General features: G+C 45.1%; 2 protein-coding genes across 2 annotated transcripts; one reads left to right on the top strand and one right to left on the bottom strand.

Annotated features, from left to right (window-relative positions):
- The first annotated feature begins 38,205 nt into the window (after positions 1-38,205).
- On the top strand, positions 38,206-42,674 carry LOC123092436 (NADH dehydrogenase [ubiquinone] 1 alpha subcomplex subunit 8-B). The gene is made up of 2 exons (XM_044514211.1): positions 38,206-38,593; positions 42,253-42,674. Exons 1-2 carry the CDS (start codon positions 38,397-38,399, stop codon positions 42,386-42,388), a joined length of 333 nt encoding a protein of 110 aa, XP_044370146.1. The 5' UTR covers positions 38,206-38,396; the 3' UTR covers positions 42,389-42,674.
- Positions 42,675-44,889: 2,215 nt separating this feature from the next.
- LOC123092435 (mitogen-activated protein kinase kinase kinase 11) lies at positions 44,890-48,154 on the bottom strand. Its single transcript, XM_044514210.1, has 3 exons — positions 47,206-48,154; positions 45,880-46,987; positions 44,890-45,352 (listed from the first exon to the last, which is right to left on the bottom strand). Exons 1-3 carry the CDS (start codon positions 47,601-47,603, stop codon positions 45,068-45,070), a joined length of 1,791 nt encoding a protein of 596 aa, XP_044370145.1. The 5' UTR covers positions 47,604-48,154; the 3' UTR covers positions 44,890-45,067.
- Between the last annotated feature and the right edge of the window lie 23,935 nt (positions 48,155-72,089).

Below are 72,089 nucleotides of genomic sequence, written 5' to 3'. Positions count from 1 at the left end.
AGGGGGAACACTTTCTTGAAATTTTAATGAGGGATCATCTTATTTACTACCGTCGTTCTAAGCAAATAAGATGTATAAACATGATAAACATCACATGCAATCAAATAGTGACATGATATGGCCAATATCATATTGCTCCTTTTGATCTCCATCTTCGGGGCTCCATGATCATCGTCGTCACCGGCATGACACCATGATCTCCATCATCATGATCTTCATCATCGTGTCTCCATGAAGTTGTCTCACCAACTTATTACTTCTACTACTATGGCTACCGGTTAGCAATAAAGTAAAGTAATTACATGGCGTTGTTTAATGACACGCGGGTCATACAATAAATAAAGTCAACTCCTATGGCTCCTGCCGGTTGTCATACTCATCGACATGCAAGTCGTGATTCCTATTACAAGAACATGATCAATCTCATACATCACATATCATTCATCACATTCTTTTTTGCCATATCACATCACATAGCATACCCTGCAAAAACAAGTTAGACGTCCTCTAATTGTTGTTTGCATGTTTTACATGGCTGCTATGGGTTTCTAGCAAGAACGTTTCTTACCTACGCAAAAACCACAACGTGATATGTCAATTGCTATTTACCCTTCATAAGGACCCTTTTCATCGAATCCGTTCCGACTAAAGTGGGAGAGACTGGCACCCGCTAGCCACCTTATGCACCAAGTGCATGTCAGTCGGTGGAACCTGTCTCACGTAAGTGTACGTGTAAGGTCGGTCCGGGCCGCTTCATCCCACAATACCGTCGAAACAAGATTGGACTAGTAACGGTAAGAATATTGAACAAAATCAACGCCCACAACTACTTTGTGTTCTACTCGTGCAAAGAATCTACGCAATAGACCTAGCTCATGATGCCACTGTTGGGGAACGTAGCAGAAATTCAAAATTTTCCTACGTGTCACCAAGATCTATCTATGGAGAAACCAACAACGAGGGGAAGGAGAGTGCATCTACATACCCTTGTAGATTGCTAAGCGGAAGCGTTCAAGAGAACGGGGTTGAAGAAGTCGTACTCGTCGTGATCCAAATCACCGGAGATCCTAGTGCCGAACGGACGGCACCTCCGCGTTCAACACACGTACAGCCCGGTGACGTCTCCCATGCCTTGATCCAGCAAGGAGAGAGGGAGAGGTTGAGGAAGACTCCATCCAGTAGCAGCACAACGGCATGGTGGTGATGGAGGAGCGTGGCAATCCTGCAGGGCTTCCCCAAGCACCGCGGGACAGGAGGAGTACTTGGGAGAGGGGGAGGGCTGCGCCAGAACTTGTGGTGCGGCTGCCCTCCCACCCCCCACATATATATAGGGGCAAGGGAGAGGGGGGCCGGCCCCCTCAGATCCAATCTGAGGAGGGGGCGGCGGCCAAGGGGGTGAGGAGTGCCTCCCAAGTCAAGTGGAGGCCCTCCCCCTTAGGGTTTTCCCCTTCCCATGTGCATGGGCCTTGGGGGGGCTGGTGCCCCTGGCCCATTAAGGCTAGGGCGCCCCCTTACAGCCCATGCTACTGTATTGGACGTGGTGGAACAATTTCTGGACCTCCGGACCCCTCCGGAATCCTCCGGAACCTTCTGGAAGCTTCCCGGTACAATACTGAAAAAACCCGAACTTTTCCCGGAACCCGAACAACAACTTTCCATATATAAATCTTTACCTCCGGACCATTCCGAAACTCCTCGTGACGTCCGGGATCTCATCCGAGACTGCGAACAACATTCGTTAACCACATACAAACTTCCTTTATAACCCTAGCGTCATCGAACCTTAAGTGTGTAGACCCTACGGGTTCGAGAATCATGCAGACATGACCGAGACGTTCTCCGGTCAATAACCAACAGCGGGATCTGGATACCCATGTTGGCTCCCACATGTTCCACGATGATCTCATCGGATGAACCACGATGTCAAGGATTCAATCAATCCCGTATACAATTCCCTTTGTCTAGCGGTATTGTACTTGCCCGAGATTCGATCGTCGGTATGCCGATACCTTGTTCAATCTCGTTACCGGCAAGTCTCTTTACTCGTTCCGTAACACATCATCCCGTGATCAACCCCTTGGTCACATTGTGCACATTATGATGATGTCCTACCGAGTGGGCCCAGAGATACCTCTCCATTTACACAGAGTGACAAATCCCAGTCTCGATTTGTGCCAACCCAACAGACACTTTCGGAGATACCTGTAGTGCACCTTTATAGCCACCCAGTTACGTTGTGACGTTTGGTACACCCAAAGCATTCCTACGGTATCCGGGAGTTGCACAATCACATGGTCTAAGGAAAAGATACTTGACATTAGGAAAGCTTTAGCATACGAACTATGATCTTTGTGCTAGGCTTAGGATTGGGTCTTGTCCATCACATCATTCTGCTAATGATGTGATTCCGTTATCAACGACATCCAATGTCCATGGTCAGGAAACCGTAACCATCTATTGATCAACGAGCTAGTCAACTAGAGGCTTACTAGGGACATGGTGTTGTCTATGTACCCACACATGTATCTGAGTTTCCTATCAATACAATTATAGCATGGATAATAAACGATTATCATGAACAAGGAAATATAATAATAACTAATTTATTATTGCCTCTAAGGCATATTTCCAACAGTTGGATAGGTTTGCAAGATAATAAAGAGCACGTAAACATAAACTATGGGTTGTTTAGATAAAGTCATAACTAAATTAGTTTTAGTAGAGAGCTTTTTGTTACGAGAAAGTTATTTGTCCAAGGCAATCGATAACTAGACCGGTAATCATTGTTGCAATTCTATTTGAGGGAGAGGCATAAGCTAACATACTTTCTCTACTTGGATCATATGCACTTAAGATTGGAACTCTAGCAAGCATCCGCAACTACTAAAGATCATTAAGGTAAAACCCAACCATAGCATTAAAGTATCAAGTCCCCTTTTATCCCATACGCAAACAACCTACTTACTCGGTTTTGTGTTTCAGTCACTCACGCAACCCACCATAAGCAAATCATAAACATATTGCAAACCCTACAGTGGGAATCCCTCATGCTTGCGCGACACGTAGAGCACCATAGGACAACACCAATAATAAAACATGCAACTCAAACCAATCACGATCATCAATTAACCCACAGGACAAAACGGATCTGCTCAAACATCATAAGATAGCCATACACCATTGGGGAATAATATATAGCGTTGAGCACCATGTTTAAGTAGAGATTACAGCAGGTAAGAGAGAGGTTACACCGCTGCATAGAGGGAGGAGGAGTTGGTGGAGATGTTGGTGAAGATGGCGTCGGTGTTGGTGAAGATCGCGGTGATGATGATGGCCTCCGGCAGTGCTCCGGCGCCACCGAAAGCAACGGGGAGAGGGCCCCCCTTCTTCTTCTTCTTCCTTGACCTCCTCCCTAGATGGGAGAAGGGTTTCCCCTCTGTTCCTTGGCTCCCATGGCGTGGGAGGGGCAAGAGCCCCTCCGAGATTGGATCTATCTCTCTGTTTCTGCGTTCCCTGATTCTACCCCTTCTCCGTTTCCTTTATATCTAGAGATCCGTAACTCCGATTGGGGTGAATCTTTCGCCCAGATCTTTCTCATAAAATTATCTTTCTTGCGCCAAAAGAAGAGCGTCAACCGCCTTACGGGTGGACCCCACGAGGGTCAGGGGCGCGCCTGGGGGGTAGGGCGCACCCCAACCTCATGACCACCCCGGACATTGTTTCGCGTTGATTTCACTTCCCAAAAATCATAAATATTCCAAAAAATATCTCCGTCCGTTTTTATCCCGTTTGGACTCCGTTTGATATTGGGTTTCTGCGAAACAAAAAACATGCAACACACAGGAACTGGCACTGGGCACTGGATCAATATGTTAGTCCCAAAAATAATATAAAAAGTTGCCAAAAAGTATATGGAAGTTGTAGAATATTGGCATGGAACAATCAAAAATTATAGATACGACGGAGACGTATCAGCATCCCCAAGCTTAATTCCTGCTCGTCCTCGAGTAGGTAAATGATAAAAAAGATAATTTTTGATGTGGAATGCTACCTAGCATAATCTTGATCATATGTCTAATCATGGCATGAATATTAAGACGCGAGTGATTCAAAGCAATAGTCTATCATTTGACATAAAAAACAATAATACTTCGAGCGTACCAATAAAGCAATCATGTCTTTTCAAAACAACAAGGCCAAAGCAAGCTTATCCCTATAAAATCATATAGCTTGGCCATGCTTCATTTTCATCACACAAAATGCCCCCATCATGCACAATCCCGATGACGAGTCGAGCAATTGGTTCATACTTTTTAATACGCTTCAGCTTTTTCAACCCTCACGCAATACATGAGCGCAAGCCATGGATATAGCACTATAGGTAGAATAGAATATAATGATGGAGGTTATGTGGAGAAGACAAAAAAAAGAGAAAGTCTCATATCGACGCGGTTAATCAACGGGCTATGGGGATGCCCATCAATTGATGTCAATGTGAGGAGTAGGGATTGCCATGCAACAGATGCACTAAGAGCTATAAGTGTATGAAAGCTCAACAAAAGAAACTAAGTGGGTGTGCATCCAACTTGCTTGCTCATGAAGACCTAGGGCAAGGAAGCCCATCGTTGGAATATACAAGCCAAGTTCTATAATGAAAATTCCCACTAGTATATGAAAGTGACAACATAGGAGACAATCTATATGAAGAACATGGTGCTACTTTGAAGCACAAGATATGAGACTCACTACATGAAGAACATGGTGCTACTTTGAAGCACAAGTGTGGAAAAGGAGATAGTAACATTGCCCCTTTTTTTTGGGGGGGGGATGGATTTCTTTGGCCCCCTTTTTTTTATTTAGGCTTCTTTGGAATTTCCTTTTTTGTTCTTTTTTTTATGGGGCAATGCTCTATAATGATGATCATCACACTTTTATTTACTTACAACTCGATACTAGAACAAAGATATGACTCTATATGAATGCTTCCGGCGGTGTACCGGGATGTGCAACGATCTAGCATAGCAATGACATCAAAAAATGGACAAGCCATGAAAACATCATGCTAGCTATCTTACGATCATGCAAAGCAATATGAAAATGAATGCTCAAGTCATGAATATGATGATGATGGAAGTTGCATGGCAATATATCTCGGAATGGCTATGGAAATGCCATGATAGGTAGGTATGGTGGCTGTTTTGAGGAAGATATAATGAGGCTTATGTGTGATAGAGCGTATCATATCACGGGGTTTGGATGCACCGGTGAAGTTTGCACCAACTCTCAAGGTGAGAAAGGGCAATGCACGGTACCGAAGAGGCTAGCAATGATGGAAAGGTAAAAGTGCGTATAATCCATGGACTCACATTAGTCATAAAGAACTCATATACTTATTGCAAGAATTTATTAGCCCTCGAAGCAAAGTACTACTACGCATGCCCCTAGGGGGATATATTGGTAGGAAAAGACCATCGCTCGTCCCCGACTGCCACTCATAAGGAAGACAATCAAAGAAACACCCCATGCTTCAAATTTGTCACACAATGGTTACCATACGGGACTTGCAAACGTCAACACAAGTGTCTCTACAATCCACAACCACCCACTAGCATGACTCTAATATCACCACCTTTATATCGCAAAACTATTGCAAGGAATCAAACATATCATATTCAGCAATCTACAAGTTTATGTAGGATTTTATGACTAACCATGTGAATGACCAATTCCTGTCATCTCTCTAAATAGATATAAGTGAAGCAAGAGAGTTTAATTCTTTCTACAAAAGATATGCCCACGCTCTAACAAATATAAGTGAAGAAAAAGAGAATTCTACAAATGGCGATTTTCTATGTGAAGAGAAACAAGCAATCCAACTTCAAATGATATAAGTGAAGCACATGAAGCATTCTATAAAGCCATACTCAAAAGATATAAGTGAAGTGCAAAGAGCATTCTTATAAATCAACCAAGGACTATTTCATACCAGCATGGTGCATAAAAGAAAAATAAAAACCTAATTGCAAAAGACACTCCAAGACTTGCACATAATGCATGAACGAAACGAATCTGAAAACATACCGATACTTGTTGAAGAAAGAGGGGATGCCTCCCCAGCATACCCAAGCTTAGATGCTTGAGTCTCCTTGAATATTTACTTGGGGTGCCTCAGGCATCCCCAAGCTTGAGCTCTTGCCTCTCTTCCTTCTTCTCACATCGAAACATCCTCGATTAGACACTACATCCACACAAAACTTCAACAGAAAACTCGGTAAGATCCGTTAGTATAATAAAGCAAATCATCACTCTAAGTACTGTTGCAAACCAATTCATATTTTGTTTTTGCATTGTGTATACTGTAATATAGCTTTTCCATGGCTTAATTCACTGATATAAACTGATAGATTCATCAAAACAAGCAAACTATGCATCAAAAACAGAATCTGTCAAAAACAGAACAGTCTGTAACAATCTGAACATCCACCATACTTCTGGTACCCCAAAAATTCTACCAAAATTAGGAAAACTAAACAAGTTGTATAGAAATATAGTGCAAAAGGAATCAGAACCAATTGACGTTCCAGGTAAAAATGTAAAATCGCGCACTACAGCCAAAGTTTCTGTCCTACACCGTACAAACCAACAAGCATTGTAAACATCCTAAAGGCAAACCTTAGCACATTATTTTTATAATACAATGGAATTGTACAAGGGGATAATTATTTTTGTTGAAAAGTTTCTGTAATCAATATTCACAAAGTTTCCGTGAGCATGAACGAAGTCCAAGGCTAGCTCCCACTTCAACAATGCTTGTCTTTCTCACTTTCACTTTCCTTTTTGAAAAGTTTTGTGGTTCCCCTCTTTATTTTTTTTGTTTTTAAACCATATGCAAGCACTCAACAGAAATAAATGACTCTCTAAAACTTCCGGGTTGTCTCCCTGGCAGCGCTTTCTTTAAAGCCATTAAGCTAGGCATTTAGTGCTCAAGTAATGAATCCACCCGGATCCCAAGGTATATCAAAGCCAATTTTAATTAACAATGATTTGTCATTTAGTAGTGAGCACAAAGTAACATATATCATGCAACAACGAAGTCTAACTCTCTTCCTATGCATCGGCATGTCATAAAAGAACAATTCATGCACACATAGTAAAGGCCAATGCATAGTATAAGCAGTTTCTTGCAATTCTATCGTGTTGGAAACATAAAGAGGCGGATATAGAGTTCCTCTCTCATAATAATTGCAAGTAGGAGCAGCAAGCACATGCATATTATATTTATCAAAATCATCATGTGCAACGGTAAAAGGCAACCCATCAATATAATCCTTAATAAGTGCAAACTTCTCCGATATAGTATAATCGGGAGAATTCAAAAAGATAATAGGACTATCATGCGTGGGTGCAATAGTGACAATTTCATGTTTAACATAAGGAACTATAGCAAGTTCATCTCCATAAGCATCATTCATATTGGCATCTTGGCCACAAGCATAGCAAGCATCATCAAAAAGGGATATTTCAAAAGAATCATAGGGATCATAATAGTCATCATAGCAATCATCCTTCGGTAAGCACGAAGGGGAATTAAACAATGTATGAGTTGAAGAGTTACTCTCATTGGAAGGTGGGCACGGGTGATCAATCCGCTCTTCCTTCTTTTGTTCTTCGCTCTCCTCATCATCTTTTTCATCCAATGAGCTCACAGTTTCATCAATTTCTTCTTCCATAGCTTCCTGCAAAATATTAGTCTCTTCTTGGACAGAGGGGTAGGCCTTAATATATAGTTTAACATAAGGATTATAAGCATAATTATCATAGCAATATTTAAGTATGGCCAAATTTTTAGATTTGCGAAAAGTAGCATCATACGTTTCAATCAAAGAAGCAATTTCATAAGCACCCTTAAAAGCAACAAATTCTTCAATTTGTTGAACATCATAGTAATTGTAAACACCCTTAGCATACGAAGATACGATTCCATTATCACTAAACTCACATTGATAGGGAAGGTGTTTCTTAGGGTTTTCAGAACAACAAGTAACATCATATATTTCACATAAATTCCAAGCATAGCATTGCAAACGTTGAATTTGACCCCATAATAATTTCCCTTTTTCAGATATACAGTGTCGCACATAACAAGCATGCTCATCTAAAGATTTGCCCTCAACTAAGCTAGTTGGGGTTTCAGCACGAGCACAAAGGGATCTAAGATGATCCAAGTAAAAAGCTTCAGTAGTGTGATAGATTTTGAGTGGTTATTCAACCATTGGAGCAGTAGGTACAACTAATTTTTTTTGGTATTTTGCGTTTCCTACCCATAACTAAAGATAGAAAACAACTAAGGACAGCAAATAAAAAATTACTTAGTGATAAAGCAAACAAGCACACACGAGAATATTCACCCCACACTATGACTCCCCGGCAACGGCGCCAGAAAAGGTCTTGATAACCCACAAGTATAGGGGATAGTTGTAGCCTCTTTTGATAAGTAAGAGTGTCGAACCCAATGAGGAGCTAAAGGTAGAACAAATACTCTCTCAAGTCCTATCGGCCACTGATACGACTCTACGCACGCTTGACGTTCGCTTTACCTAGTACAAGTATGAAACTAGAAGTACTTTGTAGGAGTTGTTGGATAGGTTTGCAAGATAACAAAGAGCACGTAAACATAAACTAGGGGCTGTTTAGATAAAGTCACAACTAAATTAGTTTTAGTAGAGAGCTTTTTATTACGAGAAAGTTATTTGTCCAAGGCAATCGATAACTAGACCGGTAATCATTGTTGCAATTCTATTTGAGGGAGAGGCATAAGCTAACATACTTTCTCTACTTGGATCATATGCACTTATGATTGGAACTCTAGCAAGCATCCACAACTAATAAAGATCATTAAGGTAAAACCCAACCATAGCATTAAAGTATCAAGTCCCCTTTTATCCCATACGCAAACAACCTACTTACTCAGGTTTGTGTTTCAGTCACTCACGCAACCCACCATAAGCAAATCATAAACATATTGCAAACCCTACAGCGGGAATCCCTCACGCTTGCGCGATACGGAGAGCACCATAGGACAGCACCAATAATAAAACATGCAACTCAAACCAACCACGATCATCAATTAACCCATAGGACAAAACGGATCTACTCAAATATCATAAGATAGCCATACATCATTGGGGAATAATATATAGCGTTGAGCACCATGTTTAAGTAGAGATTACAACGGGTAAGAGAGAGGTTACACCGCTGCATAGAGGGAGGAAGAGTTGGTGGAGATGTTGGTGAAGATGGCGGCGGTGTTGGTGAAGATCGCGGTGATGATGATGGCCCCCGGCAGCGCTCCGGCGCCACCAGAAGCAAGGGGGAGAGGGGCCCCCTTCTTCTTCTTCTTCCTTGACCTCCTCCCTAGATGGGAGAAGGGTTTCCCCTCTGTTCCTTGGCTCCCATGGCGTGGGAGGGGCGAGAGCCCCTCCGAGATTGGATCTATCTCTCTGTTTCTGCGTTTCCTGATTCTACCCCTTCACCGTTTCCTTTATATCTGGAGATTTGTAACTCCAATTGGGGTGAATCTTTCACCCAGATCTTTCTCATAAAATTAGCTTTCTTGCGCCAAAAGAAGAGCATCAACCGCCTTACAGGTGGACCACGAGGGTCAGGGGCGCGCCTGGGGGGGGGGGGTAGGGCGTGCCTCCCTACCTCGTGACCACCCCGGACACCGTTTCGCGTTGATTTCACTTCCCAAAAATCATAAATATTCCAAAAAAAATCTCCGTCCGTTTTTATCCCGTTTGGACTCCGTTTGATATTGGGTTTCTGTGAAACAAAAAACATGCAACAGACAGGAACTGGCACTGGGCACTGGATCAATATGTTAGTCCCAAAAATAATATAAAAAGTTGCCAAAAGTATATGGAAGTTGTAGAATATTGGCATGGAACAATCGAAAATTATAGATACGACGGAGACGTATCAGTCTCCCGTGTGATAGACTGACAGCTTAGCCATTGGTTGCTTATGTGCTCATCTTATTTGAGTGTGTTAACATATAAGAACAGAAGCAGGCGGCGATTGTGAAATAAAACAGAATTGTTTTTCTTCACTTATGGATGGCACGTGGGTAATTATTGGCATTTCTAGGGGCAATCTCGGTGACAGACCGCCAGGAGCAATAGCCCCTTTATTATTTGGTAAAGATGTACACGAAAAACTAAAATAAAAACATTAACAAAAAATATTAAACATAGTGTTTTCAATACTAATATATTAGAAAATGTGATTATTTAATACAATGTATATCAAAATAAAAAATATATAAGCATTGATGTAATTATCCAATAGAAAACCTAACAAATATTAACGGATCGATGATGAGCTGGTGTTGTGGGGTCATGAATCACTAGAAAGATTATTCAATGATGACGTGATAAGCTGATCGGTGATGCCCAGGTGCTCGGTCATCAATTTCTTCTACTCGGCGACGGTTGCTGATACGGCTAGAAACTGTGTCGGTATTTTTCCGAAGAGGAAGGGATGATGCATCACAACTATGGTAGTATTTCCCTGAGTTATGAAACCAAGGTATCAATACAGTAGGAGGGCCAAGCCAGGCTATGTAAATGGTACCTGCACACAAAGAACAAATATTTGCAACCCGACGCGTAAGAGGGGTTGTCAATCCCTCTCGAGTAAACGATTGGTAAATAGATAGATGGATAGCTGCAAATAGAATAACGGCAAATAAAATTCAGCGAGGTATTTTTGGGTTTATGATAATATAGATCTGAAAATAAAAGATGCAAATAAAGAAAAAAAGACAAATAGCAATGTAGATCTGAAAGTATATGATGGGAAAATAGACCCGAGGGCCCTAGATTTCACTAGTGGTTTCTCTCAAGGAAATAGCACACGGTGGGTAAAAAATTACTGTTGGGTTAGTATACCAAAACGATTATGCATCTACTACTATTACTCCACATATCGACTGCTATCCAGCATGCATCTAATGTATTAAGTTCATGGAGAAAGGGAGTAATGCAATAAGAACGTTGACATGATATAGACAAGATCTATTCATATGGGAATAGACCCCATCTTGTTATCCTTAATAGCAATGATACATATGTGCCTCGCTACCCTTTCTGTCACTGGGTGAGGACACCGTAAGATCAAACCCATCACAAATCACCTCTTCTCATGGAAAGAAAAATCGATCTAGTTGGCCTAACTAAACCAAAGATTGGAATAAGAAATACGAGGCTATAAATAATCATGCATATAAAAGATCAAAGAAGACTCAAATAATATTCATGGATAGAAACTGATCATAAACTCGATCTTCATCGGATCCCAATAAATATACCGCAAAAAGTCATTACATCAAATAGATCTCCAAGAGATCATTGTATTGAGAATCAAAAAGAGAAAAGAAGTCATCTAGCTATTGCCTACGTCCGTAGGTCTATGATGAACTACTCACGCATCATTGGAGAGGCACCAATGAGGATGATGAACCCCTCCGTGATGGTGTAGATTGCATCTCGTGGTTCTGGAACTTGCGGCGGCTGGAATTGTGTTTTATCTGCTCCCCTAGGGTTTCTGGAATTTTTGAGGATTTATAGAGCGAAGAGGCGATGCAGGAGACCCCCATGGGCGCCACAACCGATCAAGGCACGCCAGGGGCCTCTTGTTGGGAACGTAGCATAAAATTTCAAAAAAATTCCTACGCTCACGCAAGATTTATCTAGGAGATGCATAACAACGAGAGGGGGAGAGTGTGTCTACATACCCTTGTAGACCGTAAGCGGAAGCGTTTGACAACATGATTGATGTAGTCGAACTTCTTCTAGCTCCGACCGATCAAGTACCGAACGTACGACACCTCCGAGTTCTGCACACATTCAGCTCGATGATGTTCCTCGCCCTCTTGATCCAGCAAGATGTCGAGGAAGTAGATGAGTTCCGTTAGCATGACGGCGTGGTGACGGTGATGGTGAAGTGATCCGCAGGGCTTTGCCTAAGCACCACGAGAATATGATCGAGGGTGTAAACTGTGGAGGGGGGCGCCGCACACGGCTAACAATTGATGTTGTGTGTTGTAGGCGCCCCCTTCCCCACATATATATAGGTTGGAGGGGAGGAGAGGTAGCCAAGGGGGCGCCCCAAATAGGAGGAATCCTACTTGGGGTCCTTTCCCAATTCGTCCAACCCCCCTCTCCTATTCCTATTCGGAGCAGGAAGGGATGAGGGGGGCGGGTAATCCTATTCCCTTTTTCCTGTCATCCTCCCCCTTTCCTTCTCAAATTTGGTCGTCCCATATGGGGGGGCACCAGGCCCTTTGTGTCTGGTGCGTTTCCCCTCTTGGCCCATAAGGCACATACCTTTTGCTGGGGGTGCCCGGAACCCCTTCCGGTGACCCGATAAGTACCCGGTGCTTCCCGAAACACTTCCGGTGTCCGAATACCATCGTCCTATATATCAACCTTTACCTCTTGACCATTTTGAGACTCCTCTTCATGTCCATGATCTCATCCGGGACTCCGAACAACATTCAGTCACCAAATCACATAACTCATATAATACAATATCGTCATCGAATGTTAAGCGTGCAGACCCTACGGGTTCGAGAACTATGTAGAACTGACCGAGACACCTCTCCGGTCAATAACCAATAGCGGAACCTGGATGCTCATATTGGCTCCCACATATTCTACGAAGATCTTTATCGGTCGAACCGTTATGACAACATACGTTTTCCCCTTTGTCCATCGGTATGTTACTTGCCCGAGATTCGATCGTCGGTATCTTCATGCCTTGTTCAATCTCGTTACCGGCAAGTCTCTTTAATCGTTCTGTAATACATCATCCTGCAACTAACTCATTACTCACTTTGCTTGCAAGGCTTATTATGATGTGTATTACCGAGAGAGCCCAGAGATACCTCTCCGATACTCAGAGTGACAAACTCTAATCTCGATCTATGCCAACCCAACAAACACCTTCGGAGATACCTCTAGAGCATCTTTATAATCACCCAGTTACGTTGTGACGTTTGATAGCACACAAGGCATCCCTCCGGTATCCGGGAGTTGCATAATCTCATAGTCGAAGGAATATGTATTTGACATGAAGAAAGCAATAGCAATAGAACTGAACAATCATAATGCTAAGCTAACAGATGGGTCATGTCCATCACATCATTCTCCTAATGATGTGATCCCATTCACCAAATGACAACACATGTCTATGGTTAGGAAACTTAACCATCTTTGATTAACGAGCTAGTCTAGTAGAGGCTTACTAGGGACACAGTGTTTTATCTATGTATCCACACATGTATTAAGTTTCCGGTTAATACAATTCTAGCATGAATAATAAACATTTATCATGATATAAGGAAATATAAAATAACAACTTTATTATTGCCTCTAGGGCATATTTCCTTCACCTCTGGCGTGCCCTGGTGTCTTATGGGCCCCTCGGGCCTCCCTCGGGTGCTTCCTTGGCTCCCAAGGTGTCTTCCGGTCCAAAAAAATCTCCAAAAAGTTTCACTGCGTTTGGACTCCGTTTGGTTTTGATATTCTGCGAAGTAAAAAACAAGCAAAAAACAGCAACTGTGAAAGGACATGCGGTGCCCCCATGTGTGGTTTTGGTAATTGATGACACTCTCTATGGACTAATGGTTGCATTGAGTTATATTTGAAGGATTTGTCCATAGGCTCTTCTTGAAGTCCATGTGTTGGTTTCAAGGAGTTTATGAGTTGACCAAGGTGCTATTAAGGAATTATCCAAAGATTGGATATGTGAGTGTTGAGATTATTGCAAGCATGTCTTGAAGAAGAAGATTGTGTAATCATTCATGTTTACCTTCAAGACATCATCCAAATGAAGAGAGTTGGAAGATTCAAGGTTGATCAAGACTAAGTCAAGAGCGACTCAAGTTGATCAACTCACAAAGCGTGGAAGATGTACCGAGAGGGATCAAGTGATCCCATGGTATGGTAAGCATTGTCCATTGTGCTTTGTGTACTAACCCATGGACTATGTGAGAGTTCTATGTCAGGTTAGGTACGTGTTCATGGGCTTGCGTCAAGAGGAAGATATCACTCAACCAATGGAGAGGATGACATCAAGTGGTGATCGTCATCAAGATTGCCGTGCGCAAGTTCAAGTGGAGCATCACGAAGAGATCTATGTGCTTGATGCTTGCCGTCCATTGTGGTCTCAATAGACTTGTGAAGATGTGTCGAAGAGTGGCTCACCCATAGTGGAGTATGGGGGAGCAATCATCTAGTCTTCATCGACCCAACGCAATCAAGAAAGGTGGTCCAACTTGAGGGAGTCAAGATCGTCATCATCTAGCTCAAGTGGACTTCGTGCAAGGCAAAGGTTTGCCCTTGATAGGTTTTATATTTTACCGGTATCATGGTGATAGTTTGGATTCCAGGTTATAGGATCGATAGCCGTACTATCAAGGGGGGCTCTCAAGTGAGTAGCGTGATCGTATCGTTTGTCGAGACCTCAAACCATTGCATCCTTGCATCATCTTTCTTGATTCTTATTTGTATTTTATTTTGAGGTTTTAGAGCTTATGGTTATCTTCGTGACAAGCTCTAATACATCAAAAACGTATTTCATATGCTTCTTCTATCGCGTTTTCGATGTTGGAGGTTTTACCGGTCTTTTTCAAGGAAGGGTTCTCACCATTTTCTCTTGGGCCTTTTCTAATTTCCTTCTTATTTTTATTTCTATCAATATTGTGTTAGCCCTTGTCACTAGCTTTCCAACGAACTTGCTTTCATTAAATTCGGAGTCCGTTTGCAGAAGTTGTGGCAGTTTTGGTGTTCTGAAAAGGCTGCAGCGGTACTACCGCGGACATGAGCGGATGTATTTTTTTACTACCGCTCCAGAGCGGTTTTTGAAGGAAATATGCCCTAGAGGCAATAATAAAGTTATTAATTATTTCCTCATATCATGATAAATGTTTATTATTCATGCTAGAATTGTATTAACTGGAAACATAATACATGTGTGAATACATAGACAAACATAGTGTCACTAGTATGCCTCTACTAGACTAGCTCATTGATCAAAGATGGTTGAGTTTCCTAACCATAGATATGAGTTATCATTTGATCAATGGGATCACATCATTAGAAGAATGATGTGATTGACTTGACCCATTTCGTTAGCTTAGCACTTGATCGTTTAGTATGTTGTTATTGCTTTCTTCATGACTTATACATGTTCCTATGACTATGAGATTATGTAACCCCCGCTTACCGGAGGAACACTTTGTGTGCTACCAAACGTCACAACATAACTGGGTGATTATAAAGGTGCTCTACAGGTTTCTCTGAAGGTACTTGTTGAGTTGACGTATTTCGAAATTAGGATTTGTCACTCTGATTGTCGGAGAGGTATCTCTGGGCCCTCTCGATAATGCACATCACTGTAAGCCTTGCAAGCAATGTGACTAATGAGTTAGTTGCGGGATGATGCATTAGATAAACAAGTAAAGGGACTTGCCGGTAACGATATTGAACTAGGTATTGAGATACTAACGATCGAATCTCGGGCAAGTAACATACCGATGACAAAGGGAACGACGTATGTTGTTATGCGGTTTACCGATAAAGATCTTCGTAGAATATGTGGGAACCAATATGATCATCCAGGTTCCTCTATTGGTTATTGACCGAAAACGTGTCTCGGTCATGTCTACATAGTTCTCGAACCCGTAGGGTCTGCACGCTTAAAGTTTGGTGACGATCGGTATTATGAGTTTTTGTGTTTTGATGTACCAAAGGTAGTTCGGAGTCCCGGATATGATGACGGACATGACGAGGAGTCTCGAAATGGTCGAGACATAAAGATCGATATATTGGATGACTATGTTCGGACAATGGAATGGTTTCAGAAGGTTTCAGACATATACCGGAGTACCGGGGGGTTGCCGGAACCCCCCAGGGGGTTTAATGGGCCTCATGGGCCCTAGTGGAGAAGAGGAGAGGCGGCCAGGGCAGACCGCGCACCCCTCCCCCTCTAGTCCGAATTGGACAAGGAGGGGGTGGCGCCCCCCTTTCCTTCCTCTCTCTCTCCCTTCCCCCCTTCTCCTCCTAGGTCGGCCGCCTCCCCCCTTGCTCCTTTATATACGAGGGCAGGGGGCACCTCTAGATACAACAATTGTTCATTGATCTCTTAGCCGTGTGCGGTGCCCCCCTCAACCATATTCCACCTCGGTAATATCGTAGCGGTGCTTAGGCGAAGCCCTGCGTCGGTAGCATCATCAACACCACCATCACGCCGTCGTGCTGATGGAACTCTCCCGCAAAGCTCTGCTGGATCGGAGTTCGTGGGACGTCATCGAGCTGAACGTGTGGTGAACTCGGAGGTGCCGTACGTTCGATACTTGATCGGTTGGAACGTGAAGACATACGACTACATCAACCGCGTTGTGCTAACGCTTCCGCTTTTGGTCTATGAGGGTACGTGGAGAACACTCTCCCCTCTCGTTGCTATGCATCACCATGATCTTTCGTGTGCGTAGGAAATTTTTTGAAATTACTACGTTCCCTAGCGGTGGCATCAGAGTCAGGTTTTATGCATAGATGTTATATGCATGAGTAGAACACAAGTGAGTTGTGGGCGATACAAGTCATACTGCTTACCGGCATGTCATACTTTGGTTCGGCGGTATTGTTGGATGAAGCGTCCCGGACCGACATTACGCGTACGCTTACGCGAGACTGGTTCTACCGATGTGCTTTGCACATAGGTGGCTGGCGGGTGTTAGTTTCTCCAACTTTAGTTGAACCGAGTGTGGCTACGCCCGGTCCTTGAGAAGGTTAAAACATCACTAACTTCACGAACTATCGTTGTGGTTTTGATGCGTAGGTAAGAACGGTTCTTGCTCAGCCCGTAGCAGCCGCGTAAAACTTGCAACAACAAAGTAGAGGATGTCTAACTTGTTTTTGCAGGGCATGTTGTGATGTGATATGGTCAAGACATGATGCTAAATTTTATTGTATGAGATGATCATGTTTTGTAACAAAGTTATCGGCAACTGGTAGGAGCCATATGGTTGTCGCTTTATTGTATGCAATGCAATCGCCATGTAATTGCTTTACTTTGTCACTAAGCGGTAGCGATATTCGTAGAAGCAATAGTTGGCGAGACGACAACGATGCTACGATGGAGATCAAGGTGTCGCGCCGGTGACGATGGTGATCATGACGGTGCTTCAGAGATGGAGATCACAAGCACAAGATGATGATGGCCATATCATATCACTTATATTGATTGCATGCGATGTTTATCCTTTATGCATATTATTTTGCTTTGATTGACGGTAGCATTATAAGATGATCTCTCACTAAATTTCAAGGTAAAAGTGTTCTCCCTGAGTATGCACCGTTGCCAAAGTTCGTCGTGCCGAGACACCACGTGATGATTGGGTGTGATAAGCTCTACGTTCATCTACAACGGGTGCAAGCCAGTTTTGCACACGCAGAATACTCAGGTTAAACTTGACAAGCCTAGCATATGCAGATATGTCCTCGGAACACTGAGACCGAAAGGTCGAGCGTGAATCATATAGTAGATATGATCAACGTAGTGATGTTCACCATTGAAAACTACTCCATTTCACGTGATGATCGGTTATGGTTTAGTTGATTTGGATCACGTGATCACTTAGATGATTAGAGAGATGTCTATCTAAGTGGGAGTTCTTAAGTAATATGATTAATTGAACTTGAATTTATCATGAACTTAGTACCTGATAGTATTTTGCTTGTCTATGTTTGTTGTAGATAGATGGCCCGTGTTGTTGTTCCATTGAATTTTAATGCATTCCTTGAGAAAGCAAAGTTGAAAGACGGTGGTAGCAATTACACGGACTGAGTCCGTAACTTGAGGATTATCCTCATTGCTGCATAGAAGAATTACGTCCTAGAAGCACCGCTAGGTGCCAGGCCTGCTACAGATGCAACTGACGACGTTAAGAATGTCTGGCAGAGCAAAGCTGATGACTACTCGATAGTTCAGTGTGCCATGCTTTACGGCTTAGAATCGGGACTTAAACGATGTTTTAAACGTCATGGAGCATATGAGATGTCCAGTAGTTGAAGTTAATATTTCAAGCAAATGCCCGGATTGAGATATATGAAGTCTCCAATAAGTTCTATAGCTGCAAGATGGAGGAGAATAGTTCTGTCAGTGAACATATACTCAAAATGTCTGGGTATAACAATCACTTGATTCAACTGGGAGTTAATCTTCTAAATGATAGTGTCATTGACAGAATTCTTCAATCACTGCCACCAAGCTACAAGAGCTTCGTGATGAACTATATTATGCAAGGGATGAACAAGACAATTCCCGAGCTCTTTGCAATGCTAAAGGCTACAGAGGTAGAAATCAAAAAGGAGCATCAAGTGTTGATGGTCAACAAGACCACCAGTTTCAAGAAAAAGGGTAAATGGAAGAAGAAGGGGAACTTCAAGAAGAATGGCAAACAAGTTGTTGCTCAAGAGAAGAAACCCAAGTCTGGACCTAAGCCTGAGACTGAGTGCTTCTACTGCAAGCAGACTGGGAACTGGAAGCGGAACTGCCCCAAGTATTTGGCGGATAAGAAGGATGGCAAGGTGAACAAAGGTATATGTGATATACATGTTATTGATGTGTACCTTACCACAGCTCGCAGTAGCACTTGGGTATTTGATACTGGTTCTGTTGCTAATATTTGCAACTCGAAATAGGGACTACGGATTAAGTGAAGATTGGCTAAGGACGAGGTGACGATGCACGTGGGAAATGGTTCCAAAGTCGATGTGATCGCCGTCGGCATGCTACCTCTGCATGGACCTTCGGGATTAGTTTTAGACCTGAATAATTGTTATTTGGTGCCAGCGTTGAGCATGAACATTATATCTGGATCTTGTTTGATGCGAGATGGTTATTAATTTAAATCTGAGAATAATGGTTGTTCTATTTATATGAGTAATATCTTTTATGGTCATGCACCCTTGAAGAGTGGTCTATTTTTATTGAATCTCGATAGTAGTGATACACATATTCATAATGTTGAAGCCAAAAGATGCAGAGTTGATAATGATAGTGCAACTTATTTGTGGCACTGCCATTTAGGTCATATTGGTGTAAAGCGCATGAAGAAACTTCATACTGATGGACTTTTGGAATCACTTGATTATGAATCACTTGGTACTTGCGAACCATGCCTTATGGGCAAGATGACTAAAACGCCGTTCTCCGGAACAATGGAGCGAGACACAGATTTGTTGGAAATCATACATACTGATGTATGTGGTCCGATGAATATTGAGGCTCGCGACGGGTATCGTTATTTTCTCACCTTCACAGATGATTTGAGCAGATATGGGTATATCTACTTAATGAAACATAAGTCTGAAACATTTGAAAAGTTCAAAGAATTTCAAAGTGAAGTGGAAAATCATCGTAACAAGAAAATAAAGTTTCTACGATCTGATCGTGGAGGAGAATATTTGAGTTATGAGTTTGGTCTACATTTGAAACAATGCGGAATAGTTTCACAACTCACGCCACCCGGAACACCACAACATAATGGTGTGTCCGAACGTTGTAATCGTACTTTACTATATATGGTGCGATCTATGATGTCTCTTACTGATTTACCGCTATTGTTTTGGGGTTATGCTTTAGAGACAGCTGCATTCACGTTAAATAGGGCACCATCAAAATCCGTTGAGATGACGCCTTATGAACTATGGTTTGGCAAGAAACCAAAGTTGTTGTTTCTTAAAGTTTGGGGCTGCGATGCTTATGTGAAAAAACTTCAACCTGATAAGCTCGAACCCAAATCGAAGAAATGTGTCTTCATAGGATACCCAAAGGAAACTGTTGGGTACACCTTCTATCACAGATCCGAAGGCAAGACATTCGTTGCTAAAAATGGATCCTTTCTAGAGAAGGAGTTTCTCTCAAAAGAAGTGAGTGGGAGGAAAGTAGAACTTGATGAGGTAATTGTACCTGCTCCCTTATTGGAAAGTAGTTCGTCATAGAAACCGGTTCCTGTGACGCCTACACTAATTAGAGAGGAAGCTAATGATATTGATCATGAAACTTCGGAGCAAGTTACTTCCGAAACTCGTAGGTCAACCAGAGTAAGATCCACACCAGAGTGGTGCGATAATCCTATTTTGGAGGTTATGTTACTTGACCATGGCGAACCTATGAACTATGAGGAAGCGATGATGAGCCCAGATTCCGCAAAATGGCTTGAGGCCATGAAATCTGAGATGGGATCCATGTATGAGAACAAAGTATGGACTTTGGTTGACTTGCCCGATGATCGGCAAGCCATCGAGAATAAATGGATCTTCAAGAAGAAGACTGACGCTGATGGTAATGTTACTATCTACAAAGCTTGATTTGTTGCGAAAGGTTTTTGACAAGTTCAAGGGGTTGACTACGATGAGACTTTCTCACCCGTAGCGATGCTTAAGTTTGTCTGAATCATGTTAGCAAGTGCCGCATTTTATGATTATGAAATTTGGCAAATGGATGTCAAAACTGCATTCCTGAATGGATTTCTAGAAGAAGAGTTGTATATGATGCAACCAGAAGGTTTTGTCGGTCCAAAAGGTGCTAACAAAGTGTGCAAGCTCCAGCGATCCATTTATGGACTGGTGCAAGCCTCTCGGAGTTGGAATAAATGCTTTGATAGTGTGATCAAAGCATATGGTTTTATACAGACACTTGGAGAAGCCTGTATTCACAAGAAAGTGAGTGGGAGCTCATAGCATTTCTAATATTATATGTGGACGACATATTGTTGATTAGAAATGATATAGAATTTCTAGATAGCATAAAAGGATACTTGAATAAAGGTTTTTCAATGAAAGTCCTCGGTGAAGCTGCCTATATATTGGGCATCAAGATCTATAGAGATAGATCAAGACGCTTAATTGGACTTTCACAAAGCACATCCCTTGATAAAGTTTTGAAAAAGTTCAAAATGGATCAAGCAAAGAAAGGGTTCTTGCCTGTAATACAAGGTGTGAAGTTGAGTCGGACTCAATGCCCGACCACTGCAGAAGATAGAGAGAAAATGAAAGATGTTCCCTATGCTTCAGCCATAGGCTCTATCACGTATGCAATGCTGTGTAGCAGACCTGATGTGTGCCTTGCTATTAGTTTAGCAAGGAGGTACCAAAGTAATCCAGGAGCGGATTACTGGACATCGGTCAAGAACATTCTGAAGTACTTGAAAAGGACTAAGGATATGTTTCTCGTTTATGGAGATGACAAAGAGCTAGTCATAAATGGTTACGTCGATGCAAGTTTTGACACTGATCCGGACGATTCTAAATCGCAAACCGGATACATGTTTGTATTGAACGGTGGAGCTGTCAGTTGGTGCAGTTCTAAACAAAGCATCGTGGCGGGATCTACGTGTGAAGCGGAGTACATAGCTGCTTCGGAAGCAGCAAATGAAGGAGTCTGGATGAAGGAGTTCATATCCGATCTAGGTGTCATACCTAGTGCATCGGGTCGAATGAAAATCTTTTGTGACAATACTGGTGCAATTGCCTTGGCAAAGGAATCCAGATTTCACAAGAGAACCAAGCACATCAACAGACGCTTCAATTCCATCCGGGACCAAGTCAAGGTGGGAGACATAGAGAGTTGCAAGATCCATACGGATCTGAATGTTGCAGACCCGTTGACTAAGCCTCTTCCACGAGCAAAACATGATCAACACCAAGGCTCCATGGGTGTTAGAATCATTACTGTGTAATCTAGATTATTGACTCTAGTGCAAGTGGGAGACTGAAGGAAATATGCCCTAGAGGCAATAATAAAGTTATTATTTATTTCCTCGTATCATGATGAATGTTTATTATTCATGCTAGAATTGTATTAACCGGAAACATAATACATGTGTGAATACATAGACAAACATAGTGTCACTAGTATGCCTCTACTAGACTAGCTCATTGATCAAAGATGGTTGAGTTTCCTAACCATAGATATGAGTTATCATTTGATCAATGGGATCACATCATTAGAAGAAAGATGTGATTGACTCGACCCATTTCGTTATCTTAGCACTTGATCGTTTAGTATGTTGTTATTGCTTTCTTCATGACTTATACATGTTCCTATGACTATGAGATTATGTAACTCCCGCTTACCGGAGGAACACTTTGTGTGCTACCAAACATCACAACGTAACTGGGTGATTATAAAGGTGCTCTACAGGTGTCTCCGAAGGTACTTGTTGAGTTAACGTATTTCAAGATTAGGATTTGTCACTCCGATTGTCGGAGAGGTATCTCTGGGCCCTCTCGGTAATGCACATCACTATAAGCCTTGCAAGCAATGTGACTAATGAGTTAGTTGCAGGATGATTACATAAACGAGTAAAGATACTTGCCGATAACGAGATTGAACTAGGTATTGAGATGCCGACGATTGAATCTCGGGCAAGTAACATACCGATGACAAAGGGAACGACGTATGTTGTTATGCGGTTTGACCGATAAAGATCTTCATAGAATATGTGGGAACCAATATGATCATCCAAGTTCCGCTATTGGTTATTGACCGGAAACGTGTCTCGGTCATGTATACATAGTTCTCGAACCCGTAGGGTCCGCACACTTAATGTTTGGTGACGATCGGTATTATGAGTTTTTGTGTTTTGATGTATCGAACGTAGTTCAGAGTCCCATATATGATCATGGACATGACGAGGAGAATCGAAATGGTCGAGACATAAAGATTGATATATTGGATGACTATGTTCGGACATCGGAATGGTTTCAGAAGGTTTTAGACATATACTGGAGTACCTGGGGTTATCGGACCCCCCGGGGGGTTTAATGGGCCTCATGGGCCCTAGTGGAGAATAGGAGGGGCGGCCAGGGCAGGCCATGCGCCCCCTTCCCCTCTAGTCCGAATTGGACAAGGAGGGGGGTGGCGCCCCCCTTTCCTTCCTCTCTCTCTCCCTTTCCCCCTTGTCCTACTACAACAAGGAAAGGAGGAGTCCTACTCCCGGTGGGAGTAGGACTCCCCCCTTGGTGCGCCCTCCTCCTAGGCCGGCCGCCTCCCCCCTTGCTCCTTTATATACGGGGGCAGGGGGCACCTCTAGATACAACAATTGATCATTGATCTCTTAGCCGTGTGCGGTGCCCCCCCTCCACCATATTCCACCTTGGTAATACCGTAGCGGTGCTTAGGCGAAGCCCTGCATCGGTAGCATCATCAACACCTTCATCATGCCGTCGTGCTGACGGAACTCTCCCGCAAAGCTCCGCCGGATTGGATTTCGTGGGACGTCATCGAGCTGAACGTGTGCTGAACTCGAAGGTGCCGTACGTTCGGTACTTGATCGGTTGGACCATGAAGATGTACGACTACATCAACCGCGTTGTGCTAACGCTTCCGCTTTCGGTCTATGAGGGTACGTGGACAACACTCTCCCCTCTCGTTGCTATGCATCACCATGATCTTGCGTGTGCGTAGGAATTTTTTTGATATTACTATGTTCCCTAACAGTTTTACCACGACTACTACAGCGGTAGTACCGCTCCAGATCAAAAACTCATCACAAGTCCAGTGGTGGTAGGCACGGATGTATTTTTTTAGTACCGCTCGCAAGAAGTATCACCGCTACCCTTTGAGGTAGTACCGTGAGGTCGAGCGGTAGTACCGCTCTGTGCGGGCTATGAGCATAACGGTTGGATTTTTCACCTATAAAAGGGGGTCTTCTTCCCCCAATGAACCTTGTATATTTAGCTCGTGTTCTTCCCCCATTGTTGACCTTCTTCGAGCTTGCTAACTCTCAATCCCTCCAATGATTCTTGCTAGCTCTTGAGGGAAAGAGAGAGGAGATCTAGATTCACAATTCCACCAATCACTTTCACCTCTAAGTGAGGGGAACCCCTTGGATCTAGATATTGGAGTTCTTCGTGTTCTTCTTTCATTCTTCCTCTCATTTTCCTCCCTAGCATTAGTTGCTTTGGTGGGATTTGGGAGAGAAGGACTTGGGCACTCCGTGTGCTCTTGCCATTGCATTTGGTGCATCGGTTTGAGTTCTCCATGGTGATACGTGGAAGTGAAGTTTGAGAAGCTTATTACTCTTGGGTGTTTGGACACCCTAGAGCTTGTTCCTCTTGGGTGCCTTGGCGCCCTAGACGGTTGGTGTTGTTCGGAGCTCAATCATTGTGGTGTAAAGCTCCGGGCAAGCGTCAGGGCCTCCAATTAAGTTGTGGAGATCGCCCCGAGCAATTTTACGGGTACCGGTGACCGCCCCCAAGGGTTGCCAAAGTGTACGGGTTCGGGTGACTGCCCCCAAGGGTTGCCATTTGTACGGGTTTGGTGACCGCCCTCAAGGGTCCCTTAGTGGAATCATGGCATCATGCATTGTGCGAGGGCGTGATGAGATTACGATGGCCTAGTGGCTTCTTGGGGAGCATTGTGCCTCCACACTGCTCCAAACGGAGATTAGCATCCGCAAGGGTGTGAACTTCGGGATACATCATCATCTCCACATGCCTCGGTTATCTCTTACCCGAGCCCTTTACTTATGCACTTCACTTTGTGATAGCCATATTGTTTCTTGTCATATATCTTGCTATCACCTTGTAGTTTATCTTGCTTAGCATAAGTTGTTAGTGCATATAGGTGAGCCTAGTTGTTGTAGGTTTTGTGCTTGACAAATTAACCGCTAGGTTTATTCCGCATTTGTTCAAGCCTAAACCGTAAGTATTTTAAAAGTGCCTATTCACCCTCCCCCCCTCTAGGCGACATCCACGATCTTTCAGTTGGTATCAGAGCCTCGTCTCTCTTTATAGGGCTTAACCGCCTAGAGAGTAAGGATGTCAACTAGGGGTTTAGGATTCTCTGACAATCTTAGTTTCGATGGCACAAACTTTGATGTTTGGGTAATTCGCATGCTTAATCTCTTTAGGGTCATGGACCCAAATTTAGAGTGAATTGTAGATATTGGTTTTTCTCCTCCAAAGAATCCCCAAAGATTATCTTTAGAGGATGAGAAAAACTCTCATCTCAATGCTCAAGCTTCTAATGTGTTTTTTTATGCTTTTAGCAATGTAGTTATATTTCAACTCATGTCGTTCCGGGATGCTCATGAGTTGTGGACAAAGCTTCAAGATAAATATGGTGTGTCCAAGTTTGTGGGGGTGATTGTTCTCCCTCCACCTCCAGCCATGTTGCCTTCTCAACTTCCTCTACTTCACCTACATGTGGATTGCCACAAGGTAATGCTAGGGTGAGTAGTATTGGTCATTGCAATGATGATAGTGTGCTTGTTCTTGGTGATCCTTCATTACTATCTTATTGCAATGGTCCTTCTTTGGACTTTAACACTTCGAGCTCCTTACATGGTTCACATGCTTGTGTTTATAGTCCTCGCATATCATGTAGAAATTGCTTGCTCAAATCTCATGATGATATGGTTGCTATGTCTTGTTGCCATGATAAAAATGTATCTATTTCCTCGAGTTGTTGTGCTAACAATGTAGAGGAAACTCAACACTCCATGGAACAAGATGTGGTCTTAAATGGTGCTTCAAGAGATCCTACAACATCATCTATTGCATTTTGCCTTATGGCTAAGGCTTCAAAGGTATCTCCTACTTTGAACCCAATATGTCTCTTGATGATTATGTTAATGCTAATGATGATGAGGATAATGATGAAGAGAATGATAATGTTGCTTCCTTAAAAATTAAGGGAGAAATTATTTTTAAAGCTCTTCATAAGAATAAAATTGCTCGTTCCAACTTCATGGAAATCATGTCGATTGACATTGAGGGCAAGAAATATATTGAGGAGTTGGAATCTCATCTCGAGGAGCATGAGGTCACCATTGAGAAAATGGAAGGTCATGATCGTGATTGCGCTAATCAGATTGCGGACCTCTCTCGAGCTCTTGAACTTGAACAAACCACCAAGGAATCTCTTGAGGAGACTTTTGCTCTAGAATTATCTAGAGTGAAGGAATCTCATGATAGAGCTCTTGAGGTGGCCAATGATTTTGAAACTAAAAATGAGAAGCTTGAAGTTGCGCATGCTGAACTCCTTGAGGACTTTGGACACCTCGAAAATGGCTCTAGGGTCATTACGAGTGAGCTCAACAAACTCACGGAGTCTCATGTACAACTTAAAGCTTCATATTCAAAAGAGCTTGCCAAGTTGGCTTCTCCTCTTGCTATTATTGATGATGCTTGTGCTACTAACACTATTACTTGTGAAGCATCCATTTTGAAGGAGAATGTTGAGCTACGGGCTCAACTTGAGTTGCTATCTAGCAATTATGGGAAATTGGAAGAAAGCCATGAAAATCTCTCAAGCTCTCATGATGATCTTCTAGTATCCCATAATATGCTAAAGATAGCTCATGACGCTATGATGACTAAGGTAACATCTAGTGAGCCTCATGTGGATACTAGCACTATTTCAAGTCTAAATGCTATATTGCCATGTGCTAATCCCCGTAATTCATCAACTCATAATGTTGCTACATCTTGTGACGAATTGCTTTCCTTTCCTTGTTGCTCTAACAAGGATATTCTTACACTTCCTCTAGTACTTGTGTTGATACTAACCATGTAGAGGAAATCAAAGAGCTCAAGGCCCAAGTCACTTCATTGAAGAAAGACTTGGAAATGTGTCATGAAGGGAAGTCCACACTCAATAATATCTTGAGTGTGCAAAAATCCCCCAATGACAAATGTGGACTTGGATTCAACTCCAATAAGAAGAAGAAGTCCAAGACGAACAAGAAGAAGGGCCAAGAACAAGTCAAGAATTCGGCCAAGATTGTTTGCTTCAAGTGCAAAATTGAAGGGCATCATGTTAGATCTTGCCCATTGAATAAGAAGGCCATTAGTGTCAAGAAACAAGGGAAGTGGCCACAAGTTCATTCTCATGCTCAACCTCAAGTTGAAGAAAGGCCTCTTCCCAAGAAGACTCAAGCTAATGCTTCTCAAGTTGAGAAATCAAGTGAGAAGAAAGTGAAGAGTGGACGTTGCTACCTATGTCGTGAGAAAGGTCATGTCGCTTCTTCATGCACTAGTGGTAACTTATCCAGCCCAGTTATTATTGATAATATCTATTCTCTTGGGAAGTATAAGGTTGGCAATGTGTTTGCCAAGTTTGTTGGTACTCAAAGTGGTGTCAAGAAAAGAACCATTTGGGTTGCCAAGCCTATTGTGACTAACCTCTTAGGACCTCAAAATTGATCAATAGGTGTTGTTGGAGGGCATTGGAGACTTGGCTACATCATGAAGAATTAAGGGATCTTCATCATTCATATTGTCTCAAGCCAAGTCAATTGGGTTATCAAGTTTCTATCTTATATCCAATGTGCCTCCTTGCGGTAACTTGTACTTAAATAGTTTACATTGGAAGTTACTTGCCCCTTTGCATGTTTTGGTTTTGTTCCTTGCATGTGTTGTATATGTTGTGCTTCCAATTTTATTATCTTGAGTAATCAAGTATGTGTGTGTTGGTTTGCACATCATGTACGTGTGTGTAGTGCGTCGAGCCTTTGCGCATCTTGTTTGTATCTTAGTTGGCTCTTGTGAGAGATTAATTGAGAATCCTATTTTTGGGAAGTGATGTGCGTTGTGCACTTCACAATCCTATAAATGTGTGTACATGAGGAATACCATCTAGTATTGATATTACAAGATTATCTAGTCACTATGTGGTATGTCTTCTCATTAGAAATTCAAATTATAAATAGTCCATTAATTATCTCTTGTTGGATATTTTATATGCCTCTTGTTTATCTTCAATTGTATCGCATTATGGGGGAGTGATACGTCTCCAATGTATCTATAATTTATGAAGTATTCATACTATTATATTATCCATCGTAGATGTTTTATATGCATTTATATGCTATTTTATATGATTTTTGGGACTAACCTATTAACCTAGAGCCCAGTGCCAGTTTCTGTTTTTTCCTTGTTTTTGAGTTTTACAGAAAAGGAATACCAAATGGAGTCCAATTGACGTGCCAATTTTTGATGATTTTTTATGGACCAAAAGAAGCCCCTGGAGTAAAAGAGTTGGGCCAGAAGAGTCTCGGGCTGTCCACTAGGGTGGGGGGCGTGCCCACCCCCTCTAGGTGTGGGCCCCTATCTCATGGACGATTCGGAGACCCCCTTGACGTGAGACCGACGCCAAAAATTCCTATAAATACAGAAACCTCTAGAAAATAACCTAGATCGGAAGTTTCACCGCCAGAAGCCTCTGTAGCCACGAGAAATCAATCTAGGCCCTCTCTAGCACCCTGCCGGAGGGGGCCATCATCACCGGAGGCCATGGAGGAGGATTCCGGAGGGGCCATCATCGCCGTGAAGGCCAAGGACCAGAGGGAGAACCTCTCCCCATCCAGGGGAGGCCATGAAGGAGGAAGCACAAGGGGGAGGACCTCTCCTCCTCTCCCTCGGTGGCGCCGGAGTGCCATCGAGAGGGGAATGATCGCCGCGGTGACCGTCTTCACCAACATCACCATCATCATCACCATCCTCATCTCTTTTACGCGGTCCACTCTCCCACACCCCGCTGTAATCCCTACTTGAACATGGTGCTTTATGCCACATATTATGATCCAATGATGTGTTGCCATGCTATGATGTTTTGATTAGATGTCTTTTGTCTTTGGGTTGATTGATGATCTAGATTGGTACGAGTTGTAAGTTTTGTTTTGGTGATGTCCTATTGTGCTCTCCGTGTCGCGCAAGCGTGAGGGATTCCCGATGTAGGGTGTTGCAATACGTTCATGATTCACTTATAGTGGGTTGCTTGAGTGATACAAGCATACACCCGAGTAAGGGGGTTGTGGCGTATGGGATAAAGGGGACTTGATGCTTTAATGCTATGGTTGGGTTTTACCTTAATGATCTTTAGTAGTTGCGGATGCTTGCTAGAATTCCAATCATAAGTGCATATGATCCAAGAAGAGAAAGTATGTTAGCTTATGCCTCTCCCTCATATGAAATTGCAATGACGACCATCGGTCTTGTTAACAATTGCCTAGGATAATTCCGCACACCGACCCATCATTATTCCACACTCGCTATTTATAATATTTAGTAATATATTATAAGTTTATGATAACATCACCTACTTTTATATTTTAGCTCTCCGATATCATGCAAAGTTATCCTCTTCATACTCACAACGTAGTTTTATTTCTTGTATCTAGTTGGAAGCAAACATTCGGTGTACGTAGAGTCGTATCAGTGGCAGATAGGACTTGAGAGAATATTGTTTTACCTTTAGCTCCTTGTGGGTTCGACACTCCATACTTATCACTTCCACCTTTGGAAATTGCTATGATGATTCCCTGCACTTGGGGATTATCATGGAGTAATATGCTATGTGTATATTACTAGCCTAGAAAATGTGTATATTTGAGATATTGTCACCTAGAACTGATATTGTAAATTATCTTGTTCCTAGGTGACATGTTAGCTCTACAAGTTGCAAATTTGCTTGTGTGTTTGGTGTGAAGATGATGTTGGATAACCTTGCTATCTACCACCGGGAATTATTTCCAAATACTTCTTGTCTTTTGACAATTGGTACTCACATGTGTGGTAGAAATTATTGATCATCTTTATATTGGCTTTTGCTTTTATTTGCCTTATCTCTTGCCAAGGTTTGTGTTAACTCCCTTTGTCTTCCATATCACTTGTGGATCTTGTTAATTTCTTGATCCTGTTTAGTGTTTTCTAGATATAGTGAAAGTGGTGATCCCACCTTGTGCATTTTGTATTCAAATGCAAATTTTCTACAATGCACTAGTCTTGGGGGAGCTATCCTATTTTCTATAAAACGCTCATCTTGTGATCCTTTTCAAGCGTGTGTTGGTGGAAGGCAAGTCATTTTCTTTTTGGTACTTTGTGTCATCATGAAACTTTGTCGAGAGCTTGGTTTGTTTGGAACCATCCTCTCTTTGGGAGTTTGACATCTATAATTTAGTGTGTACCAATGGATATATCATTCCTTGATGTATCTGTTATGGACATCCTCCAAGTAATGATTTATTCATTTGGTATCTTTTCTTCACTTGGTATTTGTTTGTCAATTGGTATCGGTTCTTGAAAGTCTTGAGCATGCATATTAACTTCATGTAGTTTCTTTGGCATGCTTTCTTTCTTTGACCCAATATATAGGGGAAACTCCACCAAGTCACAAATTGGATGAGATGTGCATGAAAGTCATTTTCATATCTATATGCACATATTTACGTGGAGTTTGTCCTATGTATTGTTGGTTCTCTAACTCTTTGGTCCCAATGAGGTTGGGTACCATTGTGTTTGTTTGTGTTGTTCTAGGAACAATTGGAGATGCATTGGATGCTCGGCTCACTCACAAGGAAGCTGTTGTCACCATGTGCTTATTGGAGTCAAGCTAGGATGAGCAATGAACTACTATCTACCTTTAATTGGTATCTACCACATCCTTCCAATGCTATCTCGGTAACAAGTATCTACTCATGCATACATCTCTTACATTCAACCTTGTGTAGGTTGCATCATGGCATGAATTTCTTGATTAGTTCTTGTGATACTTGTTTCCCTTCTCAAAGCATCTCAACAATGATCTCTTGTTGATAATTGTGATGTCTTTGATGTTCGTTTGGTTGAAGCTCATTTATATACTATAAGATAATATCTATCCATGTGCTATGCTTTCAAGCAAATATCTTATTGGTATATTTATGACTTCCTTTTGGATATCTTGTTCCTTCTTGTTGTAACTATTTCGGGTGTACATCCTTCTTTGTAGATATATATCATCATGATTTCATCTACCTAGAACATTATACACTTGAGAGAAATTACATCTCCAGATGATATCCTTTCTTTCACGTCCACCTTGTCTTTCTTATGATTTTTCTTTGGTGGCTCCGTGAAAGCTTTTGCCTTGAGTGCAAGTCATATCTTGTTGCATCTTGATGCACTCTTGTGTGGTGAAGATTATTTTCCTCATGCTTGTCTTTACGAGGCTTTTTCCATCTTAATTGGTATCCCTCGTCTTGATAAGGCTTTCATCTTCTATCTTCACCATGGGTTGTCGCAAGCCTTGTTGTTAACTCACATTTTAGTGAGCTTGTGAACCCATTTGCTTGTTGGATGTGTGTGGGGATGACATGTCATGCACCGTGTATCTCATTTACCCAAGACTATGTTGATGCTTTATGCTCATCCTTATGTTAGTCTTCTCAAGTGCTTTGTCATGACTCACACACGTCATTTTGGTTGAGCCTATTCTTAAGTTGCCTCTTTTACATGTTTCTCAACCATGTGCTTGTTGCAAGTGCTAGCCTTTGTTTCCTATATGCTCACTTGCACTGGTTGTGAGTTTCTATTGATTTTGGGGGAGCTATGATCCTATTTTGTGCACTTTGTATCCAATACAAATATTCTTATTTGTGCACAAATCATGGGGAGCTTCTCTAGTTTCTTTAGAACACTCCTCTGCTAATATCATAATATTATTTATTCTTATGGCTCATAGGATCCTTGGTCTAGTTGGTTCAATTGATATCCTTTGATTGCTTGCTTCAATTGGTATATTTTAACTGCTTGATTGCTTGTGTCTCTCTTTGTTATGTCTTTGTGGCATATCATTCTTTTAGCAATCTTTGTGCCTCAATATAGTTTGTGTTCCTCCAAATAATTACCTTTGGATATGTGTATTGCATTCCACGCTCTTGTTGAGAAATACACAATTTATATTGGCCTTCTTAGATTTTCGCCCATTTTGGCAATCGATGCCAATGGGGGAGAAGTTTCAGAGAGTTTTGTGGAGAAGTTCAGAGAGTTATCTCTTCTTGCTTTGGTTTTGATCCTTAGCATTTGCATCTCATATGCATGCACTATTGGTTTTTGCATTGCATGGTGATGCATAATACCTATTATATAAACTCTCTTGAAAGTGATTGTCATCAATTACCAAAATAGGGGAGATTGAAAGGACATGTGGTGCCCCCATGTGTGGTTTTGGTAATTGATGACACTCTCTGTGGACTAATGGTTGCATTGAGTTATATTTGAAGGATTTGTCCATATGTTCTTCTTGAAGTCCATGTGTTGGTTTCAAGGAGTTTATGAGTTGACCAAGGTGCTATTAAGGAATTATCCAAAGATTGGATATGTGAGTGTTGAGATTATTGCAAGCATGTCTTAAAAAAGAAGATCGTGTGATCATTCATGTTTACCTTCAAGGCATCTTCCAAATGAAGAGAGTTGGAAAGATTCAAGGTTGATCAAGACTAAGTCAAGAGCGAATCAAGTTGATCAACTCACAAAGCATAGAAGATGTACCAAGAGGGATCAAGTGATCCCATGGTATGCTAAGCATTGTCCATTGTGCTTTGTGTACTAACCCATGGTCTATGTGAGAGTTCTATGTGGAGTAGGTACGTGTTCATGGGCTTGCGTCACGAGGAAGATATCACTCAACCAATGGAGAGGATGACATCAAGTGGTGATCGTCATCAAGATTGCCGTGCGCAAGTTCAAGTGGAGCATCACGAAGAGATCAAGTGCTTGATGCTTGCCGTCCATTTTGGTGTCAATGGACTTGTGAAGATGTGCCGAAGAGTGGCTCACCCATAGTGGAGTATGGGGGAGTAATCATCTAGTCTTCATCGACCCAATGCAATCAAGAAAGGTGGTCCAACTTGAGCGAGTCAAGATCGTCATCATCTAGCTCAAGTGGACTTCATGCAAGGCAAAGGTTTGCCCTTGATAGGTTTTATATTTTACCGGTCTGATGGTGATAGTTTGGAGACCAGGTTATAGGATCGATAGCCGTACTATCAAGGGGGGCTCTCAAGTGAGTAGCGCGATCGTATCGTTTGTTGAGAGCTCAAACCATTGCATCCTTGCATCATCTTTCTTGATTCTAATTTGTATTTTCTATTGAGGTTTTAGAGCTTGTGGTTATCTTCTTGACAAGCTCTAGTACATCGAAAACCGATTTCATATGCTTCTTCTATCGCGTTTTCAGTGTTGGAGGTTTTACCGGTCTTTTTTGAGGAAGGGTTCTCACCATTTTCTCTTGGGCCTTTTCTAATTTCCTTCTTATTGTTAGTTCTATCACGATTGTGTTAGCCCTTGTCGCTAGCTTTCCAACAAACTTGGTTTCGTTGAATTCGGAGTCCATTTGCAGAAGTTGTGGCAGTTTTGGTGTTCTGAAAAGGCTGCAGCGGTACTACCGCGGACAAGAGCGGATGTAATTTTTTACTACCGCTCCAGAGCGGTTTTACCGTGGCTACTACAACGGTAGTATCGCTCCGGATCAAAAACTCGTCACAAGTCAATCGGTGGTAGGCACGGATGTATTTTTTTAGTACCGCTCGCAAGCAGTAGTACCGCTACCCCTTGCGGTAGTACCGCTCTGTGCGGGCTGTGAGCATAATGGTTGGATTTTTCCCCACCTATAAAAGGGGGTCTTCTTCCCCAATGAACCTTATCTCTTTAGCTCGTGTTCTTCCCCCATTGTTGACCTTCTTCGAGCTTGCTAAATCTCAATCCCTTCAATGATTCTTGCTAGTTCTTGACAGAAAAGAGAGAGGAGATCTAGATCCACATTTCCACCGATCACTTTCTCCTCTAAGTGAGGGGAACCCCTTGGATCTAGATCTTGGAGTTCTTCGTGTTGTTCTTTCGTTCTTCCTCTCATTTTCCTCCCTAGTATTAGTTGCTTTGGTGGGATTTGGGAGAGAAGGACTTGGGCACTTTGTGTGCTCTTGCCATTGCATTTGGTGCATCGGTTTGAGTTCTCCACGGTGATATGTGGAAGTGAAGTTTGAGAAGCTTATTACTCTTGGGTGTTTGGGCACCCTAGAGCTTGTTCCTCTTGGGTGCCTTGGCGCCCTAGACGATTGGTGTTGTTCGAAGCTCAATCATTATGGTGTAAAGCTCCGGGCAAGCGTCGGGGCCTCCAATTAAGTTGTGGAGATCGCCCCGAGAAATTTGACGGGTACCGGTGACCGCCCCCAAGGGTTGCCAAAGTGTACGGGTTCGGTGACCGACCCCAAGGGCTGCCATTTGTACGGGTTCGGTGACCGCCCTCAAGGGTCCCTTAGTGGATCACGACATCTTGCATTGTGCGAGGGTGTGAGGAGATTACGGTGGCCCTAGTGGCTTCTTGGGGAGCATTGTGTCTCCACACCGCTCCAAATAGAGATTAGCATCCGCAAGGGTGTGAACTTTGGGATACATTGTTGTCTTCGCGTGCCTCGATTATCTCTTACCCGAGCCCTTTACTTATGCACTTTACTTTATGATAGCCATATTGTTTCTTGTCATATATCTTTGCTATCACCTTGTAGTTTATCTTGCTTAGCATAAGTTGTTGGTGCACATAGGTGAGCCTAGTTGTTGTAGGTTTTGTACTTGACAAATTAACCGCTAGGTTTATTCTGCATCTGTTCAAGCCTAAACCATAATTATTTTGAAAGCGCTATTCACACTCCCTCTAGGCGACATCCACAATCTTTCAAACTGGCACTGGCATTATGTCAATAGGTTAGTCCCAAAAAATGATAAAGAGTTGCTATAAAATGAGTCTAAAACATCCAAGAATGATAATATAACCGCATGAGACAATCAAAAATTATAGATACGTTGGAGACGTATCAGTTGCCTGATGTGTCTTCAATGTATCTACTTTTCTAAACATTTTTGCTCTTATTTTGGCTTTTTAATTTGCATGATATGGATGAAACTAAACCGGACTAGCGTTGTTTACAGCATAACTGTCATGGTGTTGTATTTGTGCAGAAATAAAATTGCTCAAAATTGGATGGGAATTTTAAAGAACTATTTTTGAATGAATAATGAATTGTGGAGCGAAGAAGTACCTGAGGGGGACCACTAGGGCGCCATACGCGGTGGTCGCTGTGTGGGGCCCCTGGCCACCACCTTGACTTGATTCCAGCACTGTAAATTCCCATATATCCCAAAAATACATTGAACATTACCATTGCGTTTTACGATACGGAGCCGCCGCCACCTTCTATTCTTCAGGAGCCCCGGTCTGGAGTCCGTTTTTGGCTCTAGGGAGAGGGATTCGTCGTTGCCGTCATCAGCAACCCCTCCCCATCAACAATTTCATGATGCTCACATCCATGTGTGAGTAATTTTCTATATGCATGTGGAGGTAGATGAGATTGGATGAGATTTTTATGTAATCATTGTCAAATTGTTAGGGCTTGATCCCTAGCATCCACTATGTTCTAGATTGATGTTGCTATGACTTTGCTATGTTTAATATTTGTCACTAGGGCCCGGGTGCCATGATTCCATATCTTAACCCTCTTTGTTTTCATGAATATATTTGTGTTCTTGATATTTGTAAGTTGTATGCACATATTATTACTCTGAACCCTAGACCCCAAGGTGGCAATACCTTGGATATCGACAGGTGATTTTAACTTGAGGATTACATGTATTTGCTATGTGTTAATGCTTTATTCCGGTTCTCTATTAAAAGGAGTGTCTTAATTACCCTTAATTTTCATTAGGACTCTGCTACCACGCGAGGATAGGACAAAAGATGTTATGCAAGTTCTTATTGCAAGCGTGTATGACTATTTATGGAATCCACGCCTACATATGATTGATGAATTGGAACTAGTATGTTATTGCTCTAGGTTATGACCGTTGCATATTGAATCTCGTACAAGCAACCCCGTCCCGTACTCCATGCCTACGCGTTTACTGCTATTATTTTCGTTACAACAACTACTCCTTTATTCTGCTACTATTCTACAAACTTCTTGCTATTTCTACCACTGCTATCATATTACCTTGCTACTAATATGTTGTCGCAATTGCTAAGGCTTATAAATATTCTTTGGCTCTTCTTGTGTCAAATCAATAATTTTGGATTGAAATACTTCCCTCAAAGACTATCATATCCTCTATACCCGTGGGTCGTCACTGCTTGGCAAATGTTATGGGGTATGTTCGATATCGTGGATCTGTGCGGTGCCTGAAGGGATTCGCTAAGCCGTCGAGCCGCCAATTAGCAGAATCGTGACTGGTTAGTTTGGAAAGAGAAACGACTACAACCTTAGAGTATCTAGGTCCTTTGATCGATCGAGTTTAGGGCCAAAGATAAATAGTGAGCCACTGCGAGTGAGAAGCCAACACTTTTTTGAGCATTCATGATTTATATTTTCTTAGCGATGAGGCCCAAAACTAGGAGCACCAACGAACAGACCAGCAGGGCCCGATTCAGGAAGCACCAACCTCCAAACGACCAAGCTAACAAGGCCCAAGAAAGGTGCATGCACGAAAGTTCGGCCCAAAATGGGAGCCTTGTGCGGGCACACCGCTTGCACAGGCCCATGGATGGCCCTCAAGGGCACATGTAAAATAAAATGACATGCATTTTTCTTCTCGTCCTTCCCCGCGAGCGCCTCCAAGTCGACTAGGGTTTCCTCACCTCCAGCCGGCGCCATTGCCGATTACGTCGTCTTCTATGGCCTTAGGACTATAGGGATACGACGGATCCAGACGTTTGCCGATGGGAGGCCTCATACTTCATTTCCAGAGTTTGTTCAGGTTTGTGTTCTCCTTAGGAAGGTGAGGTGGTGGTTGCTCCCTAAAGATGGAATAAGGTTCTCCTCGTCTATCCCCCGCCTCGGGATGCGTCGAAGGACGTCTGAAAGTGTGTCTCTGGCGGATCTTGTGGGATTCAATTGGTGTTTTGATAGCCTGCAAGCCAAACAGGGTGGTGTAGCACTTTCACCTAAGTATCCCAATTAGTAATCATCCCAACAAAGAGCGAAAGTGAGTATTTATAAGCAGCGTTTTCTGCCACACATAAGTTGTCACAGTTCTTATACAAGGTAGCTACTTGTGATTTTGGATATGTTGTTGCCGTCGCAAGAGGCAAATGAACCAGAGTACTCCCTCCCTCCCAAAATTCTTGTCTTAAATTTGTCTAAATGCGGATGTATCTAGTTACGTTTTAGTTTTAGATACATCCATGTCTGGACAAATCTAAGACAAGAATTTTGAGACGAAGGGAGTAGTAAATAAGGATGAGCTTGTGGCGGCGAGAATGATAACACCTGAAAAGTAAGGAACATAAATAAAATTGAAAGTAAAGGTGTTTTTCCTACAATAGAGAAGTTAGGCACTGAGAGAGTTAGGTTCATGGTAATACATCAGGTGTGCCAAGTGCCATGGCAATACCATTTACCTTGTATCACAAATATAGTATTTGATTTATTTGTTCGGCTAAGGTTGTGGAACTCCTCGCGAGATTAGTTCCACTCTATGGCCCTGTTTCCTCGTTGCCACAACGTGGTTGTCTACACAATTATGGCCGTTAGACCAGAACCAATCGTTAAGTTTAATGGATCATTCTCGAGCCATCATGTTTGTCCTCGGTGGATCTTCTTTGATCCGATCTTCGTTCATATGTGTTTGTGTGTCTATAGGTTGGATCCTTTCGGTCTACAATTTTTTTTTATCAACGGCTTCCTGTCTGCCTACTAAAACAAGGTTTTGTCCGGCTTCGGTGAAAAAGGGGTGACGAAGTCAGCCCGCCTTCGGCTCGTTTTGCTTATAGTCATCGCTAGGTCGTCTACGGACAGATGTAATTATTGTTACTTTTGATGTTCTTTGTAGTGCCATAATATTTGATAAAGTGTATAAGTTTTTTGAAAGTCAAACTTCTTTAAGTTTGACCATGTTTATAGCAAAAAGTATCAACATCTACGTTATATTAAATAAACAAAATATGAATATACATTTCAAGATGAATCTGATGATACCGATTTGATATAATTTACATTGATATATTTTTCTACAAATTTGGTCAAAGTTACGTAAGTTTGACTTTTGAAAAAACTTACGCACCTTATATTTAGAAACGGAGGGAGTAGATCGGAAGTTTTCCCCCCAAAAAAATGACATAAAGTGGGTTCTGTCAAAAGGAAATTAAAAGGGGTATTATTTCTCCTTTTCTTTTTCTTGAAGATGGGGAGAGGGGGCAAAGTCTTACATTTCTTTAGACTTTATTAAAAGGGAAAGAAATGAGAGCTAAGGGCGGGCCCTGTTCTTACCAGGCTACAGATAGAGATAAGCCCAAGCAACCTAGCCCAATGTCACGATTATACCCAACAAAAAGGCCCGTAGCTACTCCAAAGCCCAGGAACGGTACTGACTGAGGAAGGCACCTCCGCCTCCGGCCCCCAACCTCGCCTCTCTCCATCTGCTCCGGTCCTCTCCTCCCCCTTGGCCCCTCTCGCCCCCAGATCTCCAAGCCGAGAATCTCCCAGAAGCCGTCGAGGCCCTACGCCCGCAGCCATGTCAGCGAGCAGCACGCCGGTGGACGCCTCGGGCGAGCCGATCCCAACGTCGTCGGTGCTGATGGCGGCGTCCAAGCACATCGCGGTGCGGTGCCGGCCGGAGAACGTGGCCTTCCTCAACTGCAAGAAGAAGGACCCCAACCCGGAGAAGTGCCTCGAGAAGGGTCGCCAGGTCACGCGCTGCGTCTTCAACCTGTGAGTCGCTCGCCGTCGCCCTATCGCATCCCCTCGTGCCTGATTTCATTTCGGATTCCTGAAATGCTTGCTTCGATCGTGCTGCCAGCGACTGATTAATTTATTCCGGTAGGCGCATCCTCTGTCGCTGACGTGCGTCCAAATTTTGTTTGTGTGTGTATGCCGTAATGCTGCTCTTTTGTGAACTTGTGATATCTAGTGCGTCCTATATTGAACTTGTTTTACCATTTAGTGTTAGACGACGAGCTTGTAAGCAGATTTTGTGCCTCTGTATTTAGCCTATGCCTAGACGAGAGCCAAGCAGCCAACTGTAAATCGTTGGCGATGATCATTTTGTTTGTATTTAACCGTATCCGGTCACGCAGGGGATTAAAGAGTAGTGGTACATGGATTAGCTAGTTGGTGACAGTTATGGTGTAATAGTTATGTCCATTTGGTCATCGGTCTGTACTTTGTACTGAGTTCAGGATTCACTGCTACACTGCTTATTCGAAGGTTGGGATATGTGGTGACGGTTAGGGTTCGTTGCTACCCAATCTCAGCCCCAACCATGGGTAATGAGTAATTTAGTAGTAAGTCCCACATTCTCTGGTGAAGACGGGAATTGAGTTTGTTGTTTGACTGATAAACCGCATAATTATTACGGATAAGCTGTTTGCAATTGCTATATAATTTCTGATTATGTAGGGCTTACACCATGCAGTGCTACCTTTCTGATCAGATTAGGTGTCACTAAAATCCCCCCGCCACAAACACACACACATTGGATCGTGCACTTAGATGGAAGCTGTATAATTTTGGTTGTTCTACTTCGAATGTTTATCTGAATTTTTAACCCTGTGAGACAGTCTAACAGATAATAATTGATTCTGATCTATTTATATGCCAGAGCAAGTTTGCTATTGCAATCTGTTGTCTTCTGTATCCCATTTTCAGATGAGTAACAGAAAAGTTATAATCAAATAGTCCTCAGCGGACAAACTAGTAGAGTTCCTAAGGTGACTAAGAGGAACAAATTGATAAAGTATGTAGAATTCTCAAGTATCTAGTTCTAGCCAAAATATAGGTGATGACTCCTGTTTCCTTTGCCAGGTGACACCTGCTGCGTTTGGTATCATCTTGAGACCTAGACCATCTCACATTTTCAGTCCATTTCTATTAAATACTCTGTTCACAAATATAAGATGTTTTGGACATTTCAGTATGGACTACATATGGACTGAGACAAGTGAACAAACACACTAAAACGTGTCTATATATACATCAGATTCAGAAAAAAAAGTTAAAACATCTTTTATTTGTGAACGGAGGGTGTGTTGGTATATTCTGGTGACACAAGGGGCGAACAACATCCAGTTCAATTCCGTATACAGGCACTAAATAGACATCCACTGACACTGGTTCTTAAGAACTACTCTACTTTATAAGTTCTACGCAAACAAGTCATATTGCTCTTGGGTTTGTTGAACTAAGCAGTCAGTGTTATACTGTTTGCTGTTTTCAGTTAAGATAATGTTTCCTCCCATTCAGTGAAGGCCAAGAGATGTTAAACCGCCACATCTATACCAGCATGTGGTAGCGAATCTATGAACCGCTCAATTGGCTGGAATGCCCTTTTGTAGAGAGTACATGGAGGGCGCATGCCACATTTTTTATTCTGTAAAACTGTGAGTCTGTGATTGAGGCTTGCACAGCATAGACACTAGGCACAAGAGCAACATTAAACAATAGTATGATCACATCATATATGTCATCTCATGGACATGTGCTAGAAGATCAGACATAATCACAAGAATACTACTAGCAAGAGACATCATAGTTGATGCCTAAGAAAGTATTAGACCCAAATTAAAAGGGGTATTGTAATTTGGGTTGCAGTAGGGTCTGGTGTTGTCACCAACAAAAAAACAAAGCGAATGCACTAGGGATATTGTAGTGGAGCATGAAGATGGGAATTAGTGAGAACTCTACTGAGAGCTTTTTAGAAACCTGATTCACCCCACTCTACAGGGTCTAGAAAAAAGCACTTCCAGAGAGGTTGCTGTCCTCAGGGTTGGTGCATGCCAGCGCATGTAGAGGCAATACATGAACAGATAAGAGAAAGGCAAAATGAGAGGTGAATGCAGACAGATTAAATTTGAAAAGCCACCGTCTCACCTTTTGCCTCTCATTCTTTATACTTTGTGCTCTCTCCACTAATCTGTCCCTACTCCGGCATGCGCTGAATGTTAGGAGAACAGAGTCTACAGACCTGCTCTCCTGTAGAACCTGCACATGTTGGGACGAATCATGTTTTGGGAATCTCCTGTATGAGTGTGTAACTGCTTACTTCTTCTTGTCTTTGTCTTCCTGTGCAATGCGCTGCTGCATTGCCTGGCAACGACAGACTTTGTCTCCCAATACACTCCTGTAACTCACAGTACCCCTGTTTTTTGGTGAAATACTTTATGAAGTATCGATGATAATATCTCTTGCTTATTTGCTTGTAGAATACCCTATGATCAGTTTGATCTCGGTAGTTCATACGTGATATAAAAAAATATGGTTCTATCTTTCCGCCTTAGTGCTGTTGTTTCTATTCCGTCCAGTGTTGAAGTGCAAAATTCCCTGCCCAAGTCTATGGTTATGAAGATGGCAATAACATCTATTCAATAATCAATTGTAATGCATATGTGACTCCTAGTAGACAAGCATAATGTGGGATTGAATAATCCTTGTCTTTTCTGACTTCCGTTACTTCTATTTGTTTTGTTTATATAGTATTGAAATGATTAGGCGAGAATAAATGGAGGCAAAATTTACTTTTTTGGTTTGGGCCATTGCCTGAACTGAACCTTAAGCAGTGCCATGTAAGCTAGGCTGACTTGACATTAGAATGATCAGTGATTTCAGACTTTCACATTATTATGCATGCTACATCTCCAGACACCATCTAATAGATCCTGCTCTGTTCTGTTTAGTTCTGTGTTCTTGGTTATGTTTTGCTTGCTAGTTTTCTTAGCTTTCTGGTTCCCTCCTTTTGGTTTGTTTCGTAAGCCTGCTAGTTTTTGTAGATAGCTTTTTCGTTGCTTGTAGCGTTTTCGGGTTTGTCCTTCATGTCATTTTGATGCTTTCAATGCAAAATGGCATGCATTTTGACGTGTGTTCTAGAAAAAGAATTTGCATTTTATTTTACTCATTTTGTGTGGAAAACTTGCTTGTTCGGGACTTCAAAAATCAATGGCATAATGATAGGTTGGTTTTTAAGTTGGTGAGGTAGTGCTCCATGTTCAAGTTGTTTTGCCTCTTGGGTGTTGCATTGCGTGGGTGCTATACATAAGGAGAACAAAAATGCGTACATGATGATTTTATGCCTGTATTTGTTTTCCGTGATTGTGTTTGGACATGTCAAAAAGGTTGATAGGGGCATCCAATTCGAGTAGCAGGCTAGCAGGATCTATTATCATTAGAAGTTCATATTTCGTGTGTTAATTCTAAAAATAGGATATTTCTGGACTCTATAGATTTCAGACCATTTCATCTTCTTCCGTGTATTTTTGAGACTTTGCTAGCTGCAATGTGGCTTCCATGAAGCCAGTCACTTTTGTGTCTTCTTCATCTGCCTGCTCTACTTTCTCATTCTGTTAAGTAACACTTTGTGATCACATTTCTGATTGCAGGTTGAAAGAACTTCACCAAAAGTGCCCCAAGGAGATGGATGCGTATGCTGGGTGCATGTATTACTACACGAATGAATTTGACTTCTGCCGCAAGGAGCAGGAAGCTTTCGAGGGTGCGTGCCCTGTTTCCGAGTAGCCTGCCCCCCTGAGAGTGAGTTTTACCCCCAGTGATCTCTTGAGAAATAAGGAGAAAAGCCGGCAAACCCTCCAAGTTGATGATCTCCCTACCATGTTTATTGTACCCAGAGAGTTTTGTTTGTATGGGTGAATAGCGCGTCATTGAGCTGCTCATCCCATTCGCTCGTCTTTCTTCAGCAATTACATCTCTGTTTTGACTTTCGAGTTGGATGCCAAACTTGACTCAGCTGTAGTCCTAAGTTGTTGTTGTTGATGATGATGATTCTTCCTTTGGCTTTGGTTAACGACGCAACATAATGTCCTTTTCTTTTACCTCTTGGAATACAGGAATTGATGGCCCTATCAAATCCATGTAGAGTAGTAGAAATGAGAAGCAGCTGGCAGGAATACAAGTGGTCATTTCATGTTTGGATTGCATGGTTCATGCCCAGTTATTGCGGAAGATGAAATAGCATTGTCCTGAAAGGCACCCGCTGTGAGCCGTGAGGCGGCTGATTCTTGTGTTTCGCGCCCTCAGCCTCATGGCGTCCGTCCGTTCCGTCACTGTCAATAGCCCCGTGCGCTCTCTGCCCCTGCGTGCCTATCTATCTGTAGGCTGTAGCAGCTCAGCTACGGAATTGTTTCAGATCTACGGCCTGTACCATCCTAGCATGCCATTCATTTCGTTCGTTCGTTCATTCATTCATGGGGCGCTGGCTGATGAATGCCACCGCCAAGCCAAGCCAACTCACGGGAGGAGGCGTGGCAAGGACACACAGGGAAAGCGTAAATGCGGCTCGCTCAGCGAGAGGCGCGTGAGCGACAGTGCCGACGATCCGCGGGCCGCAGAGAAGATTCATGGCAATGGCACGAACCGAGGCACGCCAGTCCACTGCGTCGTGCGTGCATGCGTCGCACGCTTCATGGTTATGGCCGGCCGGACGCCTCGGCCTTGAGTGGATGGATGGATGGATGAATGCAGATGCAGTGCTGCTGCTGCTACTACTACTCCTGCTGTCTCTGTTGTGCCCATGCCTCGGTTCAATGGAGTCGCTGTACAAAGGTTCAGCTCGCACTTACTGCTGCATTTACTGTTTTACGGATGGATGGCATCCATGGTTATTTGATTTTACTAGTACTCCTACTAGTACGTAATTACTTCTGCGATGGACAAGCAGCCGCCTCATCGGATGCTCCAGCGCCGATCCGGGGAGGGAGCCATCTGCAATTCCGGCGCCCGCGTGAGCAGTCAGTCACAGCGGTGCCCCTGCAAGCCGTGTCGGGGCTGTGGTGGGTGGTGGCCTCATGGCATACGTGCGCGCCAGAGCAGAGAAGAGCCCCCGCACCGTGCCAAAGAGAAGCCGCTCCGCTCCTTCCGGGCAAACCACCCTCGAATGGAGGAGAGCATGGAGCAACTTGCCACGCCAGTTTGGAATGCACAAATCTTGCAATCCACGAGTGTCTATCTCAGTGTCTGTGGGCCTGCCAACATTCTAAAAAAAATGATGTCTATCTTTGATGTATTTGCTTAGATCTGTTAGTAGTTTGTCTATGTTCGTGCGTCTTTAAGTTGTATTCTTCCGATCTCCGCTACTCTTCAACAACGGTGGTGATTGTTCTCGTGCGCTCCATGGGGCCTTAGCACGACGAATTCCCGACTGTCTAAAGCAATAAGTTTTGCCCGGTTCCGGCGTGGGAGGGGCGATGATGGCGGCACGCCTTCAACTCGATTTAGTGCTTGTACTCGTCGCTAGGTGATTTACGGATCTGGATATATTTTTTATTATTTGCGTGTTCGTTGTACTGTCATGATTAAAATTATTAGATCCAAAGTTTTCTTGCAAAAATTAAGAGAAAAGAAAAAAAAGTTCTATCGGCCCGAATTCCAAGGAATCCAAGTAACATGCAACGCAGGATCAACATTCAACTATCCGCAAAAAAACAAAAAAAAAACATTCAGCAAGAGGAAAAAGAGACAGCATCATCATCTTATTTGGCCGCATACAAGAATGACAAAGTCGTACAGTACGTACGTAGGGTTTGCGCTGTTCCTTGGAAACTAATGACGGCCATGAACTTTGGAGGAGAACTACCGCACATGCATTACGCCCGGTCACTGATTAATCGCCAGATGTGGGGTGGAAACGATCCAATGGCTGTTTACTCGTCAAATTTGAACCCAGCCCAGGTGTGCGTGCCAGCCAGCCAGCCAGCCACACCCTTGAACGGGTCAAACAAAAAAAAGGATCGCTCTACTCCTCTAAACACATCTTGACCTCTCCACCAGATGAGATCCACCATTGTTTATAGTAGATGAGCAGCCTGCGTCCAAGTGTCCCAAGAGCATTGCATGGACTGTGCAGTTAGTTCGTTGTGCATGATAGGATAGGGAGGGCAAGCTAAAAAACAACTGTCCTTTGTCCTATAGATCCGTCTGCTAAATCTTTGATGCTCTCTCTTGATTTTTCATCTCACTCACTCAACATGTGGGGACCTACTAACATATCCAAGATGCATGCATTGGGCAAGAAAAGGCAACAAAATAAATATATCAAGCCTTTGCACATATATTATACTTTTTTTTCATCTCATCTCATATGCAGTCTCCTGCATCTCTGGGCACTCAGCCAAACATAGCACATATACTACTATAGCATAATTTATAATGGTAAAAAAAGGAAAGAAAAAGGAAAAAAAACTATCTCATGCTCTGCTTTTGCAGGGTGGATATGATCTCCGAGAACTGAGGGCGCTTCAGAGGGCAATTGTCCCAGCACCGGCTCATCAGCGACCTCAGGAAAGGAGGGCAGTCCCTCGGTATCTCCGGCCTCAGACCGCACGCCGCGATCCCCACCGCCGCTTGCACTGGCGAGTACGTCGAGTAGGCCTCCTCACCGGTCACCATCTCCCAGAGAACCATTCCGTAGCTGTAGACATTGCTCATGCAGGTCTCCGATACGCTTTCTGGATCTCCAGCAATGATCTGTAAACAAAGCATCAAAGCAATTTCTCAGTAAGGACAAGTTCAGTATAACATAAGCTTCAAGTGTAATAGAATGTCCAAGGATGATAAAGAGTACAATAGCAGCACAAAATTGGTTTATCAGGGTTACAAGGATGGATTCCTGACTACTGAGTGGACACAGGGCAGTGTTAACTGGCATTGGCAGGCTGATTTAGTGCATAAAAGCATCAGTTGGTCAGATCAAAGCAGTACTTCTTTCCACATTTTGTATTTGAAGTTCTATTATGTTCTGCTCATAGAAAGCAAGATGATGCAGTGTTCTACACGGTTTGTCCTAGAGTTCTATGTGCTCCTGCAGGATGAAAAGTAAAAAAAATTACATGTTTCATCGTTAATGTCGATGTTTTACTAGGTTACTTGAAGATCCCAGATAGTGGCTACAGTTAAAACAGAGCAACTAGCACAAAGGACTTCTAGCATGCTGGAACTAAACTTTCTTTCAGAAATAGTAGTAGTTTACACTAAATCAAGTCAAGAAAACTAACCTCCGGAGCTAGCCAGCGATACCCAGATGTCTCATACTCAGTAACCTCGCCAGCATTATTACAAGGGGTAACAATGCCCATATCCCCAAGGCAGGCATTTCCCTGTCTGTCTAGTAGGATCCTTCGTGCATTAAGATCACGGTAGGCAATGCCGTAGCCGTTCATGAACGCCAAGCCGTCGGCGACATCAAGAGCAATCCTAATCGTGTCCCGGAGAGACATCCTCTTGTTTCTCTGCATAATGATGTCATGAACTGAGCCCCGTTCCATCATCCTAGTCACTATGCAGAGGCCATGGCTCTCATTGAAGCAGATGCCATGGAACTGGAGGATGTTCTTCTGGCCGCAGCTCATCAGTTGCAGCAAGTCCTGACGGATCTCCACATCGTAAGCACTTCCCATGTTACAACCCCTCATCTTGTTAACCCAAACCTTCCTTCCTCTATGGACTCCCCTGAACGAGTTTTGGCCAACCCAGTCGACAAATTCTATCTCCTCGGAGCTCACAATCCAGCGGCCAAGCTCCTCGCCCCCGGATCGGACGGTCTGCCACTCATCTACTGAGACGAACACTGATGATTGTGGTAGGGGAGTGGGAAGGTATGGTCTGCGTGCAGGCTCATTGTCAAGAACCTGACCATCCTCGGGATCAAACATGGACTCCTCGTCGAAGTTGCGTGATCCTTCTTCCTGGCAGCCGCAGAGCCCGAAGGGGAGCTTCACACCGCCGCCACCGCCACCACTGTTCTTCCGATGCTTCTTTGTCGCAGATTTTAGCGCGGCCTCGACACGGCTCTTGAAGAGCTCCTCGTTCCCGGATTGCACAATTATCAGGACAACACCAAGTGTCAATCCTCTCTTCTCGAAGATCTGGATCTTCTTGCAACTGAACAATGGGCTGTCGAGTGAGCCTGACATTGACTGCCATGAAAGTGGGGCATTGCAGGCAAAAGTGAGCTGAAATACAGTGCCCTCGGCACCACTTTGTCTGCCATTGCTCCCATGAACTTCCTCGATGCTCAGTGCAGGCTGATCCTCACCGGCCGCCTGCTCTACAAGGCGGGCATGCAAGAGGACATCTTTCATGTCAAATCCTGCCTGCGCGTAGCTGCAAAATCGAGATTTCTGACTGTCAGCAACCATTCAGCACATCCAAATAAATAAATAAATTTTGTGCTTGATTTAGCACCTCTGATTAAACAAACCAGATAAAAAGTCGCAGATAGTGTAGAAATTAGACACACGGAAGCAGTTTACAGTGGTATGTGGCCGCTTGAATGTCCGCCACCTTCCACTGTTGCAGAACTTGAGAAGATGGTCGCTCACCTGTTGGGAAGAGCATCGAAGTGGCGGCGGAGGTCAGAAACGAGCTTCTCCGGCAGCTGCTGGGCGGCGGCGCCGCGGGAGTAGAGCTGCGCGAGGCCACGGAGGAGGAGCGGCGGCTTCTCGCCGCCGGCGCGCGGCGAGGGGTCGCGGGGGACGCCGCCGTTGTCCAGGTTCAGCGTGTTCTTGAATGCCGCGATGGCGCCGGCGAAGTTGCGGCCCAGGCGCTGCCACTTCTTGGGCGCCGCCGGCCCGGAAATCGGGTCGCCCGCGCCGGCCGAGTCAGCGCAGGTGGGGAGCGAGCCGTCCGAGCGAGCGTGGGGCTTCATGAGAACCTGCTCCACCATGGACTCCTCGTCGGTGCTCGGCCGGCCCGACCAGCACTCCAGCGCGGCCGCCATCGCTGGAGACTCGGCTTCTTCCGCCTCTAAATCTCAACCTCCGGCGCAAGATTGGCAGCCGAGCGAAATTGCTGGAGGAGTAGAACAAGATCTTGCAAGAGCGATTCTTGCCTCGGCAACTTGTGCGTGGCAGATTGGGAGAGAATAGGCGCAAAAGGATGGAATCCCTTTCGCTGGATTTCTTGGTTCTTGATGTGCTGCTGGACTGGAGGCTGCTGCTAGTAGCAGGAAAACACTGCAAAAGGAGTAGGTGAAGCAGCAGCAAGAGGGGCGGCTTGGAGAATGCTGTTCTTGCTGGATTTGTGAGGGGATCTCGAGATGTTTATCCTGTGGGATATTTTGGGATGTGATGCTTCCTTCTCTGCATGACTATTTGTTCCTGTGTGTGTCCAGCTTCTGGGCTCAGCCGGAATGGGGTAGGAGGAGAAGAAAGGAGCCGGACAAGCAGGAGAGGGAGGCAAAAAAATGATGCCGTCTTTTGTAGCAGCAGAGCAGAGAGAGAGGGGCTCTGGCCCATGACAGGGAGGGAGGGAGGGAGAGAGAGGTGGAGGTGGAGGAACATGCATCATGGGGAGAGGGTGGGGCTGGTGTAGAAGCGTGATTAATTTATGGAGGGGGGTTTGGTGTGCTCATGTGATTTTGCTGCGCTTGACAGGCGCAGAAAACCCAATTAAGGATGAGATTCCTTGCAAATGCCCTTGTATGTATGAGCCTCGTCTTTTTGTCTCACACACTGTATCTGTATACAAGTCACTAGCACTAGACGCTTGGACGGAGAAGCGCATTCTCGAGAGTGACAGACGGCGGTAAATAATCTGCAGCGAGCATGCAAGTTTCGGACAAGACGTGGTAAAGAAAACCTTGCTTTCATTTCATTTCATCTCCCCTGGCTGGCTATACCTTGATGGTATCACGAGAAAGGATGGCTTCTCTGCAGTGCAGCAGCGGCTGCTGTGACATTTGACCTTTTGCTCCGGCTGCTGCCTGCCTGCCTGTCTGTCTTGTCCATTTGCCTCGTCTGATGGATAGAGATATCGGGGATCGCCAGCCAGCTTTACTCTTCTTCCCCGTCCATTTCTCGCCGATAGAAGAAACTTAACAAGACGTTTCGGTCAGGATATCATCGTATGTATCCTTCTCTGTAGTGCCGAGGACGAGGCTCGCTGGGGTGCACAGCTACAAGTGTCGCGTTGCTTGAGGTTGACGACTGGTACTATGTGCTGCTCGCCGCTGTAGGGAGCCGTGGGATGGAATCATGTCGCCAAGGGCATTATCAACCTTTTTTCCCCCGAGGATACAAATGGGGGCATTATCTACTACGTAACTTTTTTTTTGCGAAATATCTACTATGTAACTTGCTGCTAATGGAAAGCTATATCCCTAGTGAGCTGGCCAAACGGACCGGCCCGGCCCGACACGGCCCAGCCCGTTGTAATCGTTCCTGCCACGACATGGCCCGTCATCGCATAATAATTAGCCGGGTCGTGCTCTGCTAGCCCACGTGTTGCCCCATCCAGCCCAGGCACGTTCCAGGAGCTCTGTGGGCCGGCCAGGCAGCACGTCAGGCCCGCTAGCCCGCTATGGTGTTTTTTGGACCGATTTTGGCCTATTGAGTTGTTCTTTATGCCATGTATGTATTAAAAACTAAATTAAAAAGGTAAACGGGCCGTGACGTGCTGGCCCGCGTGCCCAGCCTTTAGGCTCAGGCACGGCCCGATTAGAGCGTGCTGGGCCTGGCTCGTCACGAGCCGGTGCCAACCCAGCCCGTTTGGCTAGCTATACCACCATCTGCTCGGACACGATTCCCGGCCACTGCTGGTAGATGTTAATTACAGTTGGCAGGATATTTTTAGATATAGTACGGTCATAGCCGTTAAGGTGCACATTTTTCTCTTTAAAAAATTGAAATACCACCTAAAAAGAACATGAGACGATCTAAGAGCATCTATAACCACACCTCGCAAATTCCAGCCCCTAAACTCCCGCAGACTTGTTCGGGCGCGTCCATGAACAGTGACCAGACATCACACTAAAAATCCTTTCCACTATCGGATACCTCAATTACGAATCCTCAAATCCATACAATTATATGCACGTGAACCTAATCTTAAGTCGATCTTGCCCGACGACTGGTTGTGCCCCTCGGAGTGTTGGTGTGGCCGCCGACGAGGTAGAACAGGACATGGGACGCGCACCGGCTCAAGAACTCTAGGCACTGTTGTCCTCCATGCCCTACTCTTCCTCGTCGGAGCTCGTGCCAAACGTCAACGGTGGATGTGAGGTCAATGATAGATCTGTCGTGGTCGGAGCCGACCACGTCCACCGCAGGCCAGGGATTGCTGAGCACCATAAGCAGTGTCGGAGAGTGTGACTCCGCCGCAAGGGCTGCCGCTGCCTCGTATGGCAGGCACGACACACCATATTTGCCTCGGACGAGGCCCAATCATCTCTGCCTCGGCGCGCCGACGAAGGGTTGCACATCCGCCACGACGTTTGGACGCCAGACGGACTGCACCGCCTCTAGTGAGTCAGCGGTGACACGCTTCATGCTGAATCATGCAACATTTCGGCAGACACAATGGATTCGCGCTAAATGGAGTCTGACTGCTGCCGTCAGGCGGACTCTTCCCGGGAGACATGGAGCACAAGGCGGACGACCATCTCCTCGTCTGGGCCACATGGGATGAGCTCTGGGTCAACAGATCGGGAGCTGTAGAACTCGGATCCGTTGCCCTCCATGCGGGAGAAGGCGGGAAATCGCCAAACGGGAGCTTGTGGGCGGAGGGGAGTGGACCGAAAAGGATTGGAGTGGAGTGGAATGCACCTAGGATTGGGTGGGCCTGAGTGGGCCAGGTCCGACGTGGCGGGCGCGTCCGGATGTCCCATATCTGCCCCACATATGAGTAGTATATGGGGGTTGCCGGTCAGTCCGGGCATTTGGGCCGTATATGGGACATTTGGTTGGGTGACATTTTTTTGTCTGGACAGTGACCGAGCAGCCCGCCCGGATGTTTGCGGCGTTGTAGATGCTTTAAGAAATTTCTCACAAAATTTGCACTACCAAGGAACTGTACATCCATGCAGTTTTTCAACTTCAATTACACAGGAGACCAAAACATTGTGAATGGTGTCAAACGCTAGTTGTGGAGCATCTCAAATATGCTTGGAAATAAACTCGGAAGGGTGAGGAAGCAACATAATGTACAAATCCGGCTGGGGTGTATCACTTATGTTGGACAATTTGAAATAGACGTGGTGATATTTCTTTTGAAATACTCACACGGTTGAGGAGCGGCTATGCCCATGCAAGAGTGAAAGCGTCATGCTCCGTGCTGATGATAAACAACTGAGGGCACCCTAGCGGTTGCACTAACCTCAGGAGAGCCCCGGGGGTCGACCTCTGGCCTCACCGCGCCAACTTTCCCACGGGAGAGCCGCGCGAGGGGGCTGGGCAGGGGGGCTGCGTCCAGGTCACGCCTAGCGCACGCCACCCTACCAGGTCTTCGGCACCTAGTCATCTCGCGATCCTCCCAGGCAAAAGCTGGCGAGGAAAGGTATGAGGACTTCGGATTATCCCAGACGCTGTCGTGGACTTAACATGGCAGATGCCCTAGAAATAGGACTTAGGTGTGGAGCCATCGCCGCTGGGTTAGCTTGACGGGGTTAAAATGGGACAAAGGACATAGAGAGTTTTTACCTAGGTTCCGCCCCTTTCAACGAGGTAAAAGCCTACTCCTGCTTTAGGTTGTATTGCTTGGGTTTCGATTACCAGGGAGCGAATACGCTTGACCTAGTCTCGATCTGTTGTTTCTTGAGTTAACCCGCCGCCGGTCTCACCTTTATATACATAGGTTGAGGCCTGGCGGCTTATAGAGACCCGGCCGGCTCACACAACGTGACCAACTCGGTTTCTAACAATACTTGCCTTACATAACAAGCTAAACATATGGCGGCTCATCCCTTTGGGGCCTAAGTCGCCTCCGGGTCTTGGGCCTTCAATAAGCTCGCTTTATGAACCGCCATCTTCACATCTTGGGCTTCTTCATCTTGGGTCACCCGTAGCATCACGCGGCCCCTCCTGGGCGGGTCATACCTAATAGTTATATCCCCAACATAAGGCCCCAGGTTGATTTAAACTTGTTCACATCAATCTTCATCACTTGTCTTAGAAGAATCTTCACTTCTCAATTCCTTGCCACTCCACTGTAGCCCGCCATGACGTCACATTTCAGAATTGTGTTAACCTACCATGACATCATTGCGCATTAATTCCGCACAAAGCCCATGATATCTCAATGGATTTTTTTATCTTAAGGGACCTTCCAAAAATCGAGGCGTCCACATAGCCACATAATCATTTTTTTCGGTCTCCTCGATTCCCGCGCATGCCATTTATCCATCTCCTTACAAATAGGGGCAGGGGGTCCTCTTTTCCACTTTCCACCCCTGCCCTCGCGTCTTCTTCCTTCTCGTGCTGCTCCTACACTGCCTGAGCTCCGCCGTTGCCATCTCAAGCGTCATCAATTGCAGCCGCTGTATCACCCTGAACGCGTCCAGAGATTGCTGCGCTCCTCCGCTGTTTTAGCAGCATCAGTAAGTACCCCGACTCCCTTGTGTCAGATCCCATTAGGGTTTGCCCTAGTTCATCGAAGTTCGTCACTGTTCTTCATCTTTCTCTCCCAAATCGTGTAGTTTGATATGAGTATGGTACCGAAATCATGCGGTAGTAGTTTTAGCACCCCTTTTCAATCATAGGAAGCGCCTTCTGTGTATAAGATACCATCCGAGCACATGAATTCTTCCACTTCTATAACTTTAGGTTCACCATTTATTTTCTTTTTCTGAACTGCTGTAGATCCAAAGCAACATAACTGATCTGTAAAACCTGTTTGTTCAACACTTAGCAAAATTTTACTCGTAGGCTCATAACCATTAGCCCTCCACTTCGGTTTAAGTAGCAATCTGTAACCCGCCAGATGCACGCCGGCTTAAATCTAAATCTTTTTTAAACCGCCAATATTCATCAATGCTATCAAGACCCGGCCACACCTTGCCGGCTTAAAATGCTTTTTAACTTTTCGTAACAATTCTTCATCTGAATTGGGCGGCTTATCATTTGCCGTTATTTCCTTTTTAGGCCAAAAATGACCAATATTGTTACCTCCTACAACTGGGTTCCCTCCATTGTAACAGAGCAAACACTTACGGAGTATGTTGATATTGGTATCCTAGCTGCCAAAGAGATCATCCACTAGCGTGCCCCAGAACCGGGCGTAGCCAAACCTCAACCCAAGGATAATGAGGTCATAGTATTTGCTGACCATATAAACTGGGGCTTCTCCCCGCCAGGGTCAAAATTCTTCTGCGATGTGCTACATTTCTTTCAGCTCCATCCTCAAGACATGGGACCCAATTCCATGTCTAACATCTGCAACTTCCAAGTTTTTTGCGAAGTGTACCTTCAAGAAGAACCCAACATTGACCTCTTCAAAGAGTATTTTTATTTGAACCGCCAGAATGAGTTCACAGATGGACCCAGCCAAGAGCTTGGTGGGATTTCTATTCAGCGTCGAAGAGATGCGGGTTTCCCTATGGCCAAGCTTCCCAGTCATCCCAAAGACTGGAACCAAACTTGGTTTTACTGCCAAGACACTTCTCCACCTGATGAGAACCCTCTGCCGGGTTTCCGGGAGGACTGGCTTAGCCCAGTGCATCCCCTTCCAGGCCGGCTCACAACCGTTGAACGAGCCAAGTAGAGAGCCAATTTCTCCAAGATAAGGGCCTTGCTCGCCAACGGATTGACCAGCGTTGATATAGTCCGTTGTTGGGTCGCATGGAGGATTATACCCTTGAGCTGCCGACCCGGGTTAATGTGCACATACACCGATGACACCAAGGATCCATTACGCCATAGCTCAGTGTGTTTGGATAACAAAGGCATCAATGACATGACCAAGAGCTTGCTTGCGGAATCCTTAGAGAGCTGCAGTAAAATAGGGTTGAACCCTTTCTGCGCTCTTAACCCGGCTCCTTCTGTAAGTGTTCAATTTCACACTTTCTGTTTATATAAACTGCATATCCCTTATTTTCACTTTGATTTGCATAGGCCGACTCTGCCTTCTAGAAAAAGAAATACCAAGAAAAGGAGAAGGCGGTTAAAAAGCCCAGGACCAAGACCAAGGCCTCCAAAAAGCACAAGGAGAAAACTAATGCCAGAGAACTCTTTGATCTTGATGATGATGAGTCAGAGGTAGAACTTGATTCCCTTAGCTCTTTATACATCTTATTGACGCAGACCTCTCTCAGGATGATACGAAGGCCAGCCAGGTGCATGATGACAAGGTAACTATCATTTCCTCTGGCTCGGAGCCTTTGCCAAGATAGAAAATTCGACGTGTGATCCGGAATGTAAGATTTTCACACCCTTTAGCTTACTTGGATCCAAACTTTCTTTTGAAGCAATAACAACACGAGACCCGACACCAGACCCGAAAACAGTGGGGGTGGAGAGTTATCCTTTGGCTTACCCAACACTCCAGCTCGCAAGCGCCAGAAAGAGGTGCCTCAAACTTGAAACTCTTCTTATCCCAAGGCAGGTCTTATTCGCCATCCACTTAATCCTTCCGACTCAAACTATCACGGAACCTCGAATTCCTCCTCTGGTGACTCAAACGGGACTCAGCTACCGGCTTTCAAGACTGCTCCTGGGTAATGATTTTTAACTTCATCGTTTAAAATTTGCCAACACTTCATATTGACCTTTTTATTTCTTTTGGTGGCAAGGCTAAACCAAGCAAGAAAGCCAAGATAGTCAAGCCAACCGAAGACCCCCAGGTTCATGAACCGGAGAACAAACCACCAGAATCTGAAGCTTCAATTCAAAATACTGAAAACAATGATGACGAAATACCACCAGAGATACCAGAGATCCATGTGGACCCTATGACTAATGACTCTTTAGGAGCTAAACCGCCGAGCCCAGCCAAGCCGGCTAAGGAAACTGAAGATGTTCTTGTCACTGGCACCAGCTACACAGAGACGGGGAATCCCCCAGTTCTGGCCAAGCACACTGCCAAAGAGGAACTTGTCTAGAGGCGGAAGGTCAAGTTTGATCTGTCCAATTATTCTCAGCTGGGCGTCAGCAAACTCCTATCTGGCTATCTTAGCCAAGTTCATACCAGTCGTGATCTTGAGGTGGGCGTCGCCAAGCAGATGCACCAAAAATATGAGGTACAAACCTTTACTTCCTTTATTAATATATATCTTCTAGCCCCCAAGTCTTAGGCATATGATAGATTTAGCAGAGTATGGCGAAGGCTTCATTTAGCAGAGACTTAAGAAAGCTTCATTTTTTAGCCCCCATGAGCCGGCTTATCTCGACAAAGTTGAGCTGGCTCTTTCTCATTAATAGAATAGAAATCTTCCAAGTCCTAGCCCTCATGGGCCGGCTTAATGTGACAACACTGAGTCGGTTCATTCTCAGTATGTGAAAAAATTCCAAAACCTAGCCCTCATGGGCCGACTTAACTTAACAAAGTTGAATCGGTTCATTCTCAATATGTGAAAGAACTCCAGAACCTAGCCCCCATGGGTGGTCTTAACTTGACAAAGCTGATCCAGCTCATAACATAACCAAAAGAGAGCTTCCACACACATTAGCCCCCAACTGCCTAGTGTTGTTGCTTGCAAAGGGCTTGGGACTTGTATATATATTAACATGATTTGTCTGAACCTTGCTTGTGCAGGAAACCTCCAATGATTTGAAGGAAAGGCTTGAACACCAAGAATCAGAGACCCGGAAGGCCGAAGCCAAATTCAAGTTCAGCCTTGATGAATCAGAGAAGCTGAAATCCGGGTTTGCTGCTGATAAAAAAGCGAAGAACACGCTGCTTTAGTGCAAAGGGCAGAGTCTGCTGAAGCCACTTTGAAAAAGGCACCGCAGAACTGTCTAGTTTAAAGCGTCATATTTCACAAATGACCAGTGTTATCTTCGGTAAGAAACTTGAAGTATCTCAATGAATTCTAGTGCACAATGCTTAATCTGCCTGGCGACCTAACTGCTTGTGCTTTTGAATTATAGGTCCCAGGAGTGCCAATCTTGGGCCAGACATGCTTGTGAAGCTAAAGGCGGCTTATACCTTGGTGAAGCAGTTATATGCAGGTACCCAACGCACAATCGCTGCTATTACTCACACTAAGGAGCCACCTTCACTTTATCAAAGATGTATTGAATCAACTGTCCATCTTGCCACAAAGAATTGCAGAAATCAAATGATCATCCACTAGAGCCGGCGCCATTACTGCCTTAAACCGTGAAAAAGCATGGAAACCTGAGCTAGACCCAGCGGAGATATCCAGTGGCTGTCCAAGCTATAAAGAAGATGGGACGCCCTTCACTGCAGATGAATTTGTCGTATGCGCGAGGGAGGTGCGCCCATTAGCCACCAAATTGGCCGAAGAAACTAACCTCTCGCGATATCAGGCGGCTTATACAACAGAGAACTCAAGAGAGAAGGCTCCGGTTTATGAAGCTGTCGATCTGATCCCGCCAGCATGCAAGCATACTTTTGCCCCTGAAGTCGACCCGTCTAAACTCATTGACGATGAAGCTGAATTCCAAGATTTGATGGGCATCAACTGGAAAACACCTGATTTCCAGATAATAGATGGAGGCGAAGAACCGGCGCAGGCTAACCCGGACTCATCCATCCAGCAACAACACGACTGATCTGAAGGCGGCTCTCATGGCGCCATGTTTTTTTGAAAAACTTTGAATCATTTGGGCTTAACGATGGCCTTGTAATAGGCTAGTTAAAACATTGATCTACCATGCCATCATGCATGTTTACTTGCAGAACACTTTTGAGCTGTGGATCTGATGTTTTGAAGATCTGCCACTTATGCTTATAATGTCATCCATTATGCAAACCATGTTTATCATATTTCCTGCATACAAGCAGATAACAAGTGCCCTGGCGGTTTACCCCAGGGCGGGTCATAATACCCCACAAAAAACCCATTGGTGACTGCATAGTCTATAACCAGGGTGAGATTGTCAAAACCTCATATATTCATAACAAGTAAATATCATACCTGTGATAATTGTTCATACTGCCGGCTTAACATGCTATATGCAGTAAGGGTAGCCTCCCAAAGACTTAGAGCGCAGAACTCCAAGCACGTAATCAACACATACTGGCGACTTATCATCCAAAGCCAGGCCGGATTTATCAAAACTCTAGATAGATTCCAATATGAATCATAAGGATCAAGGCAACGTGGCCCTAATCAATTTTAAACCATATATCAATACGGTGCAAAAGATGAACCACAAAAATTGTTTCAAAGCAAATATAAATTAGAAAAACAAGGCCTTCATAGGCTGCCCAACCACTGAGTTAATCCTTAATTCAAACCTGTAAGCCGGGCCTCACATGACCAATCACTGTTTTAACTTTGAAAAGTTCAGGGTCTTTATAAGATTGACTGTCAAGAGTGCAGTGAGTCATCCCAGGATTACCTGGTCGGAGTGGCAGGCATACAAAGGCAGGATAACCCAGATTTTTGATGAATACACCTGGCGTCCAAGCCTATTACAAGGGACAACAAAGCTTTGTTCATTAACAGGGAGCCCCCAAGTAATATTTAACAAATCATCAAGGCAGGTTACTTATGTTTGAATTGTACATTGTAACAAGTTCTCTTTGGTAACCTTGAACTTAGGCATAAACCCTAAGTTGTTTGTAATCAGGCATATAAGTCGGGTCGAAGGGTATTCAAAGCTATGCTCAATGAGCAGGAAGCCCCCAGGTTATTTTGTAACAAGGCATGCAAGCCGGATCAAGAGGGTAGTCATAGATATGCTCAATGAGCAGGAATCCCCCAAGTGACCTTATGAATTGACAATAAAGACTCAAATTCTCAAAAATGAAACGACAAAGGCCCTGAATTATCAGGGATGCTGGATTTATTATACTAATCATAATATATACATTGATAGAAGTATGCACATCACAAGAGTCGGTGGCTCAGGTGTAATAAGGCCGAAGATGAGCAATGTTCCACGGCCGGCGGGTCTCCTCCTCAGACTTGCGTGAGTCCTTGTGCTCTCGAACATCAATGAGCTAGTATGACCCGTTGTTTAGATTTTTGCTGACCACAAAAGGCCCTTCCCAAGGTGGGGATAACTTGTGCATGTCAGTTTGATCCTGGATGAGCTGGAGCACTAGATCTCCCTCTTGAAAGGTCTGTGTTTTAACCCGGCGGCTATGATAACGACGCAGATCTTGCTGATAAATCACCGAGGGAGCCGCCGCAAGGTCACGCTCCTAATCCAAAAGGCCAAGAGCATCCAGACATGCTTTTTCACTATCAGCTTCAACATAAGCCGTCACACAGGGTGAGTCGTGATGAATGTTACTAGGGAGAACTGCCTCTGCTCCATAAACCATGAAGAAAGGCGTGTAACCCGTAGATCTGTTGGGGGTAGTATTGATATTCCATAGCAACGAGGGCAACTATTCCACCCAACAACCCGGCGTCCTCTGCAAAGGGACCATAAGCCGGGGCTTTATGCCTCTCAAGATTTCCTGATTGTCCCTTTTAGCTTCACCATTGGACTGGGGGTGAGCCACAGATGACACATCAAGACGAATATGTTCTTGTTGACAGAATTCTTTCATTGCACCTTTAGAAAGGTTAGTACCATTATCAGTGATGGTACTATGAGGGTATCCAAAACAAAATATCACCTTTTTAATGAATTGAACCGCCATCGCTGCATCACGTTTGCTGACCGGCTCAGCCTCAACCCACTTTGTAAACTTGTCAACAGCCACCAGGAGGTGAGTCTTTTTGTCCTTGGATCTTTTAAAAGGCCCAACCATATCCAGCCCCCAGACTGCAAACGATCAAGTAAATGGAATCATCCTCAATTCTTGAGCCGACACATGAGCTCGTCTTGAAAATTTCTGACAACCGTCACATTTACTGGCCAAATCCTCTGCATCAGCATGAGCCGTCAGCCAATAAAACCCATGACAAAAATCCTTAGCAACAAGAGACTTAGAGTCGGCATGATGGCCGCAATCTCCTTCATGAATCTCCCTTAGAATTTAATGGCCCTCCTCAGGAGAGATGCATCATTGAAACACCCCTGTAACACTGCATCGGTGTAACTCGCCATTGACAATAGTCATCGACTTAGACCTCTGGGTTATTTGCATGGCCAAAGTTTCATCATCAGGTAACTCACCCCGGGTCATATAAGCCAAATATGGAACAGTCCAATCAGGAACAACATGGAGATCCACCACCAACTGCGCCTTCGGGTCAGGAATTGCAAGATCTTCCTCCGTAGGCAATTTAATCGAAGGATTATGTAGAATATCGAGGAAAATATTAGGGGGCACCGGCTGACGCTGGGACCCTAGCCGGCTTAAAGCATCAATAGCCTCATTTTTCCTACAATCAACATGCTCCACTTGATAACCCTTGAAATGACCAACAATAGCATCAACCTCTCGGTGATAAGCCGCCATGAGTGGATCCTTTGAATCCCAAGTTCCCGAAACTTGCTGAGCCACCAAGTCTGAGCCGCCAAAACACCTCACCCGGCTTAGATTCTTCTCTTTAGCCATCAAAAGACCATGGAGCAAGGCTTCATACTCAGCTGCATTGTTAGTACAAGGGAACATCAACCTTAAAACATAACAAAATTTATCACCTCGTAGGGAAGTCAAAATAACTCCAGCCCCCGAGCCTTCCAATTGCCTGGATCCATCAAAGTGAATAGTCCAATACGTGCTATCCGGCTTTTCCTTAGGCATCTGTAGCTCGGTCTAGTCATTGATGAAATCCACAAGTACTTGAGACTTGATAGCTGTCCGAGGCATATACTTCACACCATGGGGTCCAAGCTCAATGGCCCACTTGGCTACCCGACCCGCAGCTTCTCTGTTTTGAATAATATCCCCTAAAGGGGCAGAACTGACCACAGTGATGGGATGACCAAGGAAATACTGTTTCAACTTACGGCTAGCCATGAACACGCCATAAACCAATTTCTGCCAATGTGGATATCTCTGCTTAGATTCAATGAGCACCTCACTTACATAATAAACCGGCCTTTGAACCGGATATTCCTTGCCCGACTCTTTCCTTTCCACCACAACTGCCACACTGACAACTCTGTTATTAGCAGCCACATATAAAAGCAAGGGCTCCTTCTTGATAGGAACTGCAAGAACCGGCAGTTCAGCCAGCTGTCTTTAAGTGCTTCAAATGCATTATGGGCAACATCACTCCAAACAAAGTGATCTGTCTTCTTCATCATCCGATAAAGAGGAATAGCCTTTTCACCCAGGTGGCTTATAAACCGGCTCAAAGCCGCAATACGACCCGCCAAATGCTGGACATCATTGATACATGCCGTCTTAGCCAAAGATGTGATAGCCTTGATTTTCTCCGGGTTAGCTTCAATGCCTCTCTCGAAAACTAACAAACCCAAAAGTTTGCCTGCTGGTATGCCAAAGACACACTTGGCCGGGTTAAGCATCATCTTATAGACCCGGAGATTGTCAAAGATCTCTTTCAAATCATCTATAAAGGTCTCTTTCTTCCTGGATTTACAACAATATCATCCACAAGGCATGAACATTGCATCCAATCTGGTCATGGAGGCAATTCTGAATGCATCGCTGATAAGTCGCCTGAGCACTCTTGAGCCCAAAAGGCATAGACACATAGCAGAAGGCTCCAAAGGGAGTGATGAAAGATGTCTTCTCATCGTCCTTAACTGCCATCTTGATCTAATGATAACCGGAATAAGCATCCAGAAAACTCAACACAACCCGCCATAGCATCAATAATCTCATCAATACGAGGGAGAGCAAAAGGGTCAGCCGGACATGCCTTATTAAGATCTGTATAATCCACACACATATGCCAAGTGCCATTTTTCTTAAGCACCAGCCCCGGGTTAGCCAACCACTCAGGATGAAAAACTTCAACGATGAACCCAGCCGCCAAGAGCCGGGCCACTTCTTCACCAATGGCCTTACGCCTCTCTACATTAAAACGACGAAGGAATTGTTTGACCGGTTTAAACTTGGGATCAATATTGAGAGTGTGCTCAGCAAGTTCCCTCAGTACACCTGGCATGTCTGAAGGTTTCCGTGCAAAGATGTCCTTGTTCTCACGGATGAACATGCTGAACTGCTTGGATGAGTTGCCAGGAACAAAGTCAACCAGCTTAGTGTCATCTGCCGACTTAAATTTCAACAAGGGGTCATGCTCTGTAGTTGGCTTCTTCACAGGTGTCATATCTGCTGGGTCAACATTATCTTTGTAAAACTTCAACTCCTCTGTGTCACAAGCAGACTCAGCATAAGCAGCATCACCTTCTTCACAATCCAAAGTGATCTTCCTATCACCGTGGACCGTGATGGTGCCTTTATGACCTGACATTTTAAGCTGCAAATAAACATAACAAGATTGTGCCATAAATTTGGCATAACTCGGCCGTCCGAGCAAATCGTGATACATACTTTTGATCTTGACCACCTCAAAAGTCAATTTTTAAGCTCTAGAATCATGGTCATTGCCAAAGGCCACTTCCAGGGGTATCTTACCCACTAGATACACCGACTTACCAGGCACCACACCATGAAAAACAGTAGAAGACGACTTAAGATCTTTGTGAGTCAAATTCATACGGCGAAAAGTATCATAGTAAAGGATATTGATACTACTACCTCCATCCCTGAGCACCTTGTAAGCTTGTACCCTCCTACCCGAGGAGCAACCACCAATGCCAATTAACCTGGATTATCAACCCGGGGCGGGTGATCCTCATGGCTCCATATGATAGGCTGCTCAGACCACCTTAAATACCGAGGGATCACCGGCTCAACAGAATTCACCGCCCACTTATGGATTTTCTGATCTCGTTTGCACAGACTCGTTGTGAACACATGATATTGACCACTATTCAGCTGCTTTGGATTGCTCTGATAACCAGACTGCTGCTGCTAATTCCCTTGACCAAACAGCCGATTAAAGCCACCTTGATTGCCTTGGCCTGAAAACCAGAGCTTGAACCGCCACCTCCAAAGCCAGGTCGTGAGAGCCGGATCCTGAGCCGCCATGCGGGCCATAATTACTCTAGAAAAAGTTAGAGTTTCTATACTCCCTGATAATGAAGCAATCCTTCCACAGATGACTGGCCGACTTCTCTTGCGTACCGTGCTTTGGGAAAGGTTGATTCATCATGTCCTCAAGGTTGAACTTCAGCCCTCCAAACCGGGGCATTGATGCTTCCGCCTTATGACACTGATTATTATTCTGCGCATTGGTGTTAGCCACAAAGTCCAAACCACCCCGGCCTTGCGCTTACTGTTTCCACCTTAACTCGTCGTATTGTGCTGCCCCTTTGTATTGCCACTCTTCTTCCCCTTGCTAGCTTTCTCCTCATCAGACTCAGGATCCTCAGTACTATCAGAGTCAACATATTTGACGAGAGCCGCCATGAGCTCCGCCATATAATTGCAGTGGCGCTTAAACCGCCCCAGCTTCTGCTTAAGAGGAAGAAAACGACAATTCTTTTCCAACATCAGGACGGCTGAACCGGCATTGATGATGTTTGATGAATGGATAACGACTGAGATCCGACGCACCCAATTGGTTGTTGACTCGCCATAGGCTGCTTGTACATGTCTTTAAAATTTTGAATAAAACACATCTTCAGCTTAGCCCATGACCTAATGGAATTAGGGGGCAATCCCTTCAGCCAAGTACGTGCCGGCTCGTCCAACATCATGGTGAAGTATTTAGCACATGCAACATCACTAACATCCAGCAACTCCATAGTCATCTCATAGCTCTCGATCAAGGCCTCTAGGGGTTGATCTGCTATGTAATTAGGCACCTTGCGAGGGCCCTTGAAATCCTTAGGCAAGTGCTCGTTACGTAGAGCCAGTACTAAACATGGCACACCAAGTGTTCTGGAGGTCACACCTGCCTCCAGAGACGTCGTTGGGTAAACTGGAGATTGTTGTTGAGCCGCCAGCTCAGCCTCACGCCGCGCTCTGCACTAGTCCACCAAAGCTTATGCATCATTACCAGCGCGTGGCGGGTCAGGCCTACGAGGCTGGTTGTGGTGCCGCTCATTGTTGGACACTACTCGTGAATCAATGTGCCTTCTATAACTCCGGCTTGGACGTGGGGTTGAATGAATCCATTCACGACGATATGAATAAGCCGCCTGTTGAGCCACTGCCGTCTAAAGAAGCTCTCCGGCTTGCCGTATCTCCATGGCAGCTGATGACTCATCTTGAACAGGGATAGCCGCCAATCGGGTAGCCGCAGCTATCATATTGTCTAGAGGGTTAGAATAATGACCTAGTGGCGGGGGGAACATGCTGAGGAGGAGTCAAGTTCAAATGTGGGGGGTTTGCTGCATGTGTCTGAGCCGCTGCTCTAGCCGCAAGTGCCTCAACAGCCCGATCCACAACGGGCGGCTTACTGGTTCCTGCCCCAGGTGTATTGAAAAGGTTTCTTGCATCGTACACCGGAGGTAAACGACTCTGGTGCCTTCTGTTAAAGACAATGTTTGATGCATTCTGGTCCAAGCTCAAGTGAATTTTTTCGCTTGAATCCGCCGTGCTTCCCTCTCTAAGGCGGCTCGTTCCGTTGCCATCCGGGTGTTCTTAGTGTTAAGATCCTCCTTAGCTTGAGCTATCTCATCGCGTAACTTTGCAACGTCCACATTATATTGTGCTTGGTTTGCCGAGGTTACTGTCGGTGACAAAACCGGCGGATCTCGGGTAGGGGGTCCCGATCTGTGCGTCTTAGGCTGATGGTAACAGGAAGCAAGGGACACAATGTTTACCCAGGTTCGGGCCCTCTCGATGGAGGTAAAACCCTACTTCCTGCTTGATTAATATTGAAGATATGAGTAGTACAAGAGTAGATCTACCACGAGATCCTAGAGGCTAAACCCTAATAGCTAGCCTATGATGGTATGATTGTAATTGTGATCAACCTTCTAAGGACCAACCTCTCCGGTTTATATAGACATCGGAGAGGGATAGGGTTTACATGGAGTCGGTTATAAGGAAGGAAACACAATATCCGGATCGCCAAGCTTGTCTTCCATGCAAAGGAGAGTCCCATCCAGACACGGGCCGAAGTCTTGAGTCTTGTATCTTCATGCTTTAATAGTCCGGATGATGTATATAGTCCAGCTGTCCGGATACCCCCTAATCCAGGACTCCCTCAGTAGCCCCTGAACCAAGCTTCAATGACGATGAGTCTGGCGTGCAGTCTTGTCTTCGGCATTGCAAGGCGGGTTCCTTCTCCGAATACTCCAATGTACCTACTACGACGAATAGTGTCTAGTTTCCCATCAATGTCGCACTCCTCGGCTTCAGTGCCTCAATAATGACCATCTCCACGTGTCAAGCGAATGCGAGGAGATGAGGCATTTTTGCATTTTCCACCCATGATCCTTCCGGCGGGCCGTCTATTTGAAGAGACGGGAATTCTTAGATCCAAACCTCACTCTCCCCCCTCGAGCAAGCATCCCACAGAGCGCTCCGGAAAAAACCATTCCAACATAGCCGGTCGTCGCAGCTTTTCTGCCCGCTCCCCTCGCTCCAAGTCAGGGGATTGGGAAGAGTGTTCACTTCCTCATAGCCATTTGGTAAAGTTACAAACCCAAGGGTTTCTCCCACCGGCGTTTATGGTCCCTGTTCGAGCCGGAATAGCCACCTATAATGGAGGGGAACAAGCGGAGGGATCTCCTAATCCATCTCCAGAGGAGAGAATATGCTTCATCTCGCATCTGCTAAGGGGCATCGGGTTTCCCATCCACCCGTTTCTTCACGGGCTCCGGGAGTTCTACGGTCTCCAGTTGCACAACCTTACCCCTGCCTCCGTACTGCATATAGGGGGGTATGTTGCCCTTTGCGAGCTATTTTAGGCCACGAACCTCACTTCGGGTTATGGAAGAAGTTGTTCTGCCTTGTCCCCCGCACCCAGGGAGAATCCCTATGTCAAGTGGGCGGGGCCGAAGTATGGCACATTGCCGAGACCGGATACCTATCCGGCACTCCCAAGAAGGCTCCAGAGAACTGGCCTTCAGAGTGGTTTTACATTGATGACGTTCCCCTTCCGGACCAAGTCCGGACAGGTCTCCCCAAGTTCATTAACGCCCCGCTGAGGGCACGTCTAAGCTGGCGCCCCCGGGGCCCCCAAGAGGAGGATACCAGGGAAATACATTTCCTAATGAGCAGGATAAAGTTACTGGCCAAATCCAGACTGAAGATAGTCGAGGTCATGGCAATATGCATAATGCGGGGAGTGCAACCGCTTCAATATCGGGGGAAGCCCATGTGGCACTTCAACGGGGAAGATGACGCCACCCGCTGCGGCCGTAAGGGCCGGACTCCGCCACTGCTCTGGCAAGGATATTGTCCGATTTATACAAAGGGGAAGAAGAAGAATTCCTTCGCATTAAACCGTGGGATGGATTCTCCATGTACAACCCCCCAGAGTGGGTAAGTCATCATTCCTTTCCCTGCTTCACTTACTTTAGCATTCTTTGCTAAGATTATCCGCATCGATGTTTTTGAGCAGGAACTGAGGAGGGCCGTAGATGGAATCTTCAGCCCCTCCCCGCAGCCAGAGGACCCCGGAAGGGCCCTAGATCCATGACTCGAAGAAGACCCGGATATTACCGTGGAGCTTGTCAATGGGGTATTCTATCAAGCAAGCTGTGATGGTGCCTCAGTGGCCATTATTGCCGACTATCCCGGACTGCTCCCTGTGTCGCGTGTAAGCCAAACTAAAAACCCTATCCTTTGAAGAGGACTCCCCTCAGGTATCATGCCTTACCCTTGAGGTGTCGTGCTGTTTGCAGAGACGACGATCGGAGCGCGGGGCCGAGCCCCTAGGGACTCATCGAACACGGGAGTCCGGATCGGGCAGGCTCAAGAGGAAGGCGGTGAGGGTCGACACACCGCTGCAGAGGTAAAGCAAAAACCTGTCTTGTGATTATGGTATTTGAAGTATAACAGCGCCCTTCGTGTCCTAGCAGGAAGAGGAGCAGCCGGACTATATCCGGGGATCCCGCCAATCACGCCTCCACCAGCCGGGTTCCAGAACCAGTTTCGAGAGCGGAGGCGGACACGGGGCCAGTGCTGCATAGTTCTCCGACAGAGGACGCAGATATGTTATCGGCCATGAACTCCGAAGTAGAGAGCGCCATGAATCACCTACGCCGGAGGGCTGTGCTTCGGAACAACATCTTCTCCGAAGAGGCTTTTAATGCCTTCAATTCGGGGGACACATACATCCGAGCAGCTCAAGGCGGGCTTGCCCGAGCGATGGACCAGTATACCAAAGATATACGGGTCAGAAATTTTGATAAGCATGTATAACAGTAGCCCCTGAGACTTGAAACGGTTGGAACAACTATTTTAAGGATCAATTTATGCACAGGTCCTTGTAGATAAGAATGAACAATTAGCTTGGGAGCTGGAGGAGTGCAAGGCCCAGCTGAGGGACACGGTTGCCAAGTTAGAGGAATCCCAGAAGGCCTCATCTGGTAACATTTGTCTCAATTGTACGAAGATGTGCCGGATAGTAAACGGCTGGTATGACTAGTCTAACAGAAAATTCTGGAGACAATCCTGGGGTGAATCCGGAGGGCGTAACGGATGACGACTCGCATCTCAAAAGGCAGCTAAAGGCTGGCGAGCGCATCCTTACGCAAGTTAGGCAAGAGAAGAACAATCTTCAAGATGCCAATATTCGGCTGGACGTGGAATTAAAAGACGTCCGTGCTCAGCTGGCGGACTCCGTGAAGGAGAACAAAAGGCTTCGATGCGGTATTTACGTTGAGTGCCCAGACGAACTATATTACAGTTCGGCGAGGAAGTGTATTGAAAGAATTTTGCTTGTAGGAATGTTAACGGGTCGCCCCGAGGAGGAGATGCCCTCGTCTGCAGGTGATGTACTACAAGAACTTTCACAGTTGCACGAGCGAGCTCGGCGGGTGATGCACGGCATTGCTCAGGCCTTGTGGCCATCAAGCTTCGTGCCGAATGGCATGGGGGAGCTTGTGGGTCTGATTCAAGGAGCCCGGCAGCGCTTCCGATTGTGGAAGATATCAGCTTGCCGGCAAGGTGCAAGAGAAGCCTGGGCAATGGTGAAGACGTGCTACACCAAGCTGGACCCGAACCATATGGCCGAAGTAGGACCGGCGGGGCCAGATGGGCAAGAAATTCCCGTTAGTCTGGTATATGACCAGGTAGCATTAGCCGCCAAGTATTCTCAACAGGATTGTAAGCTAGATAGCCTGTTGGATGGTATAGAGGAGGAATATAGTCAGTCTAAGTGACTGTGTAATTCAATGGCATAAGTAGCCCCTAGCCGGATTAAAATCATTTGTCATGGCGGACCTTTTCGCTTCAGCCCCCGGATCCTACAGTCCGGGGTGTGTCCGAATACCCGCTCAGTTATACAAAACCGGGGTATGCGTGGAAACCAGGCGTAGGGGTCATAAGTGCTTGAACAGACAAGTACCCAACTAGTTATGTTATATTACATGGATAGTAAGAAACATCTTCCAGGGAGAATAGTTCCGTTAGGGGTTCCTTTCCCTGGGTACGCATGCGACGATGCACATGTCCGGACTGCGAATGATGGCGCAGGATATAAGACTTCTGGGGATTTACGTTGTAATAAACGAATACATCTTTTGTTCACCGATCGAATATTCTCTTAAGGAAACTAGCTTTCGGCTTCACCCAGTCTGAGGTACACATCCGGCTGAACCGGCAGTAACAATCGCAGAGGTGCTCCCCTTATGCCCTAGCCGAATTAACGGGAACGTAGGGCATAAACACAAGAGCCAGGCAACCCAGCTTGGCCACATCTTAAGTCATATCGATGCATATAATGGTGAAGAAAAGGCACATATGGAAAAGAAATGCATATGTGATGGGCGAAAAGCCATTAGAGTATTTATTTTTAGCTTCCGTATAGGAAGCCCCCAGGTATTGCTTACACACATAGTGCGGCCGGAGTGATCCGGAAGTCCGTACTGTATTAAATACTTTGTGTGAAGAGGAAGAAAAAGTCGAGAAAGGAGAAGGGATGGAGTGTAAATAAAAGGGAGGGAGTAAGGAGACGAACATTGAGTTCGACGTTAGGCGTAGAATCTCTGGAGTCTGGCCGCGTTCCATGGGTTCGGCTCGAGCCTGTTATCGGATGCGTTACGTAAGCGGTACGCTCCTCCGGTGAGAACTTTGTCGATGACAAAGGGACCTTCCCACTTGGGTTTGAGCTTGTCCTTCTTCTTCTCCGGTAGGCGTAGAACGAGTTCGCCAATATTGTAAGTTTTGGCCCATACTTCTCTGCTTTGGTATCGTCGAGCCTGCTGTTGATAGAATGCGGAGCGGGCTTTTGCGACATCACACTCCTCCTCCAGGGCATCCAAGTTATCCTTCTGATCTAGCTCGGCTTCCTTCTCTTCGTACATGCGTACGCGTGGCGAATCATGTATTATGTCGCAGGGTAGTACTACTTCCGCGCCGTATACCATAAAAATGATGTATATCCGGTGGTGCAATTCGGCGTGGTCCGCAGCCCCCAGAGTACGGAATTGAGCTCCTCGACCTAGTGCGTATCTGACTCTGTCAAAGATCGCACTAGTCTGGGTTTGATGTCGCTCATAATGAGACCGTTTGCCTGTTCGACCTAGCCGTTTGTTTGGGGATGGTAGACGGATGCGTAGTCGAGCTTAATGCCCATTTTGCCGCACCAAGTTTTCACCTCATCGGCTGTGAAATTGGAGCCATTATCAGTGATGATGCCGTGGGGGACGCCGTATTGGTGTACGACCCCGGATATGAAGTCTATGACTGGTCCGGATTCGGACGTTTTGACTGGTTTGGCTTCTATCCATTTGGTGAATTTGTCCACCATGACCGGTAAGTAATTTTTCTTATGGCTTCCTCTTTAAGAGGCCCGACCATATCCAGGCCCCAGACTGTGAAGGGCCAGGTTATGGGGATTGTTTGGAGAGCGGTAGGGGGCATATGACTCTGATTGGCGAAGAGCTGGCAACCGACGCAGTGTTGGACAAGGTCCTGTGCGTCTGCTCGGGCCGTCGGCCAATAGAAGCCTGTACGGAGCCTTGCTGACTAGTGCCTGAGCCACGGCGTGGTGCCCGCCCAGTCCGGCATGGATTTCAGCCAAGAGCTGCCGCCCTTCCTCCTCGGAGATGCATCTTTGGAGCACTCCGGTGGCACTTTTCTTGTAGAGTTCCCCTTCATGGACTTTGTAAGCTTTAGAACGTCGGACAATGCAGCGTGCTTCGTTTTGGTCTTCTGGGAGCTCCTGCCTATTTAGGTAGGCCAAGAAAGGCTCAGTCCATGGGGCGACTATGGCCATGATTTCGTGGGCCGAAGATGTTATTTCGGTGGTAGAGCCTCCGATTATGTCTGATGGTTCGGAATCTGGGGGTGTGTTCGGATCCATGCTAGTATTACTGGACTCCCCTTCCCATACCACGGATGGCTTGAACAACCTTTCCAGGAATATGTTAGGTGGGACAGGGTCGCGTTTAGCGCCGATGCAGGCGAGAATGTCAGCTGCGTGATTGTTTTCTCGAGCCACATGGTGGAATTCAAGCCCCTCGAACCGAGCTGACATTTTGAGGACGACATTACGGTAGGCCGCCATTTTTGGATCCTTGGCGTCAAGGTCTCCGTTTATTTGTGATATTGCGAGGTTCGAATCCCCGCGCACTTCCAGGCGTTGGATGCCCATAGAGACTGCCATCCGAAGACCGTGCAACAGAGCCTCATATTCGGCTGCATTGTTGGAGTCTGTGTATAATATTTGGAGGACGTACTGGACCGTGTCTCCGGTGGGAGACGTCAGGACTACACCTGCTCCCAATCCGGCCAACATTTTAGAGCCGTCGAAGTGCATGATCTAGTTGGAATACGCGCCATACTCTTTAGGGAGTTCAGCTTGTGTCCATTCGGCGACAAAGTTAGCCAGTACTTGCGACTTGATGGCCCGCCATGGTTTGTATATTATGTCGAACGGAAGGAGCTCGATAGCCCATTTAGCAATCCGGCCCGTAGCGTCGCGGTTATTTATTATGTCATTGAGTGGTACTTCGGAGGCCATCGTAATCGAACACTCTTGAAAGTAGTGTCGCAGCTTCCGGGATGCCATCAAGACCGCGTATGCTATTTTTTGATAGTGTGGGTATCGGGATTTGCATGGGGGTGAGGACTGTGGATACGTAGTAAACTGGCTTTTGGAGCGGGAATTTGTATCCGTCAACCTCTCGTTCGACGACAAGCACTGCGCTTACAACTTGATGTGTTGCAGCTATGTACAGTAGCATGGGCTCGCCGATATTGGCGCTGTTAGGACTGGATTACTGGCCAGTAAGGTCTTTATTTCACCTAGTCCGGCCGCGGCTGCGTCCTTCCACACGAAGTGTTCGGTGCGCCGAAGGAGGCGGTAAAGAGGTAATGCCTTTTCTCCTAACCTGGAGATAAAGCGGCTCAAAGCGGCCACGCATCCACTAGTTTCTGGATGTCCTTGAGGTCTGTTGGTATATCCAACTGCGATAGAGCTCGGATTTTTGCTGGATTTGCTTCAATTCCTCTATTGGAAACAATGAAGCCCAGCAGCTTCCCCGAGGGGACGCCGAAAATGCATTTTTCCGGATTCAACTTGATGTCGTATGTCCGGAGGTTATCGAATGTAAGCCTCAAGTCATCTATTAGGGTTTCGACGTGTCTTGTTTTTATGACCACGTCGTCCACATATGCCTCCACTGTTTTGCCGATTTGTTTTTCCAGGCATGTTTGAATCATGCGTTGATAGGTTGCACCGGCATTCTTAAGCCCGAAAGGCATAGTGTTGAAGCAAAATGGGCCATATGGCGTTATGAAAGCTGTTGCAGCTTGGTCAGACTCTGCCATCTTTATTTGATGGTATCCAGAGTATGCGTTGAGAAAACACAGCGAGTCGTGTCCAACTGTGGCATTGATTATTTGATCGATGCGAGGGAGGGGAAAGGGATCCTTGGGGCAAGCCTTGTTGAGGTCTTTGAAGTCGACGCATAGGCGCCAGGATTTGTCCTTCTTTGGTACCATTACCAAGTTTGCCAGCCAATCCGGATGTTTAATATCTCTGATGAATCCGGCCTCCAGTAGCTTGGCTAGCTCTTCCCCCATTGCTTGTTGTTTGGGCTCTGAAAATCGCCTTAGGGTTTGTTTGACAGGTTTGTATCCCTTTAGTATGTTAAGGCTGTGTTCGGCCAATCCACGCGGGATGCCCGGCATGTCTGATGGGTGCCAGGTGAAAATGTCCCAATTCTCGCGTAAAAAGTCTCGTAGTGCGGCGTCCATTGCGGGGCTCAACTGTGTCCCGATGGAAGCTGTCCTCATGGGGTCCGTTGGATGGACTTGGAATTTGAATATCTCATCTGCGGGTTTAAATGAGGTGGACTTGGATCGCTTGTCAAGTATCACGTCGTCCCTGTCCATGGTGGCCCGTAGCATCATTAATTCTTCGGCTGCTAGGGCTTCGGATAATGCTTCCAGGGCTAGTGCTACGGTTTTGTTTTCGGTGCAAAGTGCGACGTCCGGATCACTGGCTAGAGTGATGATTCCATTGGGCCCGGGCATTTTAAGCTTCATGTACCCGTAATGGGGTATGGCTTGAAAGCTCGTAAACGCATCCCGCCCTAGCAGGGCATGGTATCCGCTGCTGAAAGGAGCCACTTGGAATGTGATTTCTTCGGACCTGTAGTTCTCCAGGGTGCCGAATACCACATCGAGTGTGATTTTTCCCGCACACTGCGCTTCCCGACTAGGGATAGTTCCCCTAAAGGTTGTGCCGCTTTGTTTAATGTGGCTTTTATCAATTTCCATCTTGTCGAGCATTTCTTCATAGATCAACTTTAATCCACTCCCGCCGCCCATGAGTACTTTAGTGAGCCGGAAGCCATCCACGATTGGTCTAAGGACCAGAGCGGCTGGTGCCCGGATGGTCTGGAATCGAGGTTCATCACTGGCATTGAAAGTTATAGCAGTGTCGTTCCAGGGGTTTATTTTTGCCACATGGCAAATTTCAGCGGAGCTTCGATGAGCACGCTTGCGCCTATTGTTTGAGGCAAAAGTCTCGAAGACTGTTAGTACCGCATTGTGCTCGTTGGCGGGATGTTGTTCTGCTTTACGGCTTGCAAGAAGATCCTCGCCACTTTTTGCAACCTGCCGGAGTATCCAACACGCCCTAAGGCTATGGGTTGGTGGTGTGTCCGGAGCACTATGGGGTTTACATGGCCCATCGAGCCATTCTTCCAATACGGTTCCCCGCCTTGGGGTGTGCTTTGGTTTCTTGGGAATTGGATCGGCCGACTTACGAGAGTTCGCCCGTTTAGTTCGGACA

The sequence above is a fragment of the Triticum aestivum genome, chromosome 4B, assembly GCF_018294505.1.
Source record: "Triticum aestivum cultivar Chinese Spring chromosome 4B, IWGSC CS RefSeq v2.1, whole genome shotgun sequence".
In the NCBI taxonomy this organism is placed as follows: Eukaryota; Viridiplantae; Streptophyta; class Magnoliopsida; order Poales; family Poaceae; genus Triticum; species Triticum aestivum.
Note: the sequence above shows the minus strand (reverse complement) of the source record. Positions and strands in the feature narration are given on the sequence as shown.

Coding starts and splice junctions, on each gene's coding strand:
- LOC123092435 (XM_044514210.1), bottom strand. CDS start 47,603: ATGGCGGCCGCGCTGGAGTGCTGGTCGGGCCGGCCGAGCACCGACGAG. Junction 46,988..47,205: donor TTCGATGCTCTTCCCAACAG/GTGAGCGACCAT, acceptor TCGATTTTGCAG/CTACGCGCAGGCAGGATTTG. Junction 45,353..45,879: donor ATCGCTGGCTAGCTCCGGAG/GTTAGTTTTCTT, acceptor CTTTGTTTACAG/ATCATTGCTGGAGATCCAGA.
- LOC123092436 (XM_044514211.1), top strand. CDS start 38,397: ATGTCAGCGAGCAGCACGCCGGTGGACGCCTCGGGCGAGCCGATCCCA. Junction 38,594..42,252: donor ACGCGCTGCGTCTTCAACCT/GTGAGTCGCTCG, acceptor TTCTGATTGCAG/GTTGAAAGAACTTCACCAAA.